Below are 72089 nucleotides of genomic sequence, written 5' to 3'. Positions count from 1 at the left end.
AACAGAGGTGTTTTCAACATCAAGTGGCTTGGTTGTATCTTCAAAGTGCCTTTCAAACTGTGAATACAAGAAATGGAGATTTCTCTAGAAAGTGAAACACATCTGTTTCGTTTGAATAAACCATTCTGGAAAGGTGAACAAATTATCACATTTTGTACCCACTTGTTTGTTTTCTTTTTTTTTTTTGGGGGGGGGCAAGAATATAATATAACGCACAATATCATCAGAAGCAGCTCAGTGAAAGCACAATATCATGCTTGAAGCCTTCAGCTACATTCCCCTCAATGGGCATTTGAGCGCATGTCACGGCTTCTCTAACTTTCTAATGAGAATTAGAAACCCATGCGCATGTCTGTACTGCATGCATTACAAGAGATCCTGCCTCTCTCATCTGCCATCAGGAAGGTCTCCAAGTATGGTGCAAAACTCCACATCTAGACAGACCCTCTTTCAATTGCCTGTTATCGCAACATCCATGTATGCATGTATGCAACTGTGCATGTATGCCATGTGTGCAACTACAATTCATATAGAGTTTTGTGCAAATAATAATAAATGAAGCTTTTCAAGAAGAAGGATTTTTTTCTCTCTGCTTCCTTCCTCCATCCTCTTCACATGTACCTCACCCATTTTATGGACTACAACAGAAGCACAAAAAATAAACTCTCTGTTCAGGGTCTCAAAAACCATTTCAGCAGAGCATGCCCAAGCCAGTTGAGCTCCTGTCTGCTCTATCAGCTTTTAGATAACATTGCCTCCAACATCAGATGGATGCGGAGACTACTGCTTTCTATTATGGCTAAAGATATATAAACATAATTGAAACTTGTATTGATTTTAAAGCCAAAGCTTCTAGATGACTAAAACTCCAGGGCAATTGTAGGGTCAGCCAGAACACCTTTGGTAATAGGGTGAGGAGCGGAAGCTGATATTCTCCTGACAAACCCAAGAAGCTTATAAATGTCTAGCACTCATTACGTTATACACATGCCAGCCAATAATTTCAGGTTGCTGTTCCAAGACACAAATTGCTTCCAAATGCAGGACTATACAGAAATAAATGGAAGAGGTCCAACATCAGAATGTAAGAGACACCGAAGAGTTATTTCAATAATAAGACTACTCAATAATTTTATATTGCACAGTTGGGTACTGAATCCAGCTGAATAACTCTCCTCTACAGCACCTACAGTCCATTGCAAACTGAGAGAGTGACGTACTCACAGAGTCTGACTACAAAAAAAAAAAAAAAAAAAGAAGTGGAAAAGCAACTTTTCAAAATAATATTTTTTTAAATTATAAAATATTTTTTTTAATTAAAAAATAATTTTTTTAAATTAAAAATAAAAATCCAAACAACTTCTGGGATTCCGAGACAGCTGAAAATTCCTCTGGTGTGTGCATGCCTGAGCAGCATCTGAAGGGATACAAGGTTACAGGACTGAGGAACAAGTAAGTCACTTGCGGAGTTTAGCATTCCCCTCCTGCCCCATCATGGGAGGCAGTGTTGGCAGCAATGAGCTGCAGGTATGGGCACATGGCAGGAGGCTGCAAAGGACAGCAAACCTGCTGTGATCCCCCACAGCCCACTGCCTCTCCAGCTCCAGTCGCTGGACAAGTAGACACATCAGGGATAGGAGGGAGAAGGGGCTGAAAATGGAGATTTGCAACCAGAGCTGAAAACAAGTGCCCAGCAAACGAATTTACCCAATTTCTCCTTCCCCTCTCACTGGCAAAACCAGGACTAGCAAGCCCTTCTCATTCAGGCTTTCATCCTTCCTCTCTGTCATACATTCCCCCATCTCCTCCTGCTAAAGGATTGGCCTGGCCAAGTGTATCTCCAGCTGGGGATAGCACTCAGTCCACCTCCGTGTCTGAGAAGCTTGGAGACACATCTGCTGTTTCTCGCTGAGGGAATGAGAGGTTTATGCCACAAGTTTCACCTAAAACTAAATGCAGTCAGTGAGCTTTCTATGAAGTTCAAGGTCAAGTTCAAGATCTTGCATAATGAGGTCATTGATTAGCATCTTCTTAAAGTCCTGCCTTGCATTTGACCTTCACCAGGTTAAACTAACGTATTTTCTGTGTTCATCACCTAAGGCCGCAGAGTGATTCCATCAGAGTTTACCATCTTCGCAGCATGCCAGGGTTTCCAGTCATCAGCTGACTTTGAAACACATGGAATTTCTTTCTAGTTTTCTCTAGTACAACCAGGTTTTGCCTCCTATGTGGCAGTGCTGCTGACAACTAAGATGATAACCAAATAAGATAACATGAGGGAAAAAAAAGTGGAATACGATGAGAAGTGGCATGCCAGTCTGATGCTGGATGCACAGATTCCCTTCTTCCTTGCCCTTCCCCTGCATTTGCCTCCATTTGGCACTGTCTCTGCCCCCTCTCCTTGCTTTTACACAGCACTTCCTCATACCCTTGGTAGCTTTGAATTAGAATAGAAAGAGAGACATTTTTTCAGAGACTTTTTCTTTCCCTTTTTCCTTACAGTTGCTTTATTTTGTTTCTCCTGTGAATTCAGAGGCCAGCTAAATTTTTTAAGTGCAGGTCTGGGGACTTTGCAAGAGATCCACAAGAAAGCCATGCTCAGGAACTAGTCCAGAAACCTTGCTTGGCACAAGAAGAAAAATTTCTCCCAGTGCATTTGAGGCTTTTCAAGGAAACCACATATTTTGCGTCTGCGGTTTGCTAACAACCTTTCTCTTTTCCTTAGGCTATGACACATTACCTGACAGTGGCTGGATTTATCATTTATTAATTTAAACCCCTTCAAAAGTGAGGTACTTTCTATACAACTTTGGGAAACCCTGGAAGATGAGGAACAGAAATGACCAGAGAGAATTCTAGGGAAAGCTTTGAAGGCTGAAACAAAAGCCTGCATTTGTTACAGGAGGGATCTTGATCCTAAACAGAGTCTTGTATCACCTGACTTACTAAGAAAGCGAGGTTTAAACCACTCACCAGGTGGATTTACACTCTCCAGGATACATTACAACAGTCAAACACGTGCATGCTGTTAGGTTGTGGCTACAGGGACTGAGAAGCCAGGGCAAGGGCAGAAGTCAGAGGCTGTGCTCATGTGAGCAGTTTCTCTGTGTGAGAGCACTGGGATTAGTTGAGTCATTATTTTTCAAAAAGATGCCAAGAAATGTGGAAAGCTGAAAAAAGCAAAAAAGGAGCCAGCAGCACTAACACGTATTTTTCTTTAAAGAAGACCAAATTCAAAGAAGTTGAGACAGTGATCTGCTAGACTTCACTGCAAAGGCAGGGAGTGGAAAAGTTCAGGTTGTGCGGCACTATCTCATGGCTCTTTCAGACACATTTTTTGGCATACCTGGATATCTGCAGGAGTTTAACGTCAGCAAAAGGAGTTCACACCCTTCCTGCTTCTTCCTATTTAGACTAATAAGGTTGATACCCATTGCTTTTGCATTTCACTTATTTGAATACTGACAAATTAAGCACAGCTGAAAACAGTTTTGCACAACTTTAGATGTAAGACGCAGTGAATATTTGGAAAAGGGTGACCTTTCTTCATTTGGAGTGATAGGTGTTTATCCAGAGCAGGATTCTGATCCACTTTTCTGATGGAGCAGCACAGGACTGATTTCTTATGTTCTCAGTCAATTGAAATCAAATAAACTCAATCAATTACAAATTCAAGTCAATTAAAAGTATATAGCAGCCATTAAGTCACAAATATTCCATACTCCTATTAATAAAAATCACTGCACACAGATTTCTCTATTTTCAAAGCTCTTTACTATTATTATCATTATAATTAAATATTTATATTACCATAGGGCCCAGAGGGAATAGTCAGGATCAACTCGCTATAGCAGTAGGCTCTTCAGAAATGCATGAGATGTAAACACTAGTTCATCTATGTATTTACCAGTCGTGTTGCTTCCCACCTTGCCATCCCAACCACCCTTGCTCCTTCCACCCAGACAGTTAACACTGTAAGAAACGCTCAGCCAGAGAGGGTTAAGCAACTCCCCAGAATCAATACCCAACTCCTCTCACTCTCTCCAGCACCCCCTCATCAGCACCCCGAGTGTCACTGCTTTCCAGTCACGCCTCTGCCATTGCAGTCTGCTGCGCTCCCGCAACACCCCACCCTCCACGTCTTGCTGGGGGCTCTACAACCATATGCTGTGGTTGATTTATTAGTCCAAATTTCCCGAGGGAGCACCGCGTACCCATCTGATGTCCCTGTATTTGAGCTCTGAGTCACAGGTAGTGGAGCAATGTGTGAAAAAAAAATCATCACATATTCTGTCGGCAAAGCACCTCCCATGGTGCATGCAGAGTAAGTTGCTCGCATGCACCACTTACCCCACTATGTCTATAGAATAAATTATGCTCCAGAAATTTGCTGTCAATGGCCTCTTTCAGATAGTAGCAATGAGTAAGATAAAATCTGTCACTTTATGTCAAGTCACAGTCATTGAGTACAGATTTAGTAATAGTAATACTTATCTTTTATGTAGCACTTTACATTTTCCAGTTGCTGCACAGAGATTAATTAATCAGTTCGATGTACGTAAGCCAGGCCTGAAGCACATACTGGAGGACTGACAGATGCCTGCACTGCTGTGAAAGCACAAAGGTGACTGCCTGACCCGCGCAGGTGCAGGTGTGTTTAGTTGGAGTTAGACACTGGCACAAGAACTGTGATCTGCTTGGATTTAAGCAGGACGATGGCAGCTCGGAAGCTTTGCTCACCTTCACTCTATCCACTGGAAAAAGTAAATGTAAGTAAATATCAGCCATTCTGCCACATAACCTGCAAACCCTCTCCTGCAATTAGAGTAGTTACTGTCCCCGAAGCTGAGAAATACAAAACAAAGGCAGATGGGTGTATTACTGCTTTTTATTAATGCTCGCTGCCTATAGCACCCCATTGAGATCTCCCTTTGTCATGGCTTAAAGGTCCTCCCATCTGCGCCCTCCCAACCTTCGCTGGGCTTCTTCCAAAACCTCTCTTTGTGGTGGAGAGGACAGCGATGTTTCTTATCGTAAAGTGAGGGAAGGCCTCTGCCACACAGCCATGTTATCAACTGACAGCACTCGTCCGACCTGGCTGCCCGGCTGCTGTTACTGCTGCTGGTGGAATGCTTCAGACATACTTTCTGAATTAAGCCAAGCCTGGATACTTGGGAGTTGGAACCAACTCAAACATGAGCCTGCAGACGAGGGATCATGTTGTTCACCGAATTGCTCGTTGACAGTGAAGAAAAGCCTTTGTGGTAGAGTGCTGCTGCCCTCCAGACAGGAGCATTGGCCAGCAGAGCAGCTCACAGTTGTATGAGAGCATCAGTTTTCATCTCAGACTTTTTTGTGCATCTCTTCTTGCCCCAGACTATACCCAAGGTGGCCCAAAGGCAGCCTGGTGACTTGTGCTAAAGACGTGCCCTGTGCGACATCTTAGCTTGCCATAAACAAAGAAAACCCCAAAACAATCAACCCGTACAAGAAACTGCTGATATTTTTATACTTGGGGACTTTCTTTTTTGACATCCTCTTTCCCGATGTCTTCAGAAAAATGTAAGAAAGTATTAATATGCTCATGCGGGATTACTCCTACCCTTATGCCTGTCATACACTTGCTATGTGGAGAAAAATCTTACACCAAGCATGTGTAAGATGAGCTACAGATGAGCTACAACTGTTCATTAAACTGCAACAGGCCTTGAAAGCATCAGGTGAATTACAAGTCAAAAGAGTTTTAAAATTAATAAATGCAGGGTTCTTTTTTATTTAGTTTCTGAGTCATAATTTTAGGGTATTTATATTTAGTCAAAGGATTAGCAGTCCAACTGTTATTTGAAGTGGAGGAGATTCTCTCATCATGCAAAGACTCCAGCAACTGGGATTCTTTATTTAAGCCTCTATTAGCCAGAAACTTGTTACAAGATCTGGCAACACTGCTATGAGACATTGTTTTCCATTTTTTGACATTGCATGTTTACATTTTTATTCATGTAAGTTTTCTTGCATTTAGTTACAGAGGCACTTCTGTCATCCACAGGCACTTTCCCAGCTTGCATTTACTGTCACCAAAACCCCTCCTTGTGATAGAAGCCACAGAGCTGCCCCAGGTTCTTAGTGGCTCCCAGTGATACCACTGGTAGAAATGGCTGATTTTGCACTGAAACCAACGTTTAGGCACTTTAAGGCACCTAAAAAGACTTTTCGGTGCTCCAAGTACCATGAGGTGCATTGTTGTCTCCACTTCCTTAGGCTGCCACTCAAGAAATGCATCTTCTCCTCTGTGATGGAGCTCAGAGAGACCTGCTGTGCAACTCAGAGATGTAAGTCACCAAGCTGGCAAACTACTTCTGTTCTGGTGTCCTGAATTCTCCCTCTTCCTTGAGCAAGAAGATGAGCGCATGCTGCTGCAACATTAAAAATGAAAAGCTAAGCTGCCAAAAGCCACCAAAAGGAAAACACTGGTTTGTAAACATAATGTAAAGTCATCCTTCTTATGCCTCGAGTCTCTCTTTGTGTTTGCTTAACCCTTTCAAGGTGTGGTTTAACACTGAGACCCAGACCCCATCTATGATCTGACCCATGGGCAGCTGCCCGAGCTTCCCAGGGAGGGAAACACTGGGGTTTGTGTCTGAGCACAGCCCCTGTGGCTCTCAGGAGGACACCTGGGGCATTGCTTTGCTCTGTGAAGGTGAGCAGCTCTTGAAGCCCCAGGAGGCTGTGCAAGTCCCGAGGGCTTCACCTGTGTATGCTGTCTGATGTTTAGCTTCTGATGTCTTGGAGGAGGCACAGAGGGCCTGATCCAGAACAAGAAGAATTTGCAGGAGCCAGTCTATAATATTGCTAAAACTACCAGATAGCCAGTTTTAATTTTTCGTCGTGTACCTAACTCCTTATTGTACCTGGGCATTCAGAGGAAAAGAAATCATCTTTTTTGAGCTTGCTTTAATCACAACTGCTGCTGTGGATGGAGGATTACAGCGTGCAGCCAGGCCTGTGACGTGACATTTTTCCAGAGTCAGAGCTCCAAATCAAAACCCCTTAGGTTATATTCAGAAATGACCATGTTGTGTCTCTTATTTCATGAACAAAAAAAACCAACCAAACCACAAAAGCCAGAGGATCACTTCTAAAAATGTCTCTGTTTTAACTACGTCTAGCAGAAACAAATGTTTCTGCCTTCCTTTTCCCCCCATGACGAATGCCCCCCCTCAAGACTGCTAGTTAGATTTTGTAAAGTCCTTATTATCACACTTCACTACATATCAGGATGAATGAGGAGAGCTGTGCAAACACTGCAGATATCTTTTCTTTATTACAGCTGCAGCCACTCCCCAGAGACATTATTAATGTCCACGGCTCTCGTAGAGAGGCAGCGTACACTGGCATCTGATTGCTATTCAGATCAGCAGCCTCCCTCTGTCTGCCTGTGAACCAACACATTAGTAGGTACATAAAGGGCTCTTGCTGTGGGCTGGACAAGTTCCTAGGGCCTCTGTCATGAAAAGATAATGGCAGCGTGATTGCCAAAATTTTGTGGAAATTGTGCTAAGACAAAGCAAAACAAAACCCAAGGTAGGGGATGCATTATTCCTAGGCAATTTATTATTTATCACTGCTGAGCAAACCCCTTTGTTCTTGCATATGGCAGTTACTCTCCATTTATAGCTCACTTGGGTGTATAATTCAGAAAGAAGATATATGATGTTTTTTAAGAATGTATGGGTAAGTCTCGCTCCCTGGATCAAGCCCAAGCTTGACAAGAGGTAGTTATGTGAGAAATTAAGGTTAAAAAAGAAAACAATCCACAAAGTCTATAGCCCCTGCTGCCTTGGGGTTTCTGCAGAGAGAAACCTGATGCGTGGAGTCAACAGCCAGAAGTATTTCATGGATCAGGAAGGCTCCTGTCCTGCCAAAAGCAGAGCTGCCCACCAGTGGTTTTGAATTACTCATTGGATTGTGGCAGAAGCAATTAAACAGCCACAAAAGACAGCACCCCTGAACAGGACCTGGGTGAGGGCTGTGGGCCTGCCTTGCCTGTGGGCACAGAGCCCTGTGTGCTGGAGGACGAGCACCCGCCACTCCAGCCTTGTGCCATCTGCTTGAATCCACAATAAATGAATCTGGTAAATCAAAACCCATAATATTCTACTCCCAAGTCTATATTTTTTGGTGTGAAGCAGGCAGCACTCCCATTAATTTTCCGTTCAGCCTGGAAAACTAGTAAATACCTATCCTCTTATGATATACCTGTATCCTTGGCACAGATATGTATAGGAGAAGAAAGCAAAAAGATTTTTAACTAAAGAGACCAGAGCAAGGAGGTTTGATTAAGGCAGGGAAACCAGTGTTCACACAAGAAGGTCAGGAAGAGACAGCTGCTTGAGGAAACACAAGAACGTAAATGGTCTGCTAACTTGTTTCCAGCACATCACAGGTAGACACTGGTCCTCACAAGCTCAAACCTCCAAAATAAGCTACTTCAAGTAGATGCTGTAAGACAAAAGCAGTGCGTAGATCTGTACATGCATCCCACAGGCACTCAGGAGGTGCTCTTGAAAACACAAAAAAGCACCAAAATTACCAGCTAGTGACAGAGAACACAGGGAGCAACACAGAAGATTGATTTTTCAGAGAAATCTATCTATAAACATGAGAGATGCAGAACTATGATGCATGTGAGTGTGCAGCTGTGGTTCTCACAGGATGCAGGAGAAGCCCATATTCAGATGTCTGCAAGAATGCATTTCAAAATTAAACCAGGCATTGAAACTGGAACAGGGAGGAGTAAATATTCCATCCTCTCTACTAACTGATGCCATATGTTCATTGTTGAATGTTTCTCTGTAACAGGCCCTGAGTCTGATGAAGAACTTAGTATCGTCTCTTTTCTAGAGCCTCCACAATAAGTACTAACCACGAATATCAACCTGGACCTGCTATGTCTCATTAATGCACATAGGAGGAAGTCAGCCTCTGGAATGTGTTGATGTAATAGTATCTTTGCCCAGCATTGTGCATCCTGACACCAAGGCTCTGCACAGTGTAAAAAAGATCCCTAGCTTAACAGAAGAATTACCTTTCCCCTCGCTGCCTAGGTCCACAACCTGGAAAGTACTGTCAGCTGCAGTGCTGGTGGAGCTTACCTGATGGGCTGCCAAGGTACCTGCCTTATAAAAGTGTCACCACCTGGGGTTGCCACCTCCTGAGCCCCATGCAGCCACGGACTTCCTTGCTCCCCTGCTTCCCTCCCAGAGGAGTATGCTGTGGTGCAATACTGGGCAGATTTCCTTCTTGACGTTATGCAGCAAGAGGCACCATTTTGCCCCCTTAAAATGAAGCTGAAGGTTGCAGTGAGCTGTGTCAATGACCTGATCGTCTGTAATGTCGCAGATAGTCAGGGCAAAGATACAGGCAGCAGCTGCTTCAGAGATGGGGCTCTTGACTTACGTAGAAGATGCAAGATAGATGTGAATCAAAATTTGCACTAGTATTAAACTGCCTCTTAAACTTCCCTCAGCGTATGGAATTATGCTCCTCATGGAACTCCTATGAAGACTTGCAGGAATTCAAAAAAACCTGTTTTGTCTGCCCCATGACAAAAATACATTGCCTCTGAATGCCACCAAGAAGTGACTAGAAGTATCAGACAGAGAGTATTTCTGTTTGCATATCCGCATCATGAAATCACATTATGCTTGCTTTTAAAGGCCTTGTGAACCTTCTTCTCTCCTGGTAAGTAGCCCAGATGTACCAAAGTGACCTCATACCTGTGTGTCATGACAGGTTTTGACAGAATTCCTCTCACTGTAAGTAAAGAGCTACCCATGTTTACAAACAGCAATAAGCAACACACAGATTGATGTGTTATTAGCTCATAATATAAATTGCAAAAAATCACTGAGGCCTCTTGGAAAATTATTTTGCTCAGAGAACAATGTATTTTCATAGAAAAGTTTTATTTGTTAGGTACTTGGGTATAATTATTTGACCATGTACAGCCTGGCTGAGTTGCACTGAAAATGGATACTTTCCATAATGGTGCTTCATTACTGATGATTCGTCGGAGAGGTGGTGCTGTGACAATTAGTGTTTTATGGGAGAGTGGGCCACACATTCTTTAAGTAGTCCACTTCTCTAAGAGTGATTTATTTAAGTGGTTGCTTTCAGATAGTTGTGTAAATAAATACATGCTAATGGAACATAACGATAGTGCTTCTGTTGAAGTTTCTGTGTCTTACCATAAAGCACCAGAAGAACTAAATCTGCATATACAAATCCATAATGGTTAGGGGCTTTTATGTATTTTTGCAGGAGCAGTTTTGACTGAATACATGAAAAAAAGATACAAATTTCTCATCTCCTTCAGGTTTTACCTCCCAGGTTGGCTTCAAAGCTTGCTTTTTAACTTAGATATTTGGAGAGGCTGATGTTGGATAAATGAGCACTATAATGCATCTGTTGATGGCCTACTGCTGTTTCAGAGGCTGGTTTCCCCCTCCCACTCTATTTATGCACTTTGTCTGCAAAGTGTGCTAGGTGCTTGGAGCAATGCCTTACCAAACCAATTTTGCATGGTCAATAAGCAAGGAGTTTACATTGGCTGTAGTGGACGATGGGGCAAACGATGCAAAACATTCTGTCCTGGCTGCTTCTGTTCCAGAGGCTAAGGTCACCAGCCCCAAGTACTTGTCACTACTGCTTTGCTGGAAGTTACTGTTTGGAATTTACCAGCTGAGCTACTGGTGTGAAAATGAGCCAGAAATGGTCTGTGTCTGTTAAGTCAGATTTTGAGGCTGATGACGATTGAGGCATGCACATAGGCAGAGAACTGGCAGGTCCAGGGGTGGCAGAAGCTGGACATCTTTTTTGGGCAGCAGAAAATAAAAATAAAAAAATAATAATTAAAAATAAAATAAAGCTGAAACAGCACCTTGGCAGGTTTCACTTCCCAGCCCTGGGACCCCCCACCTCAGATCCACCCAAGCTCTGCCTGGGGGTTTGTGGGACAGGGTGTAGTGAGTGAAGCTGGTACAGCTCTTCCACTCTGTCATCCTCTGATCACTGTGAGACAGCCAAAATAAGGGCTCACAAGCAGTCCTCATTCAATCAGCTCCAGAAAAAATGCAAATAAGCTCAGCAACAAAAAGCATGGAATTTTTCTGGTGCAATTATGGTGCCTATAAACACAACTTCAGCTTCAGTCTCACAGTTTATGCTGCTTCTGGAAACTCCTGAGACATGCATAATCTTATTGAGCAAAATCCTAGCCTCGCATAATTAGCAAAAGTTCTACCCATTTCTACGAGCAGAATTTTGTGCACCATGAGTAGTTTTTGTTTAAATCCAAAATTCAAGCATGAATATATAAAATAAAGATAGATTATTATAGCTGTAATAAAAATATATATGAGTGCATTCATACACTTAGGAAAAAGAAGTAAAGATATTTGTTAATAGAATACACAACAGTTTACATCTGCTAGCATAGTTGCAGAGAATTAGACCAGATGTTGAAAGTCTGTCATCTTTTATTTTGAAAGATACTCTTTCAGTGTATATAATCTGGTGTGTCAATTAAAATATGTTCAAGACTAAATTTCTTCCTCAGCATTATAAACTTACTGTGACAGTGCGACTGAGTCATGCTTGTCTGAATCACTTCAGATTTTCTGTGTTCCTTCAGCCAGCCTTCACGCTCAGCATTCATGAACAGCACCAGTTCCTTGGTCATGGCGGCAGGGAGGACATGCTGCAGTTTCCAAAGCCTGGCAGGCAGATTAGGATGTCCTTCCCCTTAGTTTGTCACAAGCCTGTGCTCTCCCCACTGACAGAACACTGTTTCTTCTTGAGATGAGGATAGTAACAGGCTCCTTTCATTGCTGTCTTTTAAAGCCTAAGATGTTTGGTGAATCGTAAAATAGTTAGGGTTGGAAAGGATCTTAAGATCATCTAGTTACAACTCACAATGTGCCCTCTGACTAGATGGAGGAACAAGGAGCAACGCAAGAGGCTGCCTATTTTAAGATAGGTTAGATGTTAGGGGCCTGCACCTCAGCTCATCACAATATATACATGTATCTTTGAGGGTTTCGAAGTGCAGGACTCTGCACAGCCCATGGCTTACTGGTTTCTCTCTCCCAGAGCTGTTTGAACAATCAAAACTTTAACTGGCACTTTGTAAAAACACACCTTGTTGTAATTGTGCTCTTTGAGTAACGCACAGATAAATCCTGCAGAATTTTGGAGAGATGTGCTGACCCAAACACAGATTATTGCTGCACAGATCTCAAGGTAGAAGCACTCGGGCACAGATGCTTAATGCAAGGCAAGCAGCACAGCATGGCACCTGGTTGCAGACAATCCCTTAGCCTCAGCCACTTCCCAGGGGCCAAGTACAACTTTATGCCTTTCAGTAGCATTTTCCATTATTTCTCTCGTCACTTAATGCAGGGAGCAAGCAGCTTGTAAGAGCCCAGCCTGGAAGAAGGGTGACCACCTTGACCACCACAAAACTGTGGATGTCTTTAAGCCCATGCATGAGTGCTGGCAGCTGCTGGGTCAGTCCAGCAGAGCAGCCTGCCTTCCTTGCAGGGTCATGTACCCCCTCCCTGGCCTGCTTTGGGGTCTGCTGTGTGCAGGTTGCTCCCCAGATGTGCCTGTCTCAGCTTTTCTTCAGGAACCAGTAATGAGGCCTGACAGTCTCTCCCAACAGCCCCTTCCATGGTGAGGGCCGGTGTTGTGTCCAGCTTCCACCACCCTTGCTGAAACATTAGTCCAGTCCTAGTTATCTCTTCCGCAGGAGGCATGAAGGGCAGTTTAGCTGTCCCTCCTAAGGATAAACAGCGCACATTTCTTTTAGATGTGTCTAATGGGTCATATTTTCTTGGCTCTGCCTTTTCCAGTGGACTCTTCTGAGTTGTCTCCAGCTGGGTCTCACCTTTCTTCAAGCGCAGCATCCCAAACCTGACAGCCTTCCATGTGAGACCATGCAGTGCTGAATAGAGATAAAACATTATGTGTTCTTGCATATACGTAGGAATATGAGGCTTCTCTTTTTCATTACAGCGTGACATGGTAGATTCACATTCAGCCTCTGATCCACTACAGTTTCTTGACTTTTTAATTTATAGCTTTATTTGACAAGCTGCTCCCTCTCTGGCATTTGCCATTTGTACTTTGGACATTTACCTGTTAAATTGTACAGTTCTTTTTCTTTTCTGGGGGGATGTATCTCAAATATATCAAGCCATTTGAAGCCTGCCCCCAGCACTGCAGAGAGTGCTCACCGCTTGCTGCTCTCTGTAAATGCGACAGGCTCATTCTTGAGTCCATCATCAGCACTGTTGGCTTCACTGCCAAAGACACAGAGCAATCGCAGGGTCACAGCAGCCTCCCACTGAGCCCTTCTTGATCAAAACGTCCATTTTGATAATGAGCTAATCACTGGTACTCTGCAAGTAATGTTTTCCAGCCCATTTTTTGCCCACCATGCAGTAGATCTGTCTAGACCACACACTTGCTGCACTTGCCTGTGAGCGCTCTGTGGGAGACGCTGTGACCAGACATGCATTTGCTTCTGTCAGCAAGATCTGTCACTCTGTCACATAAGGAAATAAGACCAGTTTGACGAGTCCACATTGACAGCTACTCTTTCCCTGCTCTCTTCCAGGTGTCTGATTATTTGCTTCAGTGTTTTTCGCAAGAACTGGTGTTGCGTTGATGGCTGTACAATTCCCCAGAGGCTCCTGCCCTCTTCCCTCAAGGATAAGCACCCTACCTCTCCTTTTACAATCCTTCAGAAGATGTGGCAAGAGCTCAGTATTTGTGAGTTCTTACAGGAAAAATCCCCAATGGCTCTGAAATTTTTCCTCCCCCCCCCCCCCCCCCCCCCCCCCCCCCAGTATTTGAGCATCTTAAGATTTAGATCATGAGCTCTAGACAAATATGAAAGCACCATATTTATTTAGAAAGTGTGTGTTAACCTGGTGCTTTGAACTTGGTTGGAGGGCTTGTTTGTTTTCAGTGTTATATTAGTTACATAAATCTCCTTTTTATGTTCCTGCATGAAAACTTTGCTGTCGACTAAGACTGTATACAAAGACTGAGTCACTTCCTTTGAGGCACACTATGTTAAACATGGGATGAGTGTCTGAAATCTCCATTTTGTTGTGAAGAGCTAAAATAAAGAAATCTTCCAAGAGCAGCTGGCAGAAAATATTTGTAATGAGAGCTGCCAACTACTAGAGGAAAGTGACTTATTTACACAGGGGCACCACTGAGACAGACTGAAGAGACAGACTGTGTTGGATTTAGAAAATGAAAATCACCCGAGTGGACAAGGCTGTAAAAACTATATAATATATAAAATGCATCTTATAACCCAGCAGCACCTGCATCTGGCAATCTCATTCATGCCTTCTGCAGGAGATAAACCTGCTTGCTCTACCAAATAAACCCCATAATTACATTGCTTAAGTAGGATATTAAGTGGCATCATATTAAGCCATTACGTGACCTTTGTCATCATCAGCCCAGCCAGGCCGTGAGGAGAGCTGTTGCTCCCTGCTGATTTCTCTGGGTATCTATTTAAACACACTCTGGTAATTAGAAACATTTAAATAAGCCCTGCCCAGGATTACAAGGGCTGAATGGAAGAAACTTTCATTCTCATGGCTACGATGCCCTTACCTGCTATTGTTGTGTGTGTGCATGCGTCATTGCCAACGTCCCTCATTTGATATGATTCAAAGCTCTATGGGCTAAGAAAGCAAAGTGGTTCAAAGGCAGCATCCTTTTCTTCCTCCGATTGACAGAGCCTCTTCCACTGGAAAGAGGACCTTTCCACGGGGCTTGAAAAACAAATCTGCTAATTCCCCCTGCTTTACTTCTTTATGCCTTTCTCTGAAGGGAAACCTGCAGGTTTCAGATGCCAGCTTCATTCTAGGCGTCCTTTCTAATTACCTGAACCACCATCATTAAATGCAGCACATATATTGATCACTATCATGAATGTTGTCGTTCTAATAATCAGTGACTGTGAATCAAACTCTGTCACAGATGTGGATTTCAATGACCAGGTATATCTGAGTGCACCCCACAGATTTCCCTTCCTTACAGTAACTATAGCTGAATCGGAAAAAAAAATCACTCAAGTTCTTGTCCTTTAGGTATTACCTAAGATAATGCGATTAGCTCAGGAGCACTACTGGGCACCTAGTCCTGAGAAAAAATTCAGCTTTGGGCGGGAGAAACCTCTTGCTGACCATGAAAGGTGTTTGAGAACACGCTTGCAGATTGGATTGCCTCCCAGATTTAGGAAACAGATGGCCTAGAAAGGTTTACATTCATTTTTCAAAGCACCAGTTTTAGTATTTATCTTTCACTTGATTGTGCTTCAGCAGAACATTTCTTCTGTTTCCACAGGAAAACCACCACAAAAGGATTTCCAGCTCTGTGCTCTGCTGACATCCCTGCTCCTCTCTCACTTGCAAGATTTACTTCTCTGATGCCTGGGCTCAGATGCTGCTGTGCTTTACAGCAACTGTAGAAATTGTTCACAAGAAAGCAGTACTTCATATCACTGTCAAGTGATTATAGTGGTGGACACAGTTTGTAATAATGCTCTTGTCATGGGAAAAAGTCACAGATATCAATTATCTTTGTCAAAATGGAGGGTTAAAGATTTTAAGATACCTAAGGAGAAATCGAAGTTGTTCACTTCAATAACAAAAGCAATCTTATACTTTATAGCCAAGGACCAAAGCATAATGGATTGAAACATGCCAGTAATACAAATTTTTGCCTGAGCTATTTAAGATAGTCACACGAAAAAGGCTTCTGTGACAGATATTTTGATCATAATGCATTGTCCGTTAGAAACCTATTGCCTTGTTCTCCTCTTTCACAACTGGGTTGTATTCCAGTTGGGAGGACCCAGTTCTAGCTATGAGATGGTCCGAACCATACGAAGCACTACAACATTTGGCCAGTATTTTACCCTGCATACTGAGCACATCTTCTGTGTGCAAGAAAATTCACGCACCACTGAAACATCCCAGTGCCTGGATGGGTAATTTATCCACATAATTGTCTAAATAGGTGCACAGCTGCACACTCCCAGCCATCCTAGGGGAGGATGTGAACATTAGTTTAACTGGTAATCCTCTGGCCTCTTCGGACCAGAATAGCTATTCCAAAACAAACCCGCTGCGATAGCTGCTCTGGAATAGCTCACCAGGTGGCTTTGCTTTCCTGAAAAAGATTATTTCTCCTGAATAATCACAGCCCCCTGGAAATATTGTGGCTTTTCTTCAAATATCATGCCCTAGTGGGAACTACTCCCAAGCAGCTATTGGGAGATGATGTATTCTGCAGCAGTTATTATAGCCAATTTGCTCAGGTAGAGAAGGTCAGTAGAGGTGTTGACTAGAAATGCTCTTGGACCAACTTACCTGGAGATTAAGGAGTAATAAGGAGCAAAGTGGAAGATTTTACTTAAGCACTTTCTGCAGGAGCACAAATGATGTTGTAAAAAAAGAGTGAAGTCTATTTTTGTCTCTTGTCTGCACCTCAATCACAGTATAGAATTACTCTGGTCCAGTGATTGCCTGCCCGGAGAAGGGCCCATATTCATTCCACCTCCAAGGTTTCCATTAACACAGCAGTTACACTGCCATTTGGGCAGAAAGCCTGAGTCAAAGCACTGCTTCATTTGATCTGCATCTGTCCTAAAGTAATATCTCTCTGTTCTTTCCATCCTGTTTCCCTCTGAGGAAGCAGACTGCTGGTTTTGTGAGGAATGACTGCCTCCATTTGACAGGAGAATACTTTGAAGTGATCACACTAAGTAGGCAGCGCTACTGCTATGAATTACCATCTATAGCACATTACAGTGACCTCCCTACCTTTCTTTTCCATTTCCTATGACCACCTAGAAAGGAAAGGCACCCTTATGCGCATGGTAATAATTCAAATATGCTGCTTTTTGGCAATTATTTCAAGTTAATGAAAAGAAACTTTATTGAAAGAGGAGAATGCTCAAATTACATGGATCCCACTCTCTCGTCGTGTTTGGCACAGAAGAATTTACAGACAGCCCCTTTATTTCTGGGTGATTGAAAATATGGCATTCTGGAGATCTCAGTTTAAAACCAGCCCTTTTTACCACTAAATTTTACTGTCAGAGTATAAGGTTACTATTTCATATAACCTCTCCCTAATGGAATTTATGGATCTGATATTCTAATGGATGCTTTTACTTGTAAGTAGCAATTTCACACATTTTCCTCAGTCTGTGTGTCTTTTAAGCTAAGAAAAGGCCAAAGCTAGGACAAGGAATCCATAAAACAATGAGGTTACCATCCTCTGACAACCTAAGAAAGACCAAATTTCGATGCTTATTTACTTATATTTTTTGCTGTAGTACCCTAAGAAACCATGAACAGAACTGTGAGCGCATCCTTGTAAAACCTTCTTATTAAAATACCTTGATTTGCAAAAGTCGTCTTTTGATAAGGAAAATGTGGGATAGTCTCAGCATCTTTAAAACCTAGGATTCCTATGACTAATTTAGGAATGAAAAATTGTTATCTCAGTAGATTAATTTTGTAAGGCAGATGAGGAAGATATTGCGTAGGGAGTATTTGTTAAGAGTGACCTTAGGTTTTCTCTGAGGGGAGAAATGATGTCCAGCTCTGAAGTACTAAAAGGAAGTCTGTTTGTCTATTGCTAATGATAAGACTGACCTCTTGTGGAAATTTCTAAGATCTTTTCTGACTCAAGTTATTTTATCCCGGTTGTAGTTTGAATCTGCTTTTGGCATTTCTAGTGCATTCGTTACTGTTCATAAAAGAATAACCAATTTAAGGTAGCCCCTTCTCCCTTGGCTAAGTCTGTGACTTAGCCCCTAATTTCATTGTTTGTGCTTTCTGAATTAAAAATGCCACTAACCATGAAGTTGGTTTCTAATGAGTCAGTAATAACCACATCTGGGCTAACAAATCTGTCCTTTTACTTCAAAACCTTTTCAGACCAGTCATTAGGTATCTCCAGACTAATGTCACAGGGTGTTTTGTACCATACCTCTCTTCTTGCTTTCCAGCTGGATGCTGTGTCATTTTAGACTTTGGTTTAACCCTCATGCCATGGCTTCTCCTAGACAGATGACTGGTCTGCAGGTAGCATCCATCAGTGTTCCAACAGACTGAGGTTTGTTCCAAAGCAGCTGAGTCTCATCCACACTCAGGTAAAGGGGGTGGCAGCAGAAAAATGGAATTAATAAACACAGGGCACCAACATCTTACTGTCACTGGAAGATTTGTCAGACCTCTGCTGTCAAAATCTGTGCACCTCACAAAAGGTATGCCAACAGCTACAAAAATACGTTTTTAACCTCGTAAATAAAATTAATAGAAGAGAAATGAACTAGTTGCCAAGGAGAGAAAGTCTAGTTGAGGTCATAATTTTCAATAAGGATGCTGATGTCCACCTGAGGTTAAATGTGATATGGATAAAGAGACTTAAAACACAGAATAAAAGGTCATGGATCTTTATTCACTTACTTGCAAAGAGACCAAACTACTTTACTCCTGAAGGAATAAATGCGCACTATTTTCTTTTATGGTGGAGAGGGTTTATTTTAATATATCTACCCAGTTAGGAATGTTATCTTCTGAAAACACTGTAATGAAAATATTTAAGGAGAAGGAGAACTATTTGCATACCTACAAGCCTATCAAGCTGACCTTAACTGTGTGTAAAACTTTAGAGTAGTCCTAAAATGAAAAAATAATTGAAGACCTGGAATTAAATGAAAAACAGGGTGAAATCAACAGAGACTAACCAGGCTGCTGCATCTTCTTGGTCTAAGAAATTAATTAATTAGTCTCATTTGGGTTTGACACAGTTCAACGTGGGATCCTAGCAATAAAGCTCAAGGACATGGTGATGAATGAACAAATCATAAGGCTTATGGGAAGCACTGATGGCAAGTTGAAAAGCAATTATGTGGCTGGAGATGGGAAAATATGCCTAGTGTTTTTTCTCAAGGAACAGTGCTGGGAGAAGTCCTTTCTGTTCACTAACTCCTGAGGTTTACATAAACAAGGGAGTGCTACACAAAGCTGAAGGGAACTGTCACAGAGGAGGACAAAGATACTGTGCCTGAAGACCCACAGGACTGAATTGAATGGGACTGAAACTCAATCTATCATGCAAAACATATTTGGGACCTAGCAATTAAAAATTATCTGGAAGATAGAAACTGAAACCTAGAAATTATAAAAGGAGAGAAAGAAAGAGTGATCTAATTATGACCCAACAGTGTCAATGGAATCCTGTCATGAGAGAGATATATCCCATACTGATGGGGATATAGTGGAATAAAGAATAGTGGAGTATTTCTAGACACATACTACAACAACACAGAAACCTGAAAGAGGATCGAATGAAGAGATGGGCTACTTTGACCAAAGAAGAAGCTATTCTGCTCCTGCCAGCAAAAGGAGGACTAAAGAAGGTTATGGTTACTCTGCACAATTACATTTGGGTTGGAGAACATGGAAGGGAAAATCTGCAAAGCGTACACCAACTGCTGAGCCTAGAAATTTTTGCAGTCTTTGCTTTGACCAGTCAGTGTCTGCAGTACGTGAAAGATCAAAGCCCCAGAACAATGTGAGAAGCCTGAATGGACCACATGCAGAATGCTGAGTGATGGAAGAAAAAGTACCCCTTCTATGCATGTCATGGGGTAGAAATAAGCAACAATTTACATCTATGCAGAAAAGCAATCTGTTTCATGAACAACAAATAAAAAGGAGCACAGTCTTGGCTGAAATGAGCAGTCATTTGAAATGTGAATCAGCATTTGTTAATGGAGTTTTGGCATGTGCTGTCATTTTCAGTTATTAGCACTGGCTGAATGATGCCAACACTATACAATAATCCCACAGTCAGAGGGCTTATAGCAGAGGATAGGAGACATGGCAAGCTTTGCAAAATGATGCTGTAGTTGCTTTCTTTATCCAGGGGCTACTTATTAACACAAATAGCATCCCTCACCACCCCACCCCCCAAAAAAGATGTCATCCTTTAAAAAGACATGGGGAAAAAATGCAATAGTTTAGCTTCCTGATGTTAATGGTCCTCTGTAGTTTTTTTCAGGACCATGTTAAACTTGTTAAACCCTGTTAAACTGACTGATAATGTTTTCTTCTTTCCTTTACTTACACAGCTCACAGTAAAAATAGCACATATATAGAGGTATATCTTCTGTAAAGCAGATAGATAGCTGATAAACAGCCTAACCACAACATACTCATGTTTGTTCTTGTACGCATTGCACTGAGCATTGTGAAACTGGGACACACAGTACTTAAAGCATTACACTACACCAGGAGACCGTATTCCATTACCATTTCACATGGCGCAGGAAGGGAAAAAAATCCGCTCTTCATCTTGTTTGGTTTTCTTTTTCTGTAATTCCTTCTTGATGATCATCACTTAGGATAGTTGCAAAATTTCCACAGTCTCAAAACCTCTCTCTCAAGTTTCAGAAACAACATCGTGGCCGCAGAACAGCCAGGGATCAGCATTTCACCTAGCCAGTATCACTGTCCCCACAGCATCTGATTGAGCCCTCTTGTCATTAGTCCAAGTCTCTGGCCTTCAGATGTTTAATTACCTTTCTTTAAAGTGATGGATGGTCATTTACAATAATTGTCCTCCTGGACAATGTCTAAGATGTGAAGTTCTCCTTCAGAAAAGAGGCCGGAACACAGCATCGCCATGACTTTTGGGCTAAACTGCGTCACCAGCATGCAGCCAGCATCAGGGCACTGCACCCCAGGCCACACTCATTTGTCAGAGGAGCATCACTGTGCCCCACTGCTTGGCAAAAGGGTAAAGGAAAAACTGTTGTAGCCTGGATGAGGGGGCAGGGGGGATGCAATGGCTGGATTGACAGGCTGCTGCCTGGGAGCCTGCAAAGATAAAAGCAGTGCTGAGTCACTCGCAAGTCCAGAGGCCAAACACTGCTCTGCTCACATTGACACCCCCCTTCCCCAAAGACAACGTGTTTGCCAAGAGAAAACAGCAGTACAACATGTAATCGGTGCTCTCACGTCTGGAATGCCTGCTGGTACACAGGGAATCCATCCAGGCTTGTACAAGGTTGCCGTGGGAGCTAAAGAGGGAAAATAACCAGCAGAATTAGGGCAGAGGAAGATACGAAAGGTCTGTCTGACTCTAGGAGACAAGAAGGGACAGCTTGCTTGTAGTTACTGAGGCCAAAAAAACAAGTGATGCTGCCAGCAGTTAAAAGGTTTGTGCCACTCTTGCTCTCCTATTTAGCTTTAAAATTGCAGTGCAATCATTGCTAATAAGAAAGAGATTAGACACAGGTGACGCAGGATCAGGGAGGAGATCTGAGTGCCTCACCAAGTGTTCTGAGCACAAGATGAAAATGCCAAAAGCCCAGACTCACTGCCGGAGTCTGCCGCCTGCTATGACCAGTGTTGGGTCAGAGCAACAGCCAGGCCCTTGCTGTGTGCCGTAGGGATTAGTCATGCTGTGAAGGAGCAAGATGACATGGCAGATTTACTACTGAAACAAGGTGTTCCCAGGGCTTTCAGAATCATCCCAGCCTACTTTTCTCAGTATTTATTTCTTCTGCTTGATCAATAATGTCTAAAATGCAGATTTTTTCCTTAGAGGGAACTAGAACTGGAATCGAGGGCATCTCCCTCCTCTGCTTGGCCACCAATCTTCATCAAAGTAACATGGACTGAGACGTCTGTATCTCTGGGAAATCTTGCTGAAATCACCAAGTGGCTTAACATTCTGCGGTGGGAAGGATTGCTCCTCCAGCCGCAAGACCCTATGGAGTCTCACTATTGCTGTCATTGCTGGCCGCAACACTCACAGCCCTCTAGAAAGACAGAAGGGATTCTTTCAGGTTTTACACACTCTACCACAACAATAAGTAGTGATTGCAACATAATACAGTCTCTGTCAGTGGCTGGCTGTGGTTCAGTTCTGGCAGGCTGCAGAACAGGACAGGATAATGTATTTACCTCCCAGTAGCTCTAGGGAGAGGAAACTGGTTTTAGTCATCCAGCACTGGGTGCTTACTGGTGCGGCTGAAAGCAGGGGCACTCACAGAGCCTTGCACCCCAGCATGGCTTCTGATCTAAAAACAATCTGGCAAGAGAAATAAAGCATTAAAAGGAGCATTAGTGTTTCTCTCCAGAAGCAACTGGGGACCAAGTTTCTCCACTGGCAGCCAAGCAGGATGCATGGATGCAGGCAGAGATGTTCCCAAGCTGCTCCTAGGATTCCTGGCTCTGAGGAGAAAGAGCTGAATTTTCCCAAAGTATAAATATTACACCAAAACTCCCAAGGCAAATGGAACATACGGGCAATAACTGACTGCACAGATGTGCCTAGGAAAAAATACTTGCATGTGTACAGCCCTCAAATGTATAAAATTATTGTCAGGAAGAGACCTGGTGGGATGCAGTGTGGTAGGAACAATTGCTGTAGGGCTCTTTCCCCCAGTGCTTGGGAGTGGTTAAAAGGTAGGGTCAAGGTGAGGCCCTTGGCTTGGCTCAGAGCAGCACAGGCAGCAGGCTTTTTGCCCATGCAAGAGCCAGGTGCTAAGCAGAGGTGAGAGAAGACAGGGTGATAAGTCAGGCTGGTGCTCCTATCAGATGATATACAATGAGAGGAGCTGGGTAACCAGTGGTAGCCAAAATGAAGGCTATTGTGATAGCCACATGTTGTGGTATAACTCTAGCTGGCAGCTAAGCACCACACAGCTACTCACTCACTCCCTCACACTGCAAGATGAGGAAGAGAATCAGAAAAGTTACAATGAGAAAACTTGTGGATTTAGTGTCCTGGGTTCAGCAGTAGCAGTCATTTTTCTCCTTCTTGGTAGCTGGTGCAGTGCTGTGTTTTGACTTTCAGCCTGGGAACAGAGCTGATAACAAGGATGTTTTGGTTTGGCCAAGGACTTTGTGAGCCTCATGCTCTGCCAGGGAGGAGGGGAAGCCAGGAGGAAGCAGAGACAGGACACCTGACCCAAACTGACCAAAGAGGTATTCCATACCACAGCACGTCGTGCCCAGGATGTAACTGGGAGTTAGCCGGAGGGGCTGGGAGACTGCGGGGTTGGAGGAGGTATTGGTCAGTGCTTGGTTGGGCTGGGAGGCGAGTTATCGGTCGGCTGGTGCTGAGGTGTTGTATTCTCTTCCCTTGTTATTTCCTTTATCATTATTATCATTGGTGGTAGCAGTAGTGGTTTGTGTTATACCTTAGTTACTGAACTGTTCTTATCTCAACCCGTGGGAATTGCATTCTTTCGATTCTCCTCTCCGTCCCTCCAGGAGTAGGGGGAGGGAAAGAAGGAGGTGGGGGGGGGAGTGAGTGAACAAGCTGTCTGGCTAGGGTTTAAACCACGACATTTAGATAGGCAGTTTAATAGGTAAAGCAAAAGCCATGAGCACAAGGAAAGCAGAACAAGGAATTAATTCACCACTTTACATCAGCAGGCAGGTGTTCAGCCATCTCCAGGACAGCAGGGCTACCTCGCACGTAACGGTTATTTGGGAAGACAAATGCCGTCATTCTGAACATCCCCCTTTCCTCCTTCTCCCAGCTGTATATGCTGAGCATGATGCCATATATTAGGGGTTATCCGTTGAGTTAGTTGGGGGTCAGCTGTCCTGGCTGTTCCTCCCTCCCAACTGCTTGCGCACCCCCAGCCTGCTTGCTGGTGGTGTAGGGTGAGGAGTAGAAAAGACTTTGACTCTGTATAAGCTACTGCTCAGCAGTAACAAAAACATCCCTGTGTTATCAACACTGTTTCCAGCACAAATCCAAAACACAGCCTCCTATTAGCTACTGTGAAGAAAATTAACTCTATCCCAGCCAAAATCAGCACACCGTAACTACAGCTGCAAACAGCTCTGCTACATGCAGCTCCACAACCTGCTGTGTTGTTCGGGAGGAGCTGGGGTGAGCAGAGAAGCGCAGTAGCTTAGCAAAACCACCCAAGTTTTGGCTTCTTTTCAGACTCCTCCTGCTCTCCTTACCCTCCAACTGCTTTGCCTGTGAGTACAGCAAAGAGACAGAAAAAGTGTAGGGAGAGAAAAAAGGAGGGAAACTCAGCAAAGGACTGTTAGATTTAGAAGATTTCAGAAGGAAAGCATTTTGATGAATCATAGAATCGTTTAGTTTGGAAAACATCTTAAAGATCCTCCAGTTCAACCATTAACCTAGCACTGCCAAGTCTACCACTAAACCATGTCTTCAAGTGCCACATGTACAGGTCTTTTTAAATACCTCCAGGGTTGGGAACTCCACCATTTCCCTGGGCAGTCTGTTCTAACGCTTGAACACCCTTTCAGTGAAGAATTTTTTCCTAATATCCAGTCTAAACCTCCCCTGATGCAGCTTTAGGCCATTTCCTCTCATTTTATCACTTGTTACCTGGCAGAAGAGACCAAACCCCACCTCACTAAAACCTCCTTTCAGGCAGTTGTGGAGAGTTCAAATGTTGCTCCCCCCAGCCTCATTTTCTCCAGGCCAAACCTCCCCATTTCCCTCAGTACAACCTCACCAGTGCTGGGTACAGACGGATGATCACTGCCCTGGCCCTGCTGGCCACACTATTGCTGATACAGGCCAGGATGCTGTTGGTCTCTTGGCTGCCTGGGCACAAGCTGGCTCACGGTCAGCTGTTGACCAAACCCCCCAGGTCCTTTTCTACCGAGCAGCTTTCCAGCCACTCTTCCCCAAGCCTGTAGTGTTGCATAGGGTTGTTGTGACCCAAGAGCAGGACCTGGCACTCATCTGTGTTGAAACTTGCGCAACAGGCCTTGGCCAATTGACCCAGCCTGTCCAGATCCCTCTGCAGAGCCTTCCTACCCTCAAGCAGATCAACATTCCTGCCCAGCTTGGTATCATCTGCAAGCATATTGAAGGTGCATTCAATCCCCTTGTCTAGATCAATCATAAAGATATTAAACAGAACTGGACCCAATCCTGAGCCCTGAGGAACACCACTCGTGACCAGTTGCCAACTGAATTTAACTTCATTCATAACCACTCTTTGGGCTTGGTCATCCAATCAGTTTCTCATCAAGCAAAGAGTATGCTTGTCCAAGCCATGAGCAGCCAGTTTTTCCAGGAGAATGATGTGGGAAATGGTGCCAAAGTCTTTACTAAAGTCTAAGCATGCAAGATCTGCAGCCTTTCCCTCTTCTACTAAATGGGTCATCCTGTTGCATAAAGAGATCAGGTTAGTCAACATAATGAATGATACTTTGAACAGATGTTGTTCTGCTGAGCTTTCCTTCTCATCTCCAAAGGCATGCCTGTAGCAGAGGAAGAATCAGGGCAGCAGCCCCAGCTGCAAGACACATGGTCCCTCTAGCATGGTGTGAAGCACCTCATCCAGGTCCTTCCTGCCAGACATCCCACCCAGCTGTGACAGCATCCAGCTCACAGCAGAATCAGTCCTACTCACAGCAGTCAAACCATGCTAGGAAGTCTCCAGCATTAACTCCCTTTTCCTTGTCCTGTGAATAGCTCTTTCCCACTGCCACACTTTAGATAGGCTGGGAGAGCGGGGAAGAAAGGTGTCAGCTTGCAACTGGTGACCGAACTGTGGGATACAGAGGAAGGGCAGGAGAAACTGCCAGCAGGGGAGATGGTCCAGCTCTGTGCCAGAACAAAGCCACGCTATGCAGAGCAATACCTGGGAGCACCTCTGACTCCCCGAAACATTGGGTAACAGTCAAGTATTCCTACAGTGCCTACCTGATAACATCAGCAGCTGCAGCCTTCCAGCAGTGAATTGAAAGGGATTGAGATGCATGGGTTTAGTCTGATTAGCATCTGTATTTTGTGGCCACTTCCTTCACAGATAGCAGAAACGTTTCCTACATCAGTTCGGGTGCTGCAGGCAGATTTCTCCGTGCCATCTGTTTTGCATTGCTAGTTGTTTGACTTTCTAAAGCTGCGGGCAGAGGGAATAGTAAAATTGCCTGTTGAATAGAAAAAAAAAAGGCTAAAAAACATGCTTCTATCACATCATGCAAACTCTGCCGCCAGCAGAAATAGCTCTGAATTATTCTGGCAAAGATCATCTATCCAGCCACCTTTGGGGTTGCCTGTCTACTTGGATCACTTGGGCCTCCATGAACCCACCACAGACCTTGTGCATGGACATGTTTCTGCTCCTGATAATGCCAAGTCATTCAGGATTATACAGGTGAAGACTGATTATGAAGAATTACAGGAGGGATGTAATGGAGTGAGCCTGGACTCTCTGGTCTGATAAAGCTCTATGCCAGCACTAGCAGTGCAACAGAACTGGGAAAAAAAACACAGACTGTGGGCTTGGAGAAAGAATCCTTTCTCTTGTTCAGCTCCTGGTGCCTCCTGTTTGTGCCCCTTAGTTTCTGTATAAGGAGAGAAATACTGAGCTGTTAAGGTGACCTGCCCATGACTTCTTCCAAAAATCTACCTTCACTAGACCATCTTCCCACTCCTGAGTCCTAAATGGACCAGCTGCCTATGTTTTACCTTTAATCTTCTAATACAAGGGCTAAGGAACACAAACAGAAGCTACTCCAAAACGAAAGTGGTCCTTCACACACCCTCCAGCCAGCCTGTGGATGTCCTCAGGAAACAGGGCCATGGATGCTGAAAGTTCCCACAGGTTCAAAAACGTGCCATAAGAAAACAGAACTGAGATCTACTGAGGGCTCCGAAACACAGAGACATCACATCTGGTTCAGGAAGTCTCTTCAGTGTTGGAGGCTGAGAGATGCAGTATTGCCCTGTTCTCCCCTGGGCTTTTTTGGCTACTGCTGGAAACCAGGGCACTGGGCTTTTATTTCAGTCCAGACTTGTGGCCTTATGCTTCTTCTTGGTGCAGTGTCCTCTGGGCTGTTTGGTCATCAACAACCCTGTGTGCAGGAGCCTGGGCCCGTATCCTGTCCTCATTCACTGCGAAACCTGACCAACAGGCAAACCCCTTTAGGACACTGCCCTGGGATTTCATCCAAAGTTTATTGCCGCTTTTCCAGTGCTCCACACCTTCCCCTTCCCGCACACTTAGCAGACCAAGACCTTCCACTCCATTTATGGAGACCAGGCCTGAGCACTATAAAGCCTCATGCACATGCTTGTCTAGGAGATGCCTGCTAGGATTTCCTATGCCAATCGCCATCATCACATCCAAAGTCAGTCAGAGCCAAACCACTTCCCTCACCCCCCACACACCCTGGGTCCCTCATTGTGAAACTTACTACCTAAAAAAGCCCTTCAAGGCTGTGTCTATACAAACAAAGCAGAGCTGAGGGAAGATTCAGGCTCCTGCCAATGTTGCACCCACCCCCCCCGCCCAGATTTGCAGCCACAGTTCAGGAGTTAGCACAATGCAGGAACCATTCCCAGTAGATAATCTGTGAAGCTGCACGTTTTGGATGGGAAAGACGGTTTAGCACTGTGGACACACACCGCAGCTCTGTGCCAGAGAACAGTCTCACTCACGGTTTATGAACGGAGGCAGTCAAAAACACCCTCACTTTCCCCATGCTCCTTCCTCCACCTCAAATGAATGGAGGCAAAGCAACAAAGTGTCCTTAGCAAATCCTCCTGGAGTCCAGTGGGTCCCCTCCCCTCCCAGTGTGTTTTTATTTGCAGTGGCTGTTCTGTGGTTTTTGCCTGAGTTGGGTACATGTAAGACGTGAGCCACGCAATCCTGTTCCAGGACCGGCTCCAGTCCCATACGTGCTTGCAAGCAAACCCATTCCCGATGCAGAGACAGATGACTCAAGTAAGAACTCAGAAATATTTAACTCCTCCGTGCCAAGAGATTTACCAGCACTAAGCACAGAAGGAAGAGAGTGCTGAGTGAAAAGCAAACTGCAATCAGCAGCTGGCTCCTGAAAGGGGACCTGATCTCTCTGCTAAAAAAAGATGTATACCCAGGCTGCCTTACCACTGGAAGAACATCAACTCTTACCGCGGTCTTGGCACACATCTTCCAAGAGGAATTACCTGCTATTGCCCATAAAGACAAAATCGAGAAGCCCCTGCGCTGTAGAATTAGCACGTGCGGACAGCATTTGAAAAGATCCAGCCAAAGCTGACATTTATGCAGGCTTAATTGCTGCAAAGTAAACAAGAACATTACTTGCTTGAAAGCCCCATCTGGTAAGAAGGCACCTCTGCAGAAGAGGAGCCTGCAATTCGGACATACAGCTTCTGAATGCAATCCCATCAGTATCTACACAGCAAACAAAACACTCAAGTGTACAAAGAATAGGAGCACATTTTTATATAATTCCTAAATTTAGGAAAGTGTGATCTATTTGGGCTTCTTTAGCAAGAGAAAACATACCAGAAATAGTAGAAATTCTGAGACTAGATGAAACACAACAAAAGCAAGAATGAGGAGAAATAACAATATGTCTGTGCACAATTATTTGAGGAATTTGTTGCCACACCATGGCACTGAGGTCACAATATTGCAGGGTTAAAGAAGGAATGAGTTTTTTTTATGAATGCCATGACACTACTGCATTACTACCTAAAGGTCAGAGCTTCCCTCACGTTCCATATACCTACCACAAGTTTGGAAAGGAAAAAGCTTTCCAGAACATACAGAAGCCTCAAATTGAGCGATCTGGGGAAAATATCTTGCCAGATTACTTTAATTTTTCCTATTCAAGCATTTCTTGTGCGTTTCAAGTGTGTGGTACTAGTCTGCATTGAGAAAAGACGTTAGGACGCTTGGAACATCATTCAGTTCACATGTAGCATTTACCCTGCCAATGGAACTGAATGTGCTTAATCCTGAGCTTTATAGATACACCTGCTGTGGGGATAGAGAGATGATTCATAACAACACTGAGCAAAACAGAATAAAAACTTACTCTAAAGTAACTGTGTCTTCCAAACACTCTTTCCACACATACATTTAAGCTTTGGGGACAGCGCACCTTAAGCAAACCTGGCTGGATACTTACATGTTAGCCATTCCTCTGGAATTACTTTGGTCCCACTGCAGAGCACAGTGCTTGAAGTTCAGGTGCTCCCCCATGTGCCTTCCTGCACTCAACTTCCAGCAGAGACCAAGGAAACAAAGAACCAAGAGGAGGGGAAGGAGGCTGGGATGGCGATGTACATGACACACATACTCAGTGATTTCTGGGTCTGGATAAGTAACTTTTGGGTTTTATGAGTAGTTCCATTTGAACCTCAGTCTCCATTGGCAGTTAAGCTTTGGGTGTACATCCTTTGGGTCTTACGTCTACATAAGAGCCCACAGATTTACTTAAATAAAAGTAACCTTAGAGTGCCTCACATGAACAAGTGCCTGTTGATGTGCCTGTAGAGAACAGTATCATTTCCAGATGCTCCAGCACAGTGTAAGCACAGGGAGAGCTCCAAAGCTGCTGCCTGAAGGTGTCAGGAGCAGTCACCCTTCAGCAAAGCCACTGATGCAGCTTAGGCTCTGCTATCACGCACTTGTGTTGCAGAAACCAACTTCACCTTGACAGCTGTGTTACACATCTTGATGTAGGGCCTGTTCTCTGTAACACACATCGCTAGTGGGTTAACTGGAACTGCTAAAAGACATATTGGTGGCACGTTAAGATCTCTATGCAGCCTCAGAGGGAGAAATCTTACCCAAACACTGCAAAACATTCACAGAGAGGGAATGGGGAAATCACATTCATGATGGGCAAAGGCTCTTGCTAGGTGGACTTCCATCGAGGCAATGGATGATCTTGTCTCCTTCTGTCTAAGCCACATAATTTCAGATAAAATAAATCTGGCATGGAGCACTTGAGCATTTTCTTGTACCACGACTGCTGAGCCACAGCAAGTCCACTTACTGTTAGCCAACAAGGGCAGCCAGCCAGCACTGTGAGATGCCTCAGCCATGAGCAGAAAACATGAGGTATTTGCTCCAGGGCAGCACTGAGCTTAGGCTCAAATTGGGTATCTTTCCTTTTATGATGAAGAACACCATGTTACACGCTCCTCCCTCCTGCTTTGAAAGTGTCTTTCCCTGTCAGATCTGCTCTGACAGCACATGAGGGGTCCCGCTGCCTGAACCTGCTCTCTGGTGGCAGCTTCAGCCAGAAAACCTGGCAACTGGAGCCACTAGCCAGCTAAATATTCCTGGATGGGGATTTTTTTATTTACCTTTTATCTCTTTTCTCCCTTGAAAATAAAACCAGCAGGTCAGCAAGGGAAGAACAGTGTCTAGTGATAAGAAGGGCCTGGGAATCACAGGAAAGACCCCAGCCACGATGAGCGGTTCATCTCCCATAGGCTTCATTAGCTGAATTAAGAATGGGAGTATTAGTGGCACAGTAAACATGAATGGGCTAACGGACTGAAGGGGCTACATGGAGGCGCTTCCTTTTGGCTTTTGTTTAGGTTAAAGAGAATTATGTTCTTGGGCACCAGCAGGATAGTATCCTCAGGATACCATCCTCAGGTCTGCAGAGACACTGGGAGTATAACTTGAGAAGTTTCAGCTCTGCTTCTGGAATATACTGGGTAGGGGAAAGGAGACTGGAGCTGTTTCTTGAACGTGGTTTATGGTGAGGTCAATTGGCCTGGCCTCAGGACCAGCTTCTGTGCTCAAAATCCAGGTCCTCCCAGGAGTAGGGATTCAATGTGGCTGTTGCACAAAAAGAACAGCAGATGTTTATGAGAATGAAACATTTAAGAGAGAAGACATTTCTTCCATGCAGGCACAAAGTCCCAAATTTAGCAGAAAAGGCTGAAACCCACATATGGCAGAACAGAGCTATAAAAGTTGTCAGCAAGTGATATTCATCTCGATTTAGAAACTTGTTCCTACCATGTAACGTAAATGCGATCGAAAACATGTCTGTCTTAGCTGCAAGTGTAGTATACACATTCATTAGAAGAACCAAGGAAAGCACTGACATGGATTCACACTTTTTTTCCACCCCATACAGAGTCTTGGATTTTTTTTTACCAGATTTTCTCTTACTCTATGGCTCAACAGCCAACAGGTTCCAGCAAGTGCTCAGCCTTCCAAATTAAATGCTGCTGGACAGAATTAAGCAGTGTTATCTTGAGTTCCCAGCTTAATGAAGCAGAGAGCAAAGCAAAGAGAACAGACCACTAAGATTCCCGTGCTCTAGGAATGGCATCACTCTATGGCTCAGAGAAAAGGGCACAATCTGACATGCCACCTTTCCAGGGCTCAACATCTCCTAGGGAAGGACATAGGGAGAAGAAACTCCTATTAATATTTACTAACTTCATGCAGTTATTTTGCTTCCATTGCTCTCAAAGTCTCAAGGAGACCAAGGATCTGGATAACAAAAGGGAAAGCCTGCCCCTCTGCTCTCATGAGACCTCACTTGGAGTATTGTGTGCAGTTCTGGTGTCCTCAACATAAAAAAGCCATGGAACTGTTGGAACAAGTCCAGAGGAGGCCATGAGGATGATCAGGGGACTGGAGCACCTCCCGTATGAAGACAGGCTGAGGAAGTTGGGGCTGTTCAGCCTGGAGAAGGCTGCGTGGAGACCTCATAGCAGCCTTCCAGTACCTGAAGGGGGACTATAGGGATGCTGGAAAGGGACTCTTCATTAGAGACTGTAGTGACAGGACAAGGGGTAACGGGTTAAAACTTAAACAGGGGAAGTTTAGGTTGGATATAAGGAAGAAATTCCTTACTGTAAGGGTGGTGAGGCACTGGAATAGGTTGCCCAGGGAGGTTGTGAATGCTCCATCCCTGGCAGTGTCCAAGGGCAGTCTGGACAGAGCCTTGGGTGACATGGTCTAGTGTGAGGTGTCGCTGCCCATGGCAGGGGGGTTGGAACTAGATGATCTTAAGGTCCTTTCCAACCCTAACTATTCTGTGATTCTCTTTCCCCACCTCCTTTAGCAAAAGGAGGGGTTTTAAGAACACTGCTGTCTAACGTTTCAAAGCAGCTCACGCAGCATTTACACATGTACTCCAACAAACACTCGTAACTTAAAAAGAGCAGCCCTGTTAAGTGCTGCGTGTTCGCTCGGAGATTCAGTGAATACAGGCACAAAGGCCAAAGTCAACCCAGACCAAAAGAAAAACACAAAGCTAATATTTACAAAAAATGCGTTCAGAATGGTTTTACTCAGCTGGCAGTGAGACACAGCTGAGGGATGGGAGAGGAGCTCTGCAATCTGGCTCAGCTTTGCCCTCCCGCAACTGCATTTTGCTGCTACTGGAGCCAGGCCAGTGTCCCACCATCCCACAGCTGGTGTCAGCCATGCCCAGGGCCTTGGTGTGAAACACTGCCTCCATCTCACAGAGCATCCTGAAGGTACTTTATATCACTGGGCTTAGTCAAGCACCTGATGTTCTTAACCATAACCATATTTTTTCAGAGTCTGTGCCCTGGGGCCGGTCAGGTCACACTTTGGGCTAAAAAAATTCGCAATCCAAGAAGGTACAAGAGGAAAAGCCCACTGCATGACCTTCTCCCACTTTTGTTGCATCCCACTCCTGGCTATCTTCCATCCCACCTCTGCCGAGGGCTCCTTACCTTCCCCACGTTTCAGACCATATTTACCACAGGTCTAGGTCATATAACTCTCATAGAATGATAAAGCTTTCCCACAAACTCACTCTTATAAATTCAAACTGTTTTATTCCAAATATCACATAAATTAAATACATTTTCCATGAATATTGCAAATATACATGAAATGAACATTGCAGTTTTTAAAAAAAGTTTTGGCTTTGCTTATGCAACAAGAAGTGCCAAATGTGGTTAGAACATGAACTCCTGTATTTACTAGATACAAAAAGGTGCAGATTAATAATTTATATTTATACATATGTACACACTCCATTTCATAACTAGCTTTAAAACAGTAAAAAATGGTTTCAAGTTTATCTACATTACTCGTTTAAATCTGGTCAGAAGCCCCAGATAAGAGTTGATACAATCATTTCACAACTGCAAAATTAAGGCGCTACCAAAATACCAGTTCCACTAGTGTAAAATGTAACAGGAATAGAGAGTGTACAGCTTTCTATTTATCAATTTAAAAGTGGACTGGAGAACGAGGAAAAAGGAGCAGTAAGAAACATGACAAGATCTACAGGTTAGAAGTACAAAGAGATCTCGATGACTATCAAATGAACATATTAAAATACAGTAGATAAAAGGCCTCAGTGGCAAACAATTAGTATGCTTCTGAAAGACAAAAAAAGGTTAAAATATATATATCATTTTGTAGCTTGAAGCTCTACAGGTGAACAATAGGTGTAGAGGTAGAGGGATTTTTTTTTTTCTTTTTGGCCTCTTTATGATGTATAAAGAAGGGCCACATTCACCACAGTGAAAAGACTCATCATATATCCCAGCATCCTTGCTTGGACAGCAAGCAAGAAAAGTGTAATGAGCTAGAAAGGCAACAAATCCTGTCTATCTCTTTCAGGAGCTCAGCTCCAGTGCTTCCACATATACCCTGGCGGTAAGTTACACCTAAGCAAGATCAGCCGTAACATAGACATTTCCTCTAGAGAGGAACAAGACAGCTAGCTTCTCCCATGAGGTACTAATGGATGCTGCAGAGATTATATGGCAGAGATAATTTGGTAACAATGAAATTGGTACTTTCCCTTAGAAAGCAAGTACCACAGGGCAGTGGTGATTTTTTTTTTTTCCTTTTTATTATTTATTAAAGCTTTGCTATTTGATCAGCATTCCATGTTTTGGAAGAAATGTCAGCTTTGGGCTGCTAATGATTATTTGCATCCATACACAGACAATTCCTATGTTACCATTTATCCAAAACATCAGCCACTGAAATGTATACCACAAACCGCTTTAAATCTTGACTAAAAAAAATCCCTCTATTGTTCAGCTTTCTCTTTAATAGCTATCATTCCATTAATGATGCAGGCCTTCATGAACACAGCAATGTCACTTTCCATGTAGAATGTGTCTTTACACATTACAGAACAGCAGTAAACAACCTCTCTTGTTCCATAGGGTTTCCTCTCAGAAGTACCTCAAAAGTAGATATCTTGAAAAATCACTTTTGCAAAGAAGAATATTCACATTAGTTACCCAGGCAAAGCCAAGAAGACACTAACTAGCACCTTGATTTGTTTTTTTTTTTTTCTTAAACGCACTCCTATATGTAATTAAGCACATGTAAGATCAGGGTCCAGCAATACACAAACACCATCAGCATCCCCTTGCAGCTAAACTAGTAATACTCAAAACTAGGCCAGACACACAAAAGAGCAAGATGAGCGACACCAGAAGAAATACACAGCATAGAAAGGCATGGGAAGAACAGGAAGCTGAACAGAAAGGATAGTAACATGAAATACAGTCCATCTTCTGGTCTGAGAATTAGTTTTTGAAACCACCCTTCGGTAGCTCAGCTGACAGTAGGCTGAAAGCCTACCGACTTCCTCCCCCATATACAGAACAATTCCTTAATACTTCAGTGACTTCCTCTTCATCACTTTCAAATCCTGAAGGAAATGCATTCAACTTACACTTTGTGTATTTTGGTGATGGTAGCAAAACTTGCAGAAGGCTACTGTAGAGGTTATGACATCATTGGTTGTACGTTAACACACTTCACAATTCAGAGAATATACTTACAAACTATTTAAATAGAAAAGGCGTATTCAAGATAGAGGCAGTTACAGTACATTCAGGGTATGTTACAGAAACCATTTGTGGTAGCCATTCGCTGAAAGGAAAAAAAAATTCTGTATTATTTGTTTCCCAGACCACACAGGTTACAACTACAATACCCAAAGAAAGCAGGTAATAGATCTCAATCACTGCATTTCAATGCAGTCTTCCTCCAGAGCTCATGTGCAAAGTGGAAAAAAAAAAATTAAATACATCTTCATTGACAAATAAGGACAAAATAACTAAAAAAGAAATCAGGCACTTTGACCATTTAGGTAAACAGCCATTTCTTCTTCCCAGACTTCTCTGCACATGAACAAGCGTTTATATTGGTCTTGCTATGCTTGCAGCACATGGAGATTCAAGTCAACTTTTTTCCCTGTTGGTAATATCAGTTCTGCTTATAGGAAACTATGCCAATTGAATTGGTAACACTGTGAGTTATTTCATTGGCAGTGAGCAAATGTTGATCATTTGACTGACAAGCGATCAATTTAATAGCTATCAAAGGTAGATATTAACAAAACAATACATTAAAAAAATAATCAAGAGACAAATGAAGGTTAACACCTGACTTAAGCTTGCATTGAGACTTGCCTTTATAGGTTCGGTTTGTGCCTCTTTTCATGGTGTTATTGTGGACTGATTTCCATCACATACAGCAACTGGTACTAAACTACAATACTTTTGGTTTGAAACACGTTCAGTAGAGATCACCCCAATGTAAGGGAAGTTGGCATGACAGTGCAGGAGGAGGGAGATGGAAAACTCCCAGCATTTCATCCTTGCTGATCCCACTCGCAGAGCAGGTGTTCAGAGTAAGCTGCAGCATGCCTCCCTCATAGTTGGGGTGAAATCATTATTTCACAGCAGCGTTCATCATACTTTAGGGAGCCAGTTTGATTTGAATTTAGCAGTAAGACCAGCTGGGATTACTTTGATTTTCCTTTTCAAATAAACCAAAGTACACCTTTCCAAACATTTTGTACATACTAAATCTGCTACAACACATAAATCACAACATGAGGGATTACCTAAGGCTACTAAATAGTGTACTTATTCAGTAGCTATTATTCTTTCAGATAAACATCCTCAGATGCTTTGACCACGAACGGCTTGATACTGTTTTCCTCACAAACTGCTATTTGCTGAAGAGAGAGATGCAGGTGTATGACAGACTGCCCAGCAATTCACTAACAGAGCATACTGTAGGCTACAGTCTTCATGCATACTTCTGCCAGGCAGCGTAACTTCTCTTCCATCCACTACCTTCAAGAAAGTCTAGGAAACACCTCTTCAACCCACTGTCCGGTTTCCTTTTTCTACCAAGCGAAAATCCAAACACATGCAGGCCAATGGTGCTACTCTAGTACTTAACTCTCTTGCAGGCTAGAAACATCAAATCTATTCGTAGTACTCTGAAGCAACTATCCGCATCCATCAACTACACTCTAAGCGTAGCAAAGCTTTGTAGAGGCTCAGATTTCACCAGGGCAATAGGAGAGAGTGCAAGGTTTGGCGAATACCCAGGACAACAAACCAATGCCATCGATGGATGCAGGACGCAGTCAGAAAGGGCTGTTCCTTTTTTGAAGGAATCTTTAAAAAATAACAAACCAACCCAAAAACAACCCCTCCCCCTTTGCCCTCCCCCAGAACAACCGGTTGTGAGATGTTTTGGGTGTTCACTCACAACTGAAGTACATGTTATCTGGGTCTTTTGCGAGTCACAAATATCAGTACGCGTCTGATGGCAATAAGACGATCTTTAAGGGAGGTCATAGCCAATATAGCCAGCTGAGCTCTGTTTTCCAGAGGCAACACTGCCAAGAGCCACCAGTACCAGGCAGGACCACTGGGGTTGCTCTGCAAAAGGATGGAAAGACATACAATTATGTATTCACTGTCACTACTTCATGAAGAACACCACCTTCCTTCCCACCCTCTATCTGCTAAGAAAGTCACCACAAAACAGTTCAAGCAACAACTAAGCACTTAACTTCAGGTGCTCTCCTTGTCTGCATATATTATTAAGACTGATCTCTTCAGATATCAACTTACACTGATACATTGCTTTCCATTCTTCATACTAATAGACCAAAATTGAGTAAGTAAGAGTTTAGAATGTAAAAAAAGCACAGCAAAAACCTGTCAGAAAATAGTTTTGTATAAAAATGCTGCGATAGAATAAGGCTGCGCAAGTAGGAAGGTTTTATTACCTGTGGCTCTGGTTCTTTTCCTGGCATGGACCCAAAATGATTGAGAATTTGCACTTTCATATTGTCTTTGAGAGAAGTAAACCAGGCAACAGCTTGATCATAAACTGAATCATGAAGGCGGACAAGTTCTTCATATTCTGGTCCTTCAACCTTATTGTTAAAAGAAGAGAGATGGAACAAAACATGATTGATACCATGGAGTCCATGCTCCCCCAGAAAAAAAGAATAATGCAGTAACTACAGCTGTTCAAATGTCCTTATCTAAGCAAACTGTACCCAAGTCTGATTTCAAACCTGCAATGCTGGAGTCATTTTACCCTCCCCATGGCGTTGTGAATTGACATTTCTTGAAGTAGTTACTGCCTTATTAAAATCCACTCCTAAATGCTGGCAGAGCAGAAATCTGCTCTCTAATCCTAGGATATCATATTAATCATCTCAAAAAACAAACCTCGAGTCCCTGTGACAGAAGGAATACCCTCTGAATACTGGTATACTGTCTGGCAAAATGGAAGAAACACTATTGCCACTGAACACAGAGATAAGGGGTCCACAGCCCTCAGAGACCAGCAGTATTTTATACCAGCGTTAAAGCCATGGAAGGGCAGCCAAAGAGGAAGACGAGAAGGAGGGCAGACACCCAAGCAGGCAGGAAGCAGGGGAAGTGGTTGCTTTCCCAATACCAGGAATGGCCATTAAAAAAAAAAAAAACAACAAACCCCTCACTAAGGCAAAGTGTTTTAGTTGCACAGGCCTGTTGGTTAACAGGAAAGACAAAAAAACATAAGGAAAAAACCCACTACGAATTGGCAAGCTGCGGTTTTTTTGGTTGGTTGGTTTGGTTTTTCTCCCTATAATCTGTACATACCAATGGTGTGATTCACCTGTGCTACTCAGATGCACATCTCAGATAACTGCTCTGGACGCCCTTCACAGCTGAGAACAGCCAGCTCTAGAGGGCAATTAATCTCATCTTAAGGTAGGTATCTAAGAGCAGATAAAACAGGCAGCTTGGACTGAGACTTCTCACCAGCTGATGTAACACGAATATAGGGTGCTGAACACGGACATCAACCTCTCAAGTGAGACAAGGTAGATCTCACTAATTATGAAGAGGTGGGTCTTTGGCACCATCCATAAGCAATGCCTGGCTACCTGTGGTTCACCACCCTTCACAGCAGAGCCCACACTCTGGGCAGACTACCTACTCCAACCTTTGGCAGTGGAAGGCATGTCCATGCAATCTGCCTTTTGTGCCCTGACAAATAACTGCATCACCCTGCACAGGTTAGAAAAGCCCTACTAAGACTTTACAGACTTGCACTTCAACTATGAGAGCATGCTGAAGAACTATATGACCAGACTGGACTTCATCAATTGGCAGGAGATTACTACTAAACTCAGTATTAAGAGGGATCAGGATTTTACAGACATGCTCTGAAGATGATCCAGGAAGTCATCATTAAGCATGGCCAAAAATTCACCCTTTGGACAACACCTGTCACAAGCACCTCACTTGATGCAGGTGAAGAGGACTTGTTTTTAAAAACTACTCCCCTCTCTGCATTTCTTTGCTCTCAGCCAGCTCTGATGGATGCTTGTACAGACACGGTTAACTACATGTCACTAAGATCTCATTTTAAGAGAGAACTCCCACTTTTGTTTGAGGACCTGTTCTGTAAATGAGAGCTCGGAGGTCATATGAAGTCTGTCAACTGTCTGTTCAGTGTAAGAAGAGAACAGTCGGTTCTCTAACAACAGGCATATGTGCTCTTAAAAGGGTTTCAAGTCCCTGCCAGTTTTGTATGTTACTCTGACCTCATCCACACATCATGACAGACCTCAGCACCTGAGTCTCAGCAGCTACTTCGAGATCCATGAAGGGAGTGTTAATACTTCAAGCAGAAGTAAGGTTAGAAAGGAAGAAAGGGAAGGAAGAGACAAAGTTTGTTCCATGTTTTTTTTCAAAACAGAGCTTTAGTAGTTATAATATTGGTTTAAAAATAATGCACAGCTAGCTTGAAATGCAATAAGGAAAGGCTATTTAAGTGAATCCAGCAATACATGGGTATGAATAACTTTGCACCATAGATCACCTTTTTATCTTCAAGATACTCGATGTTTGCTGTGTTATATCCATCTCGCTGGCCATGGCTTAAGACCCTAAAACGACGGACACCAACTGTATCAACAACTGAGCGTCCATCAGGAAAAAACTTTACGTCCCTGATCTCTAATATACAGCCATGATCTGCAAATCTGAAATGACAGAAGGGCATAAAAGTGGAAGTCATCAACAAGTGTTTATAGACATCAGGAAAAATACTGGGCCTAAGTCACCACTTCTTATATGAATGAGGAACCTACTTTGGTGACAATACATTCCTGCTCATTCACGTAAGCCACACAACCCCCACCCTTTCTGCCTTCCCTCAGAAGTCTAGGGCAGCAGCATTTTCAGAGTGTATTTGTGGGGCAGGAGGGTTGGGAAGGGCCAGAAAAATAAATGAAGCATGTTTTATGCTGGGAGTTGCCAGCTGTTTGTGGCAAATTCACCTGGTTTGCAAAAAAAACAAGATGGGTAGAGACACCATATGGAGGTCCAGGAACAAATGCAGGGCTAGGAGGACAGTACCCTTACGCCGAGCTTTAAGCAAGAAGACTAAAGGCTTTAGAAGGAAAAGGCCTCTATGCCGCAAGATTTTTCTTGCCGTTGTTTCCTTCAAGTTAAATAAAACAGATTAGGAAAAAAAGAAAAAAAAAAGGGCAAAACCAAAAACCAGATTCAAAACCACAAAACAAAAAAAACCACCCCACTAAAACACATCAAAAATAACCCTTTTTAGAAAAACACTTTTTATCTATTATATTTAAAGTAAGCAGAGGTTTTAATCACATCCTGGAAACAAGCAGGTAACAAGTTCTTGCTTTAAATTATCAGGCTTACCTACTCTACATTTGTACTGTACTGAGTTCACTAGAGAGGCTGACTGCACAATGACTTCACCACAATACATTGATTTGTCAGCATCTGCAGCCCTGAACCTCAGCTTACTGCTAAGCAGGACAATACACTGTATCTAGTCTCATCTCAAGATATCAAATCCCCACAGGATATGATGTTTCATCAGGGAAATGCTTGTTTTACCAGGGCTTGGCCATTTCTTAGACTGGAATGGTGAAAAAAAAACAATGCTTGCGGGGAAATGACCCCTGTTCCTACTCTACCAGAAATCCTGGGTTTGGAAGCAGGGGGTAAAAAAGCTCACCGATGTGAACAACTGTTCTCTCTTGGCCATTGTGCAGAACAAACTGAGGAAGAGCAAGAATACAACTGCACACAGCTAAGCCCTGGCTCTCTCTGTACCAGTGGGATTACAAAAAGCTAATTTATTACAGCAATATTAGACTAAATATTATTTAAAAAGCTACATGACAATTGTTTTACATTAATGATTTTAGTGACATTCATACCAAAATTAGAAATTAATCTAGCGGCAGGTTTTTTTTTCGTCTTTCTTTGAGAAGTTACTTTGGGACAGAAAGTTACTTTAATCAAAGAGAGACAAGAAAGCACCTGGAGATAGGCATAAAATGAACCAACACATTAAAAGCTAATTTTCTTCTCCCAGTTTTAAGTTAAACTGGAGAAACAAAACAGAGGAAGTTAATGAATTGACCATGTCTTGTCACTGTGTTTTTCAAGGGAAGTATGTATCCACGTCTTGGTAGATGAGGCAAAACAAGTTTCCCCACTTTTTGTATTCCCAGTTGATTTTGCAATTTTGAACAAACAGAATACCATCTTTACTTGTGTAAGAAACTACAGCCGCCTGCCAGGTGTCTCCAGATGAAGGCTTCCTGTGCTTCAGTGTTTGACTTAAGTTACCATGCTTAAAAAGTTTAATTATTTTGGTAACTCAAACCAGACAAAATATAAAAACCTAACTGCAGTGGCTGCATTTTAAAGTACCCTTTATGACACTATCTAATAAACCAAATTCTTGTGGTGTTTTGGTATTGTAACCCCATGGCCCTCTGTTTTGGACCTGACTCTAAGGAAGTCTGGCTCTTTCACAGGCTTTCACAGATGCGACGGGAGTCATTTCTGATGTCCTAGGGTCATACTCTTACAATCAATTGCTTCCAGAAAACTGGTAACAGTCCTGGAAGGGACTATGGAGCATCACTGCTGGATGGAACCTGAACTCCACTGAGTGCAGCACTGACAGCACACCAACTGGCATGAAGCACAGCCAGAGCTGACTGAAAGCTGTAGCACCTCCTGTTCTTACTGCCACCGGTCAATCCCCATTATGACTGCCCTTCTCTCAGCTCCACTGATGATAAACCACAAAAATGCAGCTTCTGAGGATGCCTAACATGTTCTTAAAAATTCCCATGCTCGTCATCCATTCTACAGTCTGCACCATGCCAACATATCTTCTGACGTCAGCAACTACCTACTGCATCTCTCTTAAGACCACCTCTTTTTTTCCCCCATGAGCATCTCCTTATCCCCTTGACCCAAAAAAACCTTCCAACCCAAACCATTCTAGGATCAACCAATCATCTAGGATCAACCCAAACCAATCATAGGATCATTCTGATCCTATGATTCTGGGACTTAAAAACCTGAGGGCTTTCACAGAATCGCAGAACAGTCTAGGTTGGAAGGGACCTTTAATGGACATCTAGTTAGTCTCTGCATGGGGAGTTAGAAACACGTCAGTGTCAGAATTGACAAAAATTAATTAAAGGTAAGATCATATAGAAAGACAGTGTAATCCAGTCACTGCTTAGACATTGCAACACAGCAGTAAAGACAAACATCAAAATTCAACATTCAGCAGCAAAACAGACTTCTCAGCCAAGGTTATACTTTGTCTCATTCAGAAAAGCTATGGCAGGTTTGGCTGGTTGGGGCTTTTTTGTTTGCTTGTTTGGTTTTGTGGTTTGTTGTGTTTTTTTTTTTTTGGGGGGGGGGTGTCTTCTTTTGGTTTTGTTTGTTTGTTTTCCTTTTCTTTTTATATATATATATTATTTTTGTTTTTTAAAACTGAGTAGACAGAGAAGCAACTTTATCCAGACAGTCAGCTTTCACTAGAATAAACAAGATAAAAAGCTTTCCAACCACACAGACAATTAAGTGCTATTTTTGGAGTCTTTAGTAGCAGGATGAGTTGTGTTCTTGCTATCCAACAGAGGAGCAATAAAAAAATACATCTGTGTCAAAAGGAATGTTTAAGATACAGAACTAAAAAGCCAGCAAGCTTAGCATTAGGACTGAAAGGAACCATAGTGGTTTGGGGAGACAAGTATACTGTGCTGTAGTACTCCATGAGCATCACAACAGCCTCTTCAACAATAAGATGTCCTCTGCTCATCTTCTTACCCTTTTAATTCATCAGCTAAGCACATGCCAAATTGTTTGGTACCAGTTTCCATGCATCTTCTTATCATTAGCCGGTAGCGAGGTTCAAAGACATGGAGTGGGCAAGGGATGGTAGGGAAGGCCATGGTACACACGAAGATGGGAACATCTTTATTCAAACTGTAAGGTAATTGTTAAAAAGAAAAAAAAAGTTCAGCTGTTTTCTGGGTACTGCCCTATTCAGCATAAACCCTTAATGTAACAGAGATTCCAGTGGTTTCCTTAGATTCATCCCTCAGAAACGTGTATCTGGTCAAGGTTTGTCTTTTTTACAAGACAAACATATTTCAGGACTCTTGTCTGTTTAATGTATTAAGGAAACAATCCCTCTAATCTACTTTCATATAGGAAAAATCAGGAAACTATAGATGATTTCTCAAATATGTACATACCACTACATCCAGCTTAAATACACAAGGCAACATTTTGGTGATAACCTTTTGCAGTAATGCAGTACCTAAGAACTCGCCATGCTCAAAACAAGATGGTAGGGAATTCCCAAGCTCAGTTAAAGCCCTTTAATTTTGAAGAAGCCCACTAATCCAGTTAATTTTTTTCAAGCTTACTTGTATGTTTTTTGTTTCTAGTTGAGTTGTAGTGTAGTAGTCACAAATCACTGACAAATCTGGATCCTTGAACTTCTCCTGACCTGAGGTACAGCCCATTTATAATTTGAATTCTACCCCCAGAAAATCCTCATTATAACTGTGTGCTTACCCTGTTTCAGAGAAAAAAGCAATTATATTTTAAGAATACTGTTGTGCCTCTCTACTATTCAAGCATATTGTTGCAAGTTTATCTGCAACAAACATGTTGAAAATACTAAACATCTGGCAGGTTCATTTACAAATTCATTCATTCTGTGCATTTTCATAAGCAAATGAAGCAGTAATTTAGATTCAGAAACAAATTTTCTAACAGCTGTCAGGACGAAAAAGAGCACCTACTTTGACAATTCCTTCATTTCTTCCTCATAAACTTTCTTCCTTTCAGATAATTCCTCTGGCAAGTAACGGACGATCAGCTCTTCTGTAAGGATGGTCTTCTTGTAAGTTCGGCTTGCCAGAAACTGCAAAGAATAATCAACTCTTAAGTCTGATAAGACGACAGGTAACATCTCTTCCTCCCAACCCACCCCCTTCCTAAGGGGAAACAGCTCGTTAGTAAGGATTGTACTGATTCCTCCTCCTTTGAAGCCTTCCACTTCAGGATAAACTTCACTCGAAGTTTCATCGTGACTGCACTCCAGTGCCCATCTGACTATAACCCCGTGCCCTTTTTTCTGGCAGAAGCTGTACTAACAGCAACATAAGACAGGCCCTCCTCATCTTTGCAGAAGATCTATATGTTCTTTTCACCTAGAACTGCCAGGTTACTGTTAAGAAGTACTCCAAGTACAAGACACCTTATTCCTGCTGGAACAGAAGTGCTAACCAAGGAGTAAGCATTCCTTGCTCACCCCAGGTAGATACAAACTGGAAATGTGGTATGAACAAGGCTACAGCTGGGACTCCCAGGCGTAAGACCGGTGCGATACTGGAAGTCTCTCTTCTTTTAAGCACCAGTAAACCTCACTTGTCTTCCAAGGAATGGCGAAAAAAATTCTGAAGCAAGTAAGATCTGTGCACAGATTTATGCTGTGATACTATTGTGTTGTTCTGGTTTCACAGAAATACAGAATAGTTCAGTTTGGAAGGGACCTTTAAGGGTCATCTAGTCCAACACCCCCTGCAATAAGCAGAAGCATCTTCAACTAGATCAGGTTGGTCAAAGCCCCGTCCAACCTCTTTGGGCAACCTGTTCCAGTGTTTAATCACCCTGATTGTAAAAAGTTTCTTCCTTGTATCCAAATTTACCTTTGTTTATTTTAAACCCATTACCCTGCGTGCTATCACAACAGGCTCTGGTAAAAAGTCTGTCCCATCTTTCTTATTATGCCCCTTTAAGTACTGAAAGGCTGCAATAAGGTCTTCCTAAAGCTTTCTCTTCTCCAGGCTGAAAACCACAAACTCTCTCAACCTGTCCCTATAGGAGAGAGGTGCACCAGCTCTCTGATAATTTTCATGTCCCTCCACTGGACCTGCTCCAACAGGTCCATGTCTTTCCTGTGCTGCAGACCCCAGAGCTGAACGCAGTACTCCAGGTGGAGTCCCACCAGAGCAGAGTGGGAGAATCACCTCCCTCCACCTGCTGGACACACTTATTTTGAAGCAGCTTGCACGTAGAGCACACAAAATCCCCCTATAAATGCTTGAAGAAGAACACAGCTTTGTGAATTCCTTGTTAATTGGGGCAAGGACATACTTACTTCTGACAGCTTTTCTTTGCAGAGTGGGCAATGTGGATTATGGTCAAGGCAACGCTCAAGGCATTTGAGGCAAAAGGTGTGTCCACAAGGAGTGGTAACAGGTTCATAGAACAACCTGAACATGAAAACACGGAACAGAAAAGCTAAGCTGCGCACACAGACAATGCAGGTTCCCAAACTAGAAAGGAGTGACTAGACTTAGCCATCTCTTACATTCCTGCTTTTGTACATTGCACAGGTGAGTTGTATCTAAGGATATAAAAACAGTTTTCATTTTTAAAAGTGGCAAACAATGGACAAAACCACAGTGTAAAGACTCACCAGATGAAAGGTTCAGCAAAAAGGAAGAGAGTAATGATTTAGACATTCTCTGGCCAGTTTCCTTCTGACACCATGAAAACCATTTTCAGAAGCTACAAAGGCTTACCTCATGCAGAGGGAACACTCAAAGTCCGATGCATCCACCAGAGTTGTTGGTACTTCATTTGAAGTGATGGTGGTGTTTTCAGGTAAAACATCTGCATCTTAAGTAAAGAAGACAATCAGAGTCAATAAGTATTACTGCAAATTCAGATGCTGTTTCATAGAATCACAGAACAGTTAGGGTTGGAAAGGACCTTAAGATCATCTAGTTCCAACCCCCCTGCCATGGGCAGGGACACCTTACGCTAAATCATATCACCCAAGGCCTCGTCCAACCTGCCCTTGAACACTGCCAGGGATGGAGCATTCACAACCTCCCTGGGCAACCTATTCCAGTGCCTCACCACCCTAACAGGGAAGAATTTCCTCCTTATATCCAACCTAAACTTCCCCTGTTTAAGTTTTAACCCGTTACCCCTTGTCCTGTCACTACAGTCTCTAATGAAGAGTCCCTCTCCAGCATCCCTTATAGGCCCCCTTCAGATACTGGAAGGCTGCTATGAGGTCTCCACGCAGCCTTCTCTTCTCCAGGCTGAACAACCCCAACTTCCTCAGCCTGTCTTCATACGGGAGGTGCTCCAGTCCCCTGATCATCCTCATGGCCTCCTCTGGACTTGTTCCAACAGTTCCATGTCCTTTTTATGTTGAGGACACCAGAACTGCACACAATACTCCAAGTGAGGTCTCACAAGAGCAGAGTAGAGGGGCAGGATCACCTCCTTTGACCTGCTGGTCACGCTCCTTTTGATGGAGCCCAGGATACGGTTGGCTTTCTGGGCTGCAAGCGCACACTGAAGCCGGCTCATGTTCATTTTCTCATCAACCAACACCCCCAAGTCCTTCTCCACAGGGCTGCTCTGAATCTCTGCCCAACCTGTAGCTGTGCCTGGGATTGCTCTGACCCAGGTGTAGGACCTTGCACTTGGCATGGTTAAACTTCATGAGGTTGGCATCAGCCCACCTCACAAGCGTGTCGAGGTCCCTCTGGATGGCATTCCTTCCCTCCAGGGTATCAACCGAACCACACAGCTTGGTGTCATCGGCAAACTTGCTGAGGGCGCACTCAATCCCACTGTCCATGTCAGCGACGAAGATGTTAAACAAGACTGGTCCCTGAGGGACGCCACTCGTTACTGGTCTCCAGCCGGACATTGAGCCATTGACCACAACTCTTTGTGTGTGGCCATCCAGCCAGTTCTTTATCCACCGAGTGGTCCATCCATCAAATTGATGTCTCTCCAATTTAGAGACAAGGATGTCGTGTGGGACAGTGTCGAACGCTTTGCACAAGTCCAGGCAGATGACATCAACTGCTCTACCCCTGTCCATCAGTTCTGTAGCCCCATCACAGAAGGCCACCAAATTGGTCAGGCAGGATTTCCCCTTAGTGAAGCCATGCTGGCTGTCACCAAGCACCTTGTTGATTTTCATGTGCCTTAGCATGCCTTCCAGGAGAATCTGCTCCAAGATTTTGCCAGGCACAGAGGTGAGACTGACTGGTCTGTAATTCCCTGGGTCATCCATTTTCCCCTTCTTGAAAATGGGGGTTATATTTCCCTTTTTCCAGTCATCGGGAACTTCACCTGACTGCCATGATTTCTCAAATATGATGGCCAGAGGCTTTGCAACTTCATTCACCAGCTCCTTCACGACCCGCGGATGGATCTCATCAGGACCCATGGACTTGTGCATGTTCAGATTTTTAAGATGGTCTCAAACCAGTTCCTCTCCTACAGTGTGCGCAAGGTCTTCATTCTCACAGTCCCTGCATCTGCCTTCCAAGACTTGGGTGGTGTGGTCAGAGCCTTTGCCAGTGAAGACCAAGGCAAAGAAGTCATTCAGAACCTCAGCCTTCTCCAAAGTTGTTTAAGTTGGTTTTCCATGAAGAACCCAATTTCTCTCTTTTCTTTTTCAAAGTTTTGTTCAAAACAAACATATTTTCCATCCAAGTTTTAGAGTTTCTGGCAGGAAATCTTCTGGAGAGCAGAGAATGATGTTTATAGCCAGAGAAAGCACTTTAGGCTGAATACTCATGATTTGCTTCTCCAAAGTTTTTTTGCTGGTGCTTTTTTTAAAGTCTATTTTTTAAAACACTCTGCTATTGCTTTCCCACCACCATCACCACTCCCACATCAGCCAGGCCAGATGTTTTAAAGTACATTAAGTCCAGAATTTAATTTGTTTACACACAGTCAAACCATTTCATCAGTGTTTATTATAGATTTCTCAGCATGGGTAATTTTTCTTACAAGTATAAAAAAAAAGGCTTAAATTCTTCTAGACCAGGCTGCTGTGCAAATCCCAGGTTTCAGACAGCTTAAAGTTTAAGGACTACTGAGCTGCATTAGCTGATACTGATTTCACTAGCTCAGTACTCTGCAAACCTGGAGGCAAAATACATCACTCAAAATTCTGCCGACCCCGTTTTTTGGGATGTATATATATCCCTGTAGTTAACATGCTTTAAGCGTATGGGCTTCAAACTTCGCAGCAGCAGCAGCATTTAAGCTCGAGAGCTATCAGCTTGAGCTTCTGTTGGCATTTATACAAGCAGACTTTGCAACTTCTTTTAAAATCCACATCTTTGTTGCTCAGAGATGAGTTGCAACAGAGATATGAATGCTGCCTCCATGTCCTTTTTATTAAACATATTATTCACTGTTAAAAAAAGCTCAGTTTTTCATGTTAAGATAGAACACTAGGATGTTTTGTTAAAGTATAACTTATGCTCAGCATCTGGTTTATCTCAAGCACAGATGGGACAGAGGAGAGGGTACTGGTGGTGTGTGGCCTACAAAGAAAAAACAGCATTATCTTTAACCTACATCTCACATGTTAGCATTTAGTAATAGCAAGAACCTAACTGTGTTAATTCTGCAAATAGTAACATGGCATTAGGATCTAGCACAGACCAGAAATTAATGGTTATGGGTAAAACACGATCTCTGGCCTTTGCTGTGAAGATACAAGCAGGTCAGATTTCACAATCTATTTACTGAGTCTGCAGTTCACAGACAGGGTTTTTTCCTTCAAAACACAACACTGCACCAGCTACCACGAAGGAGAAAAATGACTGCTACTGCTGAACCCAGGACACAGCTACATAATCAAACACTGGCCACACACTGATCATTTGCAGAAGTGGCAGACAGACAGAAGCACTTGAAGAGTTTTCATATTGCCAGGCAGAAATCAGTTTTATCAAGGTGTGGGTTGGTTTTACTTTTTCCTTTAAGCAGAAAAAAACCCAGCATTTTCAAACTATTTCAATTAGCAGCATTTTCAAACTCCCTTTTAACCAATTACTTCGCTGCTCACTGCAATGTATTGCCCTCAGCATTTTTATCCTGAGTACTAAAACCACTCTGGAGGTCTTTGTTAGAAGCTTGAGCAGCATACCAAATGTAAGCACAGCTATCAAGTGACAGAAAACCAGGGGGCTTTTACCCTTTAAAAGGCTCCTTTGTTTGCTTGAAAAATTTCATGTAAAGTTGCATGTGACTGTTTCTGATGCCAGCTAAAGATTAGTTTCCAGGCTTACTGCATCTTTCCTTCATATAGAAAGACAATGAAGTTCAGCTATACCTCTGAGACCCAGAAAATGGAAATGGCACCAGCAACACAAAGACTAAACTGTTAGTGGATTACACACGGGAAAGGGACCATGTGGGAAAATAAAATACAGTGCTCATTTAATGAATTAAAACTGCTCTGGAATAAGGTAAATAGGCTGTTACGGCAGAAACAGACACACTAGACAACAAAATATTTTTCCAATCCCTGTAGAGAATGTTTCACCAACAAAAAGGGAGCAGGAAAAGTTTACCATTTTTCAGTATGTGCAAGAGAAATCCCTTTTCTAAGCCACAACACAAACCTTTTTTAGGAATCTTATTGGGGACATCCAAGCTTTGTAAGTCCCTCATATCACTGGACAGCTTTCTTTTTAAGCCAACCCCAGGTAAACTGGAGAGAATAGCTCCCAATGACTTCTTGTTGTCTTCAAAATAGAGATCCAGAACATGATGGGAAACAGGAGAATCAGTGCTTCTAAATACATCAGATTCTTGGGACGGGGTTTTTGTTAGCCTGAACACAGTATCCTAAAAAAAATTAAGAACAGTTATATACAGCATTACACAATTTTGCTTTGTTTTTTTTTTTTCTGTTCGGTTCTTTTTTAGCTGTATACATCACCAATAGGTCAATGGCCCTACAGTGAGCAAGGGAGAAAGGTCCATATCAAAGTCAGCCAGTCTACATTTGCATAAAACAGGGCCACTTTTCTCCCTACAGCTCCTGCCTCTGGAAATTATGCTCGTGTCATACTAAAATCCCAAGTGGAAAAGAAACACCCACAAGTATAATTGACCCTCACATGAAGGCATCACATGTTTTCTGAAGCAAGAGTTTAATTCTCTTATTCTTCTGAGGAAGTACATCCCAACAAGAGATCCAACAGCAATGGAGAAAACAGGCTGACCATGAAAGTACATGCCTATGTGAGTGCAGGCAAAGACAATGTCACACAGATCAGACAGAACCTTGTGTTACTACTGGTATTTTTATGATGAACACTTCTTACTTTACCTTTGAGGACCCAGCAACAGAGCTATCTTCCACAGCTGACTGTGTGTTAATGCTACTCAGAAATGCAGGTTTCAATCTTGTATAAGATGTTCGACTAGAGAAAGGTGCTGTTAGACTATCATGCACATTTTCAAAGGCTGGGAAAAACATCTCACACATTATCTAGTCAGTTAGAGGGAGGAAAAAGAAAAAAGAGTAACAAATTATGACATAGATATTTATGCTTGCATGAACACAGATACACAAACTTCACAGCTTCTGGAAGCTTGAAACAACCAGAACATCTCGCATTCCCCAATGCCCACAGGAACCCTGAATGGCTGTCCCTACTACAACCACAGACACATCCCAAGGTGCTCTTCTGGTGCCCACCTCCCTTCCCAAAGACTTCTGCCCCAGGAGCACCTAGGGAAGCACACTGTTGCATCCTTCTCCTGCCTCAGTGCGTTTCCACCTTGACCCTCAGATCCCTGTCTCCACAAGTCTTCAGACCATCCTCTCCTACCAAAACCAGTTGAGATGTGTTTAAGCTCTCCTGATGCCCTGAGTCTATCTTCTCTATCCTCAAGCAGATTCCTCCCCTAGCTAAAAGCTGTGTAGAGCCTGTTTCCTCTCTTACCAGTCCCCACCAAGTGTCTTGCCAAATCCCCATTTCTTTTAATAAAAGGTTGCCTGTATGGATGCTCACAGAGAACCAGAAGATCGCTGATTAACACCTAAGTGTGTTTAACTTCCCATAAGGGACAAACTGCTACAGAGACTGCAGGTTTTTTCCAGGACAGAGCAGCACAGTTCCTCCTTCTCAATCCTCTACCACTTCACACTAAAAGGTGGTTTTCTGATGGGCACTAAAATTAGCAGCCTCAAGCCTATGAAATCCAGATGTACTCAAATCTGGCTGACATACTGCAAGTGTAATCTACAAATGGCAGTGGCCAAACCTACATATTTGTAGTGGAATTCACAAATATACATTCCCCCCGGTTGAGGCATCAACCAAACCCAAGAGGCACCTTGCACAGCACAGTGTTAATAAGGTTTACGGGAGAACCTACCAAATCAAATTATCCTTTGGCTGTTTACTGTCACTTAAAATAACATGAATTCTACTTGGCTGCAGGAGTAAGAGCAGCACCATGGCCAAGAAGTGGCCAGTAAATATATTTTTTACCTTCTGGGCTTCTTTCTTCATTGAGCTCCATTCAGGATTTAAGGCAACACAATAGAGAAACTCCTTCAATGCTTCCTCAGTCCTTTCCAATCCAGAAAGAGCTTTTGCTTTCACATAATGACCCTGTTCACACAAAGGAAACACAGATCGAGAGAGTGCTTCTGAAGTGGCAGCAAGACACCAGCACACAAACTTGGAAGTTCAGCTATTCTGCACCTGAAGAATAAGACACTTTTTGGGTAACAACCTCTTTGACGCGTGTGTCTGAAGGAGAGTCAGTCCCTTTTGCTGAAAGATGATCCCCCAGGAACCCACTGCTGCATCACACCCTGCCAAAGACACCACTCCTTAGACACCTTCTCCTTAGGGGGGACCTGATGCAGAATGAAGAGGGTTATTTGTCTCCCCAGGGACATTACTATGCATTCCAGCAGGCTTGATACCCCAGGGAACAGTTTCATATACCAGGGCAAACTTGAGTAGTGAAGCTGCATGGGAAAGGAAGTGGCATGAGGCAGGCTGGAGGTGGGAGCTGAGGGAGCAAAAGATTTTATGTTCAAGACACTATCTCTTCTCCTCACTAGTACAGAGATGATTTTTCACCTATTTTATTTGGCTAGACAAGACCAACAACGTTATGAATTTAGGCCAACTTACCAATACTTAACCCAAACCTTTCAGTTCATCCTACCTCTCCCACATCCTAGAGTAGCACATGGCCAACAGGTATGGTAGCCAACTTGGGAACAAGTCCCACTTTATCCCCACAGATACCAATTTGCAGTTAAAATCTGCAACTATGAAAATTACTTCCTTAACAATTAAAACAAACTTAAGTGCGCATTTAAACATTTGCTTCTTGCTTGTTAGATGGAAATGTGGCCTCCAAGTCCACCTCTGATCCACATGTATATCTCTAGGCTGTGCTGAAAGTACAATTTCATTAGTCTAAGAGATAAGCAGATACCACCAGATCTTTTGGAATTAGTATGAAGAATAGAGAAGTGTATCACATAGCCTTTCTGAGCAGGTACCTCCCTCAAGCTTTTAATATAGTCCTTCAACATGAAGTCTGTTAAAATCTTTACCTTCCTACTGTTAGGAAGAAGGAGGTTTGTACCAAAAGCAAATAACAAGCACTGGGTAGGACAGTTTAATTAACATATGTCATTTGGTAACATGAACAAGAAGTCTCAGTACATGCCAGCCTCTCAAGGTGAGATACATTTTCTTCTCCTAACTGCAGTAAGAAGAGAGGTACTGTGAGACCCAACCCTGACCTTCTTATGTTGATGCTTGGAAAGCCGCTGTAAAACCTTTTTAGACAAGTCCTAACATGCCAGACTTGCCTGTCAAGATTACTCCACTGCACTGTGAAGGCCACAAATGCTGTTTGGCCTCATCTTCTGGGGCCACAAGAGCAATTTCCTTATCCAAGGAAAGGGAGAACTGAGCTGGGCTATCTACATACAAAATCATAGAATCAGAGACCTAAAGATACCTAAAAATACCTAAAGATCCAACAGCAGAAGTTCAGGGCAGAACTAGAGGCCCCTACACTTCAGAGAATACTGATGCCACCTTCCCTTTCTTATTTTCACATGGATTAGAGAGTAAGGTCCAATTTCTATGTGCCACATAAAGTACACTTGAAAATTTCTCCCTGCCTCAGAGACTCCAAGGACCTGTTTTTCATAGCAACTGAAAATAAACTAACTTGTCTATTGATGTAGTGACTACAGTGGACCCAAGAACTTCACCAGTATCTCAACGAGCCATTACAGTTATTAATAAGCCAAAAAGTATTGATAAGGAACTGGTGTCTGAGCAGCTACTCCCATAACGAATTTCATGGGTTTTTTTTAGCTACACAGCTCATGTTTGAGCTAATAATCTCTGCCACTGGATGAGGTGACGCAAGATACAAAACAAAGCAGATGCCCGGGATTCATGGAGAACGTGGATTCTGGATCAGCACGCTTAACATGGAATTTCTCACACATGCAAGTGAAATGTGTCTGTGACACTGCTGGTTATGTCATGATGACAAATTTCCTTTACAATTAGCATTCTTCAGCCATGTGATTAATGAAATCGCTATTCGCCTACAACCGACATGCATCACATTTCCATGGATTCGAGGAAAAACAGAAAAGACACTTCACGAAAACATCTAAATGTGCATAGTTCATCCTTTTCCCTCTGCAGAGAAAACCAGCCAATGCCACCCAAGATGGATTCCTGACTTGATGAGAAATGATCCTGGACAGAAAGCCTTCAGAGACAAGTACCTGACTTATCAGAAATTAGATGCTTCAGCCCACACCTCTCTGCTTACCCCCTCTGCAGAGAGTTAGCTGCAGCCCCCTGTGCTGAGGGGTCCTTACAACCCCTCCTTAGACTTTGCAAGGCAGCCACAATCTGCCTAAAATCCTTCCCCAATTCCCTGTGCTACCCTCTCCAGGTAGCACCTATGGGCTTTATCTGGTCAAACCTGTACTAGAGTTTTACTACTGATGGGTGAGGGACTGATTGGAGATGTAATCTTAGGTGGAGTGAGCTGCCAGACACCCAGTCTAGCCTCAGGCAACTAGCAGTTAGGATGAGTACCATGTGCTTCTTCCATTTCTCTCTCATAACACATTTCTCTTTCATAACATCATTTCTGATGCTTGCTCCAGACTGCCCACAAACCAGTGCTCCTTCCTTTTGTTATGAAAAAACTTCCCAACCCTCTTCATGAATCACCACGATGCAGACAGGGTTGCACAGATGACCTCAATATTAAATGGGGGGAAAAAAAAATCCTGAAATACAGTCTGAAGTGCTCCTCAGAAAGACACATTAGCCACCAGCTGTCAAAGCCACCCACTGCCTGGGGCACAAGACCCCACAGGGACCTGCAGGGCCACATTGGGCTGCCAGACCAAATTCTTCTGCCAAGCTGCAGCACTAGCCCTAACAGATCAATGGGCACCAGCAGAAAAAAAAACCCACATCACCACTGAAATCCCACCAGCTGGAGACAGGATAAGGACCTCACAGACTTGTCCTATGAAGAACTTAGCTTTCAGTAGACATTTCCAGTCCTGATAATGCCATGATGTTCTTCCAAAAACACCCTCGGCAGCACTGTCCCCACCACAGACAGAAACCTCAAGAACAAGCAGTTTTCATTTTGGTTTTTATGACATGCAGGCACCGTACCGCAGGCCAGTGGGGTTTGTTTCGGCAGAGGACATCTGCGTCGTGAAGAGCTTGCTGGTAGTTTTTCATCAACGTACAGAGTTCTGCTCGCTGTGCTATTAGTGAACACTTGCAAGGAGCTGGAAGACAAAAATGGTTGCAAGGAACTCCATTAAAAGAAGTATTAGGAGGTGTTAAATACAGTAACCTAATTTCCAGAGTAACCTAAAAAGCATTACTGTACAATGGTTGCATTTATACTCTCCTGTAATGTGAAAAAGGCAATTCCTTCCTTCTTTGAAACATATTCTTCTCAGCCTGTCAGCAACCTCTACTTTTCATCTAGCAGGAAAGATTTCACATTCACACACAGGATGCCACCTGCTCTTTCCCTCACATTGCTTACAGGACACTTCAGAAAGCAAAAAGAAAAAAGCTCCAAATGTTTCTCCCCAGTGTGGCTTTGTTTGAATGAAATCACCAACACAGGACTTTCACTGAATGTTCCTGTAAGAAAAATGCATGCAGCCTGCATATTCCATATCCAACTGCGTACCTTTACCCTCCTCAGGGCAGGTACACATGATCACACACACTGCCTCAGTACACACACATTCATGTATAATTCAGTTTGCATAGATTACGAACAACCCAAGCATTATTTTCTAGTCCCTTCCTAAGGTCCCAACAACACATTAGAGATGGTAATCTTCTTCCAGCATAAAATTTCACAGAATTACAAGAAACCCCTTGGCTGATCCATGTTTAGCTTGTCCATCAGGACCTAGACCCCCAGGTATTTTCTACAGGGCTGCTGTCTAGCCCAGCCCATCCTGTTGCACAGCATTATTGTGTCCGAGGCACACTTGCCTTTGCTGAAGTAGGCAAGATTGGTCAGCCTATGCTCGGGGTTGTTGGTCAGCCCTGCCCTTCAGCACATCAACCTCCTCTTCCTTCCCCCGTCTGGCGTCAAGAACAAACTTGCTGACATGTTCTGCCCACTCGCAAAGGCTGTTAATGAATGGCTGACACAGTTCTACACCATTACCAACACCTAAGCAATGCCACTAGCGGCCATCCACCCAGCAGCCCTCAAGCCATTAACCACCACCCCATGCCCCTGATGGTCGAGCCAGTTGTCCAGCCTCCACCCCTACTTTCTCAGCTTGGCCAGGACACTGTGGTAGGCTACGTCAGCAGCCTTGTAGAAACACACTAAGCCCCAAACAACACTATGCCTTTGTCGCTGAAGTTATCTGATCTTAGGAGATGAGATTCAGGTGTGATTTGCTCTTGTTCACTCTTGACCTTCATGTGCTGAGAAAGGCCTTCAGAGGGCTGGAAGCTATCTGTCCAGTGATGACAGCTAAATGCAGTAATCCTTAGCCAAATGTGAGCTAGTTAAAACTGTCATAGAATCATAGAACAGTTAGGGTTGGAAAGGACCTTAAGATCATCTAGTTCCAACCCCCTGCCATGGGCAGGGACACCTCACACTAAGCCATCCCAACCAAGGCTTCATCTAACCTGGCCTTGAACACTGCCAGGGATGGAGCATTCACAGTCTCCCTGGGCAACCCATTCCAGGGCCGCACCACCCTTACAGTAAAGAATTTCTTCCTTATATCCAACCTGAACGTCTCCTGTTTAAGTTTTAACCCGTTACCCCTTATCCTATCCCTACAGTCCCTAATGAAGAGTCCCTCCCCGGCATCCCTATAGGCCCCCTTCAGATACTGGAAGGCTGCTATGAGGTCATCACTGGGATTAAGCTTTAGAAAGACTCTAAGGTGTGCTGAGAGACAGCACCACCTCACTTCTACAGGTCTTAAACTTCACCTCCAAGGCAGCTCTCTCAAGACTTTTCCTCCAGGTGTCACCTCCTGCGTGTCCCTATGCAGGACTCTTGCCTCCATACCTCTCCTGCTCTCTCCAGCCTGCTCTGCCTTCACTGTTTGCATCTCACTTCAGCACAAGCATCTTGAACACATCCTCAGTAAGAGCACATTGCCCATACAAAGCCTGGGCATACACACACATGTATATAGACACACAGACAAAGCACGTAACTGCTACAGGTGCCAGTGAGGATTAAGTTCAAGCCCCTACCAGGAGGGACAGCCTAAGATCACATCTCCATCCTGACACCTCCTCCCCTGAGTTGATGCTGGCACTCGTGCAGCAGGCTCGCGTGGTTGCACAGAGAACCAGAGCAAGCAATCAATTGACTGGAAGCTAATCCAATAAAAACAAATAAATATAAAGATTTAAGAGGATCAGTTTCCCCTCAACTGGCTCACTGCACTGACAGGCAAACACCCAGTGCCAGGACAAGAGATGAGAAGGAAGGAAGCAGCAAGTACTCCTGCCTCTTCTGGCTGTAGCATGGGCTGATGCCAGACACAGTAATTGCAGAATGACGTACCAGGGATGATGCTGCCCCACTGGGCACATCACTGGTCCCAGACAGTGATGGCTAGAGACTACATCTGAAATAAGGAGTTCTACAAAACCTAGTTCGCACTGTGGGGTTTCTGTCATTCTTTTGTTCGGCTGGCTTATTTTAACTATTACACATGCAGACTTCTGCAGTGATCCACATTTCTAGCTGATCTCCTCAAAAGATTGAAAGTTAAATGAAATTGAAAACAACCTAACATCTTCAAAAGCAAGCTTTTTTCTTTTACTCTTAGAAGACGCTCAAATATTATTTAATTTAGCTACCATTTAAGCAATCCATCTTCTGTATTAAATATGAATGCACACTCTGTATTTCTACCATCCTATCTGCTGCAGGAGCCAGGCAGTACTGGGTGGAGTATCTTTTGGCACCAGGGGGAAAAGGAAACAGTGTAAGATTAGGGGGCAAGCAAGCCACCTTCCTGCTTCTGTTCACTACTGCCCATTTCAGCCACGCTGATACTTCCTAGCACTTTTCAATACACAGTTCAGCACAGTTCATACATTCAGCAGACCAGAGAGCACAGTTTCATCTGCTCTTCTGGGGGATCTTGCCTTCACTGCAAAAGCTTTAACCAAAAAAAGCCACCGCAGTGCACAATGGTGTAGCAGAGGCTGCAAATCCTCCCAAAGCAAAGCTCAAAGGCTCTTTTCCAAAGGCAAAAGAACAAGCTACTGAAAAAAGCAACCCCAAGGCAAACTAGAAAGAGCTGCACGTATTCAGGGCTTGTACTTCTTGCTCAGGGAGTCTCCATCAGAAAGCATAAGGTGTGGCCCATCCTAATGAGTAACTGGCAAAGAATGTTTAGTTAACAGAGAGAAAGGGGATTTAAGAACAGAAAAACATAAACCAGCTTTGCCAGAGAGCAGTGTTTATGAGACTATACTGCAACAGGTTTTCTGTAGTGAGATGAAGCAGCCAAGACAAGATGCCATAGGTGGAGCAGTGTCCATTCAAGCTCACTTCACTCCCTGACCAACAGCACAGCCTGAAACCTCACCAGCTTTGTGCTCATGCATCCCTTGATCTCTGCCAGCCTCCAGCTGCCCATGGGACCATCCCAGGATAGCCTGTGGCTGGTCCTAGGGCAAGGCTAGGTGGACTGACACCTCCTACTCTCTGTCAGTGGAACTGCGGCATCAGCTGGATGACTCCAATTTAGGGTACGTGCAGAAGTATGAAGAAAAAGTTAATATCCAGCTACAACCTAAATAACTACAGGGTTTCTATAAGCACTATGATTATCATAGAAATCAACTAGGTTGTAAAATACCTTTAACATCACCAAGTCCAACCTTTACCCCAGGACTACCAAGACCACCACCAAACCATGTCACTGAAGGCTTCACTACATGGTTTGTGAACACTTCCAGGGACAGTGATTCCACCACTTCCCCAAGTGCCTGATCATCCTCCCTTTTGGTGAAGAAATTGTTCCTAATATCCAGTTTAAACCTCCCCTGGTGCCGCTTGTGGCCATTACCTCTTGTTCTATTGCTTGTGCTTGAAAAAAAAAAAATCATGTCACAGAAGGTGGAAGGGGAAGACTCAAAGGCATACATGCTGGCATGCTATGAGAACTGTAAAGTTAATCTGGGGAAAAAGTCACACAACAGCTGATAGTTTGTTTCAAAATAATGCACCCATTCTTTCTTCCGGTAGTTAGAGAGAAAAAAAAAAAATTTCAGGCCAAATTAAAAATAAAAAGCATAGAAATTTTACTGTTTCCACAATACCATGTGGTATTTCCTGAATGGCGTTTCCGGAATCAAGCTCTTCTGGGAGCCTGCAGCTGCACAGCAGAATTTATGCTCTAGTCAGCAGTAGGGATCCACTGCTGATGCTGCCAGGATCTGTGGCTCCAGGCAGGTGGGACACAGAAGCTTCTTGAGAGCTGCTGGTTCTGGGAGCCTTCCCAAGCAGCTCCCTCCCTCACAGCCATAATCCCAGGGCATCAAACCCCACCACAGACAGTGCCCAGAGCCAAGGGGCTTGGTGGCTCTTTACCTCCTGGACCCTCATTGGGACCACCAAGTATTGCCTACCTTGAGCGTGCTTGCCAGCAAGGATTTTCCAAACTCCTTAACCTTCCGCTCACATCACCACCTTTGCATTCCTCTGCGTTTGTTAGATCCTGCTGTTACTTCTGCAGAAGCTAACACCCAAAATTACTTTTCTAGATATGCCCAAGCATTCAAGTTGGGGTTTTGTTGGGGTTTTCTTTAATAAAAAAAACACCCAAACCCCTCTGCTGCTTGACTTTGTGAGGCTGAGAGGAGGACTCCCCATAATCTCCTTGTGCCAGAAAGGCATTTAGATCAATTAAAGGAATTCACCAAAATGACCACAGATGACGGTAAAAGTTTTATTGTAATAAACTACCACTGAGGTTTAGTCCAGGAACTAAACACAGAAAGAATAAGCTTAAAGTTGCCAGAACTCCCTAATCCTCTTTAGCTGGTGTTTCTTCCTAGAAAAGCACGTTTTATTCAAATCTATTTCAATCCTAAGCATATTTCTTGGATGCATGAGCAGAACTGAAACAGCGCCATCACAAAAACACCGTCGTGTTATGCTAGAATCAGTCTACACAGGTTTTCAGGGGAAATCTTCCTTACATTTTAAAGAAAGTTCTGCCCCTTGAGAGAGTAAGAAAGAAACTTGGCCTATTTTGTTATATTACACATTCAGTTATGAACAAGTCAGTACTGAAAGCCTTTTCATAAGGTTAAAAAAACAAACATTTATTTTAATTTCAGTGGGAAATTAGCAAGATGATATAGGAAGCTAGTTTTCTCCTCCAGCCTTCATACAAGTATGACAAGTCCATGCACAGGGGCTGTTTGGTTGGGGGGTGTGGCATAGAGGAGCCCACTTGATGAAATAATTAGCAGAAGCAGTAAAGACATTCAGGACATTCAAATAAAACCTCATTCCACCCTGAAAAACAGGGTCTACTTTCTAAACTGTTTAAGAGGGACAATGCACATTATGGCATACTTGCCATCAGCAAGACCACATTTCCTCACTTTTCAGTCCGCCTTAATTGGATTTCTGGCTGCCCCAATCCCCGGAACTCAAAAAAATCTGGAGAGGGATTTTTCACAAGGACATGTAGCGACAGGACAAGGGGGAATGGCTTTAAACTGACAGAGGGAAGATTCAGGTTAAACACAAGGAAAAAACTCTTTACTGTGAGGGTGGTGAGGCACTGGAACAGGTTGGATGCCTCATCCCTCGAAGTGCTCAATGCCAGGTTAGACAGGGTTTTGAGCAACCCGGTCTAGTGCAAGGTGTCCAGTGAAGGTGGAACTAGAGATCTTTGAGGTCCCTTCCAACCAAAACCATTCTGTGATTCTATGGTTAATAACTACTTTTCTAAAAGAGTAGCATTTTCTGAATAACATGGCTTTTCACTCCCTGTGTATACATCACTGGCAGCCTTCAGGTAGTTAAGTACCCAAAGACCCCAAAGGAAGCGTGCAAAAGGTTTTAGTGCACAGGGGATGCAAGGAAAGATGCCTCAGCCCCTCTTGCAGTCAAACACCCTTCCACTGTTATTATGAAACAGACACTTGCAAACAGTACTGTGCAGGCACATATAACACCTATTTTCACCATGTGACCAGAGCTGGCAGATACAGCAGAGTACAAGTTTAGGAGCTCTTGATAAAGGCTGAAGTGATGAGGACCAGCAGTGCAGGGTACCACCATCCTCTGCTTGGAGCCTGCACCACCAGACAGCAGCCGGCTTGCAAGTGCAAAGACCTTCCTCATGCTGCCCGCAGCCAGTGTAATGAAACATGTCACCTCCTCTTTGGCGGCGATATACAGGACATGCTTTGCCCTGCGACATGCTTACCTAGGTGCTCTCTGGTCTAGAGAACACAGGGAGACATGAAGAAACTCCCTTTTATTATTACTTCGACTGAAAAAAAAGCAACAACACAACACACTGGTGACAGATTAGCTGGATTATTCTTAAGAACATACTATTTTAAGACTGAACTAACTTCTCTCCAGGCCTCTGTATTTTGCTGTTCAAAATCCCAGACTTAAGAACACTTTTTTTCCTGTGTGCTGGACAAAATGCTTTAGATTCCAAGCATTTTTATTTCAGGCTCAGGAAGTCCTCAGCTGTGAAGTTTCATACATTATTCAAAGCTGGACTGTCATCACCACTAAGCACAATTAATCACTACTCCCATCACTACTCAGAAGCACTCTAAGGGAAGTTATACTGATACCTGGAAGAAGAGCTGTTACAAAGAAAGCGCAGCTAACTTTGCACCCTCATTTTCGTGTTGTACATACAGCCTCAAAAGGAAGAAGCATGCCAGACTGATTACATTAACCTACGGTTTAGTTTGCATTTCCGCAACCACAAAACCAATGATAATCTTCTTTACAAACCCATTAAGTAATGAATGGCATGGTACAGCCAAAATCCTCAATGCAAGAATGTCTCAGTTTAGAGCTAACTGTAACGTATTAGATCATTGCTCCCTCCCATCCAAATCCTATCTTGCAGTGCTTTGCTAGATGCATTCTACTTTCTCTCAGATCAACACCCCCTCCCTATATTTTAAGTTCCCACCCTATCTTTTAGACATTTGTGTACTGCTTCAGGTGACGTATCCCAGGCATCTATGGATGCTCAGCACTAGTATAATAAAATCATTAAGTACACAAGTGTGACTCTTTTTCAGTGCTTACTAGTTGTCCCACCATTCAGTTTGGGGCTCAGTTAAGGCTTCACTCCAAAGCTTCAGTCAGAACCGAAGCATCCCCTCAAACAGCAGGTACAGAGACTGTCCCAAAGCACAATGCCTACAGAGTGAAGTACAAAGCCGTAACCACCAAGACAAATTACCTCAAGAGGTCAAACCCCTGCCTGATCGCCAAAGCACCCAATGAAAGGCCCTGAGCCTCCCTAGAAACGGGGAGCTGTGCTAGGTGCACATGAACCCGTGATTCGGTAAGACCCCAAAGACATGCTGCTGTGCTGCTCAGCCAGGTGGGACCAGCTAAGTAGATCTGCCATGATCATAGCTAACAAGATCAACCTGCAGCCAGATACTGTACCATAATGACTTTACCAGTGATAACCTAGTTGCCCTTTTTTCTACTAGTTACTCTTCAGGTCTCTATAACCTTCCCTTTCTCCAGGTAAAGCCTATTTCAGCCCAGAATTTCTGACTCTGCAAGTCACAAAAAGGACCTTCTTGTTTCTCAGTTATTACCTCACTGCTTCTGTCCCAAAATAGAGCTGAACACTTCATGTATTTGTAAAAGAGAAAAGGAGTGGTGCAGTATCCTACTAAGATTAGGAAGCACAAGTCGGTTCTATAAATGTCTTCTTCCAAAGGCAAAAGACATCCTGTTATACTTTCTCACAGCAAAGGAAAAAGAACATGCTGTTTGAAGAGACTTCAGAAATTCTTCAGACTTTCTGCTATGCAGGTATCGTTCTTTGTCTAGAATTGCTGAAGTAGTTCAACTATTTATAGGAAATTACATCCATGTTACATACAGTGGGGGGTAAATGCTTAAATACTCACCCCATCTTAAGTGGTACATAACTAAGTTACATAAGCAATGCTAGCTACTTTAAAAAAAACCACCCCACACTCAAAGACTGCCTACCAGACAAAATGATGCCTCTTCCCCTGTATGCCTGTGATGGGTAAGCTTCCTGCCCCCATGGCTCTAGTCCTGCAGCCCTGCAAAGCCTCTGCTTTCAGCAGACCCTCTGCAGGCAGGCAAAACTTCCACAGACCCAACTACATGATGTGAGCTTTCAAACGCAAGCTCTTTGCTAATCAGTAGTATAAGCCCCTGCTCCCAAGTAATTAGAATCATAGAATAGTTAGGGTTGGAAAGGACCCTAAGATCATCTAGTTCCAACCCCCTGCCACGGGCAGGGACACCTCACACTAAGCCATACCACCCAAGGCCTCGTCCAACCTGGTCTTGAACACTGCCAGGGATGGAGCATTCACAACCTCCCTGGGCAACCCATTCCAGTGCCTCACCACCCTTACAGGAAAGGATTTCCTCCTTATATCCAACCTAAACTTCCTCTGTTTAAATTTTAACCCATTACCCCTTGTCCTATCACTACAGTCCCTAATGAAGGGTCCCTCCCCGCATCCCTATAGCCCCACTTCAGATACCTGACATGTTTCCAGTGGTATTGTATATGAAGTATTTACTACTGTTTTTCAAGCACTACCTCAGTTAAAAAAAAAAAAAAAAAAAAAAAAAACTAAAAAACCACAAAAAACCAAAGAGGGGTGGATGGACACAAGTCTGCAAAATACTTTTAACTTAAAAATAACCCTCGGAATACTGCAACAGTCTCCAAGTAACACCGACTTCTACTTTTACACATTTTTCTGCTCATGTAAAACAGAACAAAGAGGTTTTGGAGACAGCCTTTAAGCAGATTAAAAGAGGCAATTTTTACAGAGGGATGGGAAAGTTCCTTTTTTTAGCACAAATCCTCTAAGCAGCAAGCATCTATTTTTTTCATAGCATGTAATTTCAGAAAGACCACATCTCATTCTTCACTTGGAAGTCACACTTTCCTTCAGGAGCTACAAAATTAAATATTCTTCAGATAAATTATTAAAATGACAGAACCATTCACTGTCCTAGGAGTTACGACATCTGTCTACCATGGCTTTATTTTTCTCTTATGGCTCATACAACAAAGACTTACTTCTTTACTACCGAAAACTGTAAAGTGTTCCCAAGATCCTGTGAGGAAGGAAGGTTCTATCAACCTCTTTTTTACCGCATCAGAAAAATACAACTGACATCACCTTCTAACAGCAATCTATCTTCTTGAAATACTGTATAAAAGAAGACACAAAGTGTTGCCCAGAGAAGCTGTGGCCGCCCCATCCCTGGCAGCACTCAAGGCCAGGTTGGATGGGGCCTTGAGCAACCTGGACTAGTGAAAAGTGTCCCAAGCCATGGCCGGGGTATTAGAACTGGATGAGCTTTAGGGCCCTTTCCAACCCAAACTGTTCTGTGGTTCTATGATAATTCATATGTAGAGGTGCATGTGGATGCTCTCAAGTGGTTTTCTTTGAAAAACCACAACTTCAGTCCAAGCACACTGCTAAGGAGTCCAAGTTCTCAGAAAACAGCAGCATAACTAATAAAATGGAAGGCCAAGGAATGCAGGAAGACGCACTTGTTTTCTCTGTGCAACACTACTAGTTGGTTGGGTTTTCTTTGGTTTGGGTTGTTGGCTTTTTTTTTTTAACCTGTTAAGAGTTACCAATATAGAGGGGAGGTAGAAGGGAAGGAAAAGCCAAAGATACTCATCAACTACTCACCCACCCAGCCAGTACACCAGAGTTGTATAATTGAATTTGTTTCCAAGAACACCAACATGAATAACTGTATAAACCAGAGGAGATAGGACAGGACAAGAAGGCCACAATGGTTTGCAGACACTCTACACTGAGGTCAACATCCCATCTGCTACCTGAGCGAAGCAGGGTCCACATGCTCAGGAGCACAGAGGCAGGACCAAGCTTCCCACCATGCAAACTCAATGCTTGGCATGGGAAAGCAATGGGGGTATGGTGACCCTGAGCAGGCAAATTCCTAGCACGCTACTCAAAACAGTCCAGTGAGCAAGCTGGGGAGCAGGAACCAGCATGACACTGTCCAAAGAGGCTCAGTCTGCTTGAGAACAGGTTTATTTTGGCCTGAGACCTCATGCGCACATGCCTGATGCTCTCTTTATGGCCCTATTCTACAACCTTCTGGCCTACCTCCTTAAATTGTTTCGAAGGGAGAATTTGGAAGGCACCAGGTAAGTTTCTGTTAATCACTTGACCACTACACTAATGCTGAGTGGCCACACTAAGCTTTCTTTTGGATCAGGCCAATTTATGGTGAACACTCACTGGGATGAGAGGGAAGAAACACTTCTTCTAGGTCTGGCCGAAAGACATATACCCCTCTTTCCACCAAATCTCAGGAAAGCACCTACATTTTGTTTCCAGCAATACCACAAACACTACTTCGTGGGCTGGGGGTCAGCAGCTCTCAATCGAAGGAGATGGATTGGAGCACCTCGCTTGCTTGTCCTGCGGCATGCTACCTCTGACACTACATCAGGCTTCATATAAACACGTCTCCTCTCCCTGGCCTTTCCTGCACCATCCTTTATCCACTGGAAACAGAGACACAGGTTGATGACTTTGCAATAAACCCCCCCCTTTGCACGTGTATCTATCCTTCACTATGGTTTTAAAACTCTGATATAACTGAGCTTTACCTCCTACATGCTTACTCTGAATCCCTTGAGGAGGGAAATTAAAATGCTGGGCAATTTGAGCAGCTACACACATCAGCTATCCCTCATCCTAAGAAAACTTATTTCTGCTCAGAAAGAGCCCATCACACCAGAAGTAAACACAACCACTCCAAGGATTGCTGTGTCTTTCAATGCTCTCCAGAGAGCAATTTGGCAGACTTTGCAGCGGTGGGTAATTACACACCAGAGCTAACATGCCTCATGCAGAAGTGGGGCATCCTGGCACGCTGGTGTCCAGATACGATGTGTGCCACTTTGTTGGGAGCCAGACATGATTGCACAGCAGGCAACTGAACACCTGCTTCACGGTGCTGCAGAAACCAGGGCATGGCTATCACTCCCCATCCAAAGCAGCTCTTTAGGGATTAGGGCCTGGCAGGCACATGGCCCTTCCCAGCAGGGCTGCAGGCCCACATGCAGGCTTGAGAGACCACCCAAGACCTACACCTGCCAACACAGGTTGGGAACCAGCGCCATTACAAAACACCAGCAGCAAGACGACTGCGTGGCTGGGCTTTTTACCTATGGGGAGGCATCTTCAGCCTTATTTACAGGAAAGGCACAGGATGCTAATAAGCTTGGTACAAAGGGCAGAAAGAAATGCTGGCTGAAGGCATGAGCTGCTGCCAGCCAAACCTTCCTACACTCTTGTGTGTTTGCCCACAAGCACACCCTCACCCCCAAGAGAGCTGGGTCTCCTTCAGAGCTGTATAGCATTAACTTTAAAACCAGCAGACTAGCACAAAGTGTACAATGTGCTCCTGTTTGGACAGCATAAGACAATATTTTCTGATAAATAATATTCCCCAAGACTGAACATTGTTGTTGTGCTCCCACCCCTGCCACAATACACTCTTCGGCTGTACAAAGTTATGCATGGTACTTGGAAAAAGCCCTATTCATCATCTTCCCAATGAAGGAACAGCCATATACTCCCAAAAGCACACCCACGTTAATTTGTCACTGAAATCTAGCTTCCTTCAGTTTCAGGCACACAGCCTTCAGGTGTCTGTAAGCCTAGAGACACAAAAGCAACTGTACTCCTCCCTGGTACAGTCCCTCCAAAAAACATCTCCATCAGAAAATAGGTAAGAGGAAAAGGGGTGCAGAAAGCTGCAGAACCTAAAAAAAAGCCCCAAACCCAAACAAAAAACAACCCTGCATGCATATATAATAACATAATTCAGTTTAATTGACCTAAGAGTTCATATATTCAGAAGACCAGTTAGGAGATAAGGGATGGCAGAGAGGAAGCCCACCTCTCACACTCCATCTCTCTAAATTTCAGGGAAACAGCCCTGATAGCAAGATTTGGACAATCCTTGATATTATGATGGCTGAGCAGCATAAAGCTTGGCACGAAGAGCGATCCAGCTGGAAACGAGCACTTCCTTTCAAGCAGCCTGACATGTGTTTGCTTTGAAGCTGTGGTAATTAGATACCCTGCAATAACGAGGGATCTACTCCGATGTCTACAGCAGCGAAAGAGCCAGTGACTTTGTTCAAAACAGCAGAGATCACCAAGCTGTGGACATCTCAAAGGGACTAGAAGGACCACATAGTAAAACTGATTTTGTTAAAAAGAACAGAAAAAACCTATACAACCACACTTGAATCCATAGCAGACTATGAGAGCTAACACAGGAGCAGTAGTGGTACTGCAGATCTGATAAAAGACAAAAGATGAACATACATGCTAAGAGTAAGCTTTTGCAGGACTAACCAGTTAAACTGGAAAAAGTTGACAACCTGAAGGCATGCAGACCTCCTCTAAAACCCGAGATTAGGAGCAGATACTCCAGACTGTGCTGGAAGTGTACTGGCTACATGACAGGCAACTTTTACAGTTTGTACTTGAAGCACCTCAAGAAGTAAAACGCAAATCAGAAGACACAGTTTCAAGTCAGAATGAGGAAGTAATCAGGAACTGGAAAACCTGCACTCACATCACACAAAGCCAGTTGTTGCAACTGGAGCAGCAAAGTACTGCACAAGAAATACCAGTAAAAAAACCCCATTGAACCTTGTGTCCTGCCAAGAAGCCTGGAATTTTTTTACCCAACTTTATACAGCAATTGTATAATCAATGTACTCATGTGTCTTCAGTCTCTAAGAAGAAATTCAAAAGATACCCATGCCCTTGACTCTCAGTAGTAATACATAAGCATGCGGAGGTTAAAAAAAACACTTATTTTCTAATGCACTGAAGTCCTAAATACCTTACAGTGGCTCACAAGCCTTTCAAGTTGCCCATATGCTAACACTTAAGCAGTACTGAACGGTTAGAAAACATGTTTTTCTTCCTTACCCCTCGCCCCCCCCCCCCCCCCCGCTCCTTATTTACTGCAGTACTTGGCTGGGAAGCAAGAAGGCAACTCCAGCAAGCCAAAAGGCAGTACCTGATGAGCACGTGTTAAGAATTTCAGAACATGAAGTTCAGACAGCAGGTTGAGCTGTGAGAAATGGCATCAGCACACACAAAACAGGAAAACAAGTCTATGGTTTTAGGATTTAAAGAGCCAGTGAGATACCTACCTTTTTTTTTTTTTAAATTCTAATTGAAAATAGAAGTCTTAGTAAGCAATTTTAGAGTCACTGACAGTTTATGAAGAGATTCCCAGTGTACTTGGGAAATCACAGGAAGTACTTGGGAAAGACAGAAACTAGTACACTGTGAGGGAGTTATCTCAAGACCCTGATGCACAGCAGCCAGGGCTGGAGGTACGTGCTCCAAAGACAGGAAGGGGAAGGACAGACTGTGAGAGAACACGAAGCACCACACTACATACACTCTTCCCTCCCAGTGCAGGCACAGCAAGAAGCACACAGAGTTCTCTAAAAATCATGTCAAGCACTTATTTAATTGACAAGAGGCTACTCTCCCCAGGAGAGAGACCCTGAACCTAAAACATTATGGGACACCACAACTGAAAACCCACTGTATCCACCACTGACCTACATCAAGCCTCCCCCCTCCCTCTGCTTCACCTTCCTTCTTGGGCTCTCCATCCTGCCCTACTTTAATAGAGATTACTTCAGCTAAACCACATAATAGTTTTACAGGGACACTCAGCTAACTGAAAACTTGTCACATCTAGCTGGAAAAGTGGAATAAATAGCAGAAGTAATGGTTTCTGCAGCCAGCATTAGTTACGCTATCCCAAATTCTTCCCTGATGCCTATCACGCAACCACAGCAAAAAATGGAAGCGAATCAGGGACTGGGGTAACTGTGTGTTTTTTTTCCACAGCAGCCAGCAAAATAATAATAAAAATCAGAGCCATTTATCCCTAGCTGTAAAAACTAGGAACAAGGATAGTAATTTTACTCCAAGCAGGGAAGGAGCCCTTCCACAGAGAAGGAGCAGTTTTCTCCACATTTGTCCTCTGAAGAGATTTACCCACAGGATTTCACCTCTGCTAAAGCAACCAAGGCTTTCTGCCCCCTTCTCCTCAATTAAACCAGACATCTATCATGCTCAAGGCTGGAGGAGTGGCAGATCGTGGGGGATTTGCTGAGATCCTGGCTCTTCCCAGCTCTAGGCGTTTCAGATACTCATGGTGTTGTACCACCCCCACCGCTTGCAGAGCAAACAAGCCAGAAGCACGCAGTACACACACAACCATTACTATAAGGCTACAACCGCGCGAGCAGGATCCACCTACTACTCGGCGCAGAGGCTGAAAACAACCCAGTTTTGATAAACTATGCCCGCCATCGGTTTGGCAGAGGAGGAAGGCGGGCAATGCCATTTTTATTCAAACCCAGGCTCTTCAGAGAATACGTTGCACACAGAAACACTACATGCCTATAAAGAGATTACCCTCAAAAGGCAGGCGAACGATCTCTACAAGTCAAAATGCAGGTTTACCTCTCGAGTATTTCTGCACAGCGTAAGACAAAGGAAATTCTTTCAGCCTTTGTACTCATTAATATTTCCTTAAACGTTTTCAAAGGCAACGTTGTGCCGAAGGTGCAACCGCACGTAAGTGAACGATCGCGATCCACACACTAATTTCTTCCACGAACCCACAATGGTGGTTAACACAACCGTTCCTGCGTATCCTTTACTAAAGGATGTGTTTTCCCGCAAATAGGAAAGTGGGTTTTCTAGAAATACTGCATAATGAGTCATCGACTGCAAGCAGCTCAACGCCAGGCACCTTCTGAGCAAGGGCAGAAATAACAGTGGAACAAAAATAGCCATTCACTGGGGGGAGGACGGGGGGAAGGACCCACTGGGAGGGTTCATTCTCTAAACTTCCCCTCGGCGCCCTCTCCCACCATTCACTACAGATCACACACATGCACACGCCCCGCCCGGCTGCTGCGGGTGAAGGGGGACCTCACCCCCTTCCTCCTCTTCCCCCCCCGGCGGGCGCTCACCCATCTCCAGAGCCTGGTTGTACTTCTCCAGGGCGGCCGGCAGCTCCTGGCGCTCCCGCAGCGCGTCGCCCTCGGCGCGGAGCCGCCGCGCCCGGCTCTCGGCTCCGAACCACTTGTGCAGCAGGTTGCCCAGCACCACGTTGACCCGCGGGCAGGCAGTCCCGGCGGAGGATGGCTGCGAGGCGCCGGAGGTCGTCTCGCCGGGGCGGCGCGGGCGGTGGCAGCGGCCGCAGTCGCCGGTCTCGGCGCAGCGGCGGCAGTGGGTGTGCCCGCAGTGCAGGGTCACCGGCTCGCACAGCAGCCGCCGACACAGCGGGCAAGCGAACAGCTCCGGGGGTCGGCAGCACGCCGGGTCTCCCAGCCCTTCGCTCTCCGCCCCGCCACCGCCGGTGCCGCCGCCGCTCCCCCACGGCGGGAGGCGCAGCTCCTTGTCGCGGATGCTGAGGGCGAAGCTCTCGGTCAGCTCCCGCAGCTCCTCGGGCCGCAGCCGCGCTAGCCTCGCCGCCGCGCCGTAGGCGTCCAGCGCCTCGGCCATGCGGCCGGCCCTCGCCAGCGCATCGGCGCGGCGGAGGCACAGGCCCCGCTCGGGCTGCGGCAGCCCCGCCAGCTCCGAACCGTAGATCTCGGCCGCCAGCTCGAAGTTGCCGCCGCGGAAGGCCTCCTCCGCCACCTGCAGCATCTCGGCGCACGGTCCCCCCGCCGCCGCCGCGGACCTGGCTCCGTTCGCGGACCCGGTCCCGGCGGCGGGGGGCAGCGCGCAGGGCCCCGGGCCCAGCTCCATGCCCGCGCGGCGCCGCCGGCCCCGGGCCGCCCTACTCCATGCTGGACCCGCGGCGCTGCCGACTCCGGCTCCTTCCTGGGAGGGGACGGCGACGGAAGGGAGGGAGGAGGGGGCGGGTCACACCGCTGCAGCAGGGGGGGCGGCTCCCGGGAGTGGGGGACGGGGATAGCGGTGGGAGGGGAAAGGGGAAAGACCGAAGGGGCGGGGGTCGACCCGCAAGCGTCCCCTCGAGCCCGGCTCCCGGCTTATGTAAGGGGCGGTCGGTTGTGTAAGTCGCTTCTGATCGCCCTTCACCGGGGCGGTGGCAGCGGCGGCGGCGCCGCGGAGGGAGCGAGAGGCAGCTGCCTCCCTCCGTCGCTCCCGACCCGCCCGGCGGCAGCTACCGCCGCCAGGTGCTGGCGCCGCACGTGCCCGCCCGCCGCCGCGCCGCCTCGCCCGCACGTGTGCCCGGCCCACTACCGGCGGCGGCCGTTCCCGGCCGGAGTGTGGGGGTGAATGTGTTCCGCTGTGCGGCTCCTGCTGGGTTTAGCCTTTTCCTTCCCGTTTCCTGGTGCCCGGCCTTAGCCGCTTCCTCGTCGGGGCTCCCCCCATCGCCTCCTCCGCCCCGGTGCCGGCTTTCGCCACCACCGCCTCCCGGTACCGGGACTCCCCCTCCGTGTGGCATGGAGTGGGTCGGGGCGTACTGTCGATTATTGTTCGGTTGTGTTTGTCCGGCCCCCGAGAAGGCGAGCGCGTGTTGCGTCTTAAACAGAAAAATAATAAAACGCAAAAAAATAAATATAGTAATAAAATTTCCCAAACCCCACAACTCTCGTAGGAAAAAAAAAAAACACAGCCCTTTTCTGTAAGCGGCAGCCTTGCCAGCTCAGCTTGGGATCCGCAAGTCGTGCTGAGCGCTGGCTTGTGCGTCGGCAGCAACAATAAAGATAATGCAGCTGGAAGTTAGTTAATCATGCGTGAGTCAGAGAGGAATCCAACTCGCTCCGCAGGAATAACAGGAGTGAAAAAAAAAAGAAGTAGGCAAGGTTTATTTTAGACAGAGCTGTAAACAAGCCGTTCGTTCGGAGGAGTGGAGAGTCTGCCAGTCCGATGAGGAGGTACCCATTTCCATCTGCTTTTCGAATTGCAGCTGGACAGCGGAGGGTATTTTCGTCTTTGCCGCTCTCCTGCTAGGCCTTAAGTCCCCAAGTAATGGCTTTTAGCCCACATTGGAAAAATCTAATTCATTGACTGTTGTACCAATTGGTCTTTTAGGATGAAATTGCATTAATTTTCTTAATAGTATGAAATTGTCTTAACTCACTTAATGTGTATAAAGTTTACCTCCTATAATGCACAATCATGCCTAAGTAATCATCAGTATTGATAGTGAAGTGAGCATGACCAGAGGGGCTGGGCTCATGGAAGGATATTTGTTCCTCAGAACCCCAAAACCATCCACGAAGGATAAACAATACCCCTGGACTATTGAGGTAACATCAGCACCTCAGCCCTCTGACACCTCAGTGAGCACCCCCTTTCCCCTCAGTCTGGCATCATATACAAGAAACTGTAGCAAGACCAGCTCCAGGAATGGCTAGATTAATAACAAAGCAGGTAGATAATGTCGTGATATAGAATCACCGAATGGTTTGGGTTGGAAGGGACTTCAAATCTCATCTTCTTCCAACACCCTGCCATAGGCAGGGACACCTTCCACTAGACCAGGTCGCTCAAAGTCCCATCCAAGAAGTATAGTTGTTTTGCAAAACAGTAATATGTTGTTCTAGCACTTACCCGTTTTGCACTGGTAACGTTTCTAAGTAGTGGCTCTTTGAGTGATGTCCACCAGTCCAACACTTGCACCACCCTCCTTGACTCAAGTTTTCTATCCAGAAGCTGACCTTAGCATCCCATCACCTTTTCATCATTCTCTCGCTTGACATTTTCACTTGGAATTAGGATGGGATTGAATCCCACTGCTGTTTTATCAAGCTCACCTGGGGACACAATTCATAGCAAGTGGACAGAAGCAGTGTGGCCAGTTCTGCTCTGCCATATGAAGGACAAGCACAGGGTCTGGAC

At 44.3% G+C, this 72089-nt stretch overlaps 1 protein-coding gene across 2 annotated transcripts; it reads right to left on the bottom strand.

The window, feature by feature from the left end:
• Positions 1-32689: 32689 nt before the first annotated feature.
• On the bottom strand, positions 32690-70120 carry LONRF2 (LON peptidase N-terminal domain and ring finger 2). Of its 2 annotated transcripts, XM_057422220.1 has the most exons (12): positions 69245-70117; positions 54078-54196; positions 50871-50993; positions 49700-49861; positions 48987-49212; positions 45114-45210; positions 44687-44801; positions 43326-43447; positions 42340-42498; positions 39041-39203; positions 36945-37094; positions 32690-36591 (listed from the first exon to the last, which is right to left on the bottom strand). In XM_057422220.1, the coding sequence occupies exons 1-12, from the start codon at positions 70023-70025 to the stop codon at positions 36433-36435; spliced, it is 2376 nt and encodes a 791-aa protein (XP_057278203.1). In that variant the 5' UTR covers positions 70026-70117; the 3' UTR covers positions 32690-36432. The 2 variants fall into 2 exon arrangements, 1 of the variants encoding a protein (XP_057278203.1); XR_008973882.1 differs by lacking the exon at positions 39041-39203 and having other exon boundaries at positions 36455-36591; positions 69245-70120.
• Between the last annotated feature and the right edge of the window lie 1969 nt (positions 70121-72089).

Source organism: Pezoporus wallicus, unplaced genomic scaffold (assembly GCF_028554395.1).
Source record: "Pezoporus wallicus isolate ANWC-B61680 ecotype Strahan unplaced genomic scaffold, APGP_CSIRO_Pwel_v1 contig_5785, whole genome shotgun sequence".
NCBI classification, from domain to species: Eukaryota; Metazoa; Chordata; class Aves; order Psittaciformes; family Psittacidae; genus Pezoporus; species Pezoporus wallicus.
This window is presented reverse-complemented; position numbering and strand designations above follow the sequence as displayed.

Excerpts from the sequence above, each read along its gene's own strand:
- LONRF2 (XM_057422220.1), bottom strand. The coding sequence starts at position 70,025 with ATGGAGCTGGGCCCGGGGCCCTGCGCGCTGCCCCCCGCCGCCGGGACC. Across the intron at positions 49,213-49,699 it reads CTGTTGCTGGGTCCTCAAAG|GATACTGTGTTCAGGCTAAC; the intron begins GTAAAGTAAGAA and ends AATTTTTTTTAG. Across the intron at positions 39,204-42,339 it reads TTAGCTGATGAATTAAAAGG|ATTTGCAGATCATGGCTGTA; the intron begins GTAAGAAGATGA and ends CTGTCATTTCAG.